Genomic DNA, 55560 nt, shown 5'->3' on the forward strand with positions numbered 1-55560 from the left:
AATAGAGACTGAATTTAAATTCTAGATTTGAACTCCTATTGGCTTTCAACCTGGTCACCTTTGGGACAAGAAGGTTGCTTCACCGATTACATCATATTAACTAAATTTTATTTGTCTTTTTGCTGAATTAGATTGTGGAATAACATTGCCTGTGAAGTCATGTTTTTCCTTCAGGATAAAGTCATCTTAGTCCATCTTAGAATCTGGGTTTAATGAGATGGACTTTCTCTTAAGGACTGCTCTTGCGGATCAGTCCAAACTAAGTTTCATTCCTGGTTGTCTTAGTCTAATTTCTGGGTAACAGCATTGGGGCATACCAAGTCTAATTTTGAGTAGCAGTTATTTAATCCTCTCTAGGAAGTCTAGAGCTCACCATCTAGTTGAGCTGCTATTTTTTACAATTTTAAGTTTGAATTTAATCTCCCTTATTGAGAGGTTGTGTGCAAGACTTAATGGATGCCCTTGGGCCAATAGAGAGCCTCTTCAGTTTCAAGCCAGTTGGGCTTTTTATCTCTCTTGGTGTGGTCATGAGTTATCACTAGATTAGATGTAGAACATGACAACTTGTTGTCTTTACATGTATAGTTTCAATGTCATGACCCCTCCAAATTCTTTTCATTTCTTTTCCCTTTTCTCTGTTCATTGTTAATATATTTAGCCCCACTGAATTAGTGAAATGCTGAAACTTGAAAGCAAAGTAATATTTAAGACATCTTTGCATCCATAGCCTCCATGTTGGCCCGCATCTCACTCACTTCTGACTCAAGTTGTACGACTCTGAGATCTGCTTGTTGGTTGGATGTGGTTGTGGAGGTAGTGGACCCTTTGGACTCGGGGGTTCCAAAAGCACGCTTAGGATTTAACCCGGCCCGAACCCTAAGTAATCACATCATGAGCACCAATGGGCTCAAATGGTATGCCAAGTTGTGCCTGCTCAGTCATGAAGTTCTCCATCTTTTCCTACAATAGTTTTAAGTTGATGGAGGTGTGCTACATATGATTTCTGGCCCAAAGGGTGATTGAGCCTATGTTGTGCTCTGATATTGGTCATCATCTCAGACTTAGCGCCTACAACAATAACGATATAGATTAGTTTAAAAATAAATTTATCTGAATCCTAATGGTGTTGTGCTGAATCATCTTCTTAAATTAACAAGTCCTTCATCTTCCTGTTCACCACTCTCCTACCCTTTGTTTGTAAGCCTTCCTCTATTACAACACATTGTTTTAAGCACCATCCCTCTTCATGCCCTAAAGAAAGATCAATCCTACCCCTCGATTATGATACTCTACTTGTACATCTCTCTTGCAAAGAAAAGTTAGGACTCCCAAAGGAATCTTGTTAACATTGTTCACTTCAACCGGTAACATATTGTGTTGTCTTAATTCTGAAGCAATTAGAAGCTGTTTTGGGTTAGTTTCCTAATTGAATTCAGGGCATGTAAAGAGAGATTTGAGACCTTAAGCTTTAGTCTATATTCTATAATTAGAGTAGGCGCTATTTAAATTTTAGAATTCAGTTAATGGAATAAAGTGTTTGTTTCTGAGGTTACTTTCTAAAAATGTGTGATCTTCTTTCATGACTTTGTGATGGATAAACTACAAACTACTTTTTCCTTCAAACCAAACATAGCCTTATGGTTCCTCCACGTGGAAGTGGAGGGAACCTTAATTGTCAATGACTTTCAACCACCTTTAATCAAGGGTTTAAATATGATACATGATACACTAGAGGGGATACAGGATATGATACGACTAAACCTATATTCTTTGAATCGCGCTCAAAGCGATAAAATACAGGCTGATACAAATCAGCATGTTTTCCGCATGCACGTTTATTTGTAAAAAATGCAACTACAAGAATTCCAACACAAATCACCCAGCATTAAAGCCTTATCAGTATGTTTGATCCACTAGGCCACTTTTCATCTTATGAAATTTAATGAAATAAAGTAATTTTTCTATTCTAGTGTTCACATGCAATGTGGTGAAATTACATCTGTGTTTAATAATTTCAACAAAATAAAAAAATAATATTCAAAAATAATATTTTTAAACTAATAGAATAAATAATTTCATAAATCCACATTTATATCAATTTTTTTAATCTCAAAAAAAATATTCGAATAAAGATATTAATAATAGAATAATTGCTTTAATACTTAATATATATATATATATATATATATATATATATATATGTACAGAAATTTTTATGATTTTCTATTTTTTTTTGTAAATGCTTTTGTGTATTTCTTTGTTTTTTTTATAATTTATATTATTTTCTTTATTTTGAGGAGAAAGGTGCATAGGATAAAGAGACACCATTTCTATTTCCTCCTTCCTATTGTGAAGTAGGGGGAATGGATAAGATATACACTATAGAGAGAAGGATTTAAAGGAGAGAACCAGGGTTTTAGAATTTATTTCTTCGCTTCTTGTTTGCATGATAATATTTGGCATTTTGCCTCATGTCATTCTACTCCTCAATGGTGGGACTGTTATTTGCATATCTAATGGCAAGTGTTTGGATATAGGATGATCTTGATTCGTTTATATTCAGATTTGAATTGAGCATCCATCCAATTCGTTTATATTCGGATTCGAATTGATTCGTTGGTAGGGTGTAAGATTATTGGATTGGCCTGATGATCATCGAGAAAAAACACCCTAAAACAAATCAATATAATGAACTTGAAAGCATTTCCCAATCCAATACAACTTATTATGTTAACGGAAACAATCGAAATAGAGGGGAAATGGAAAAAATAAATGAAAAAATAGGGAGAAAACCAAAAAATGCTACATTTAATCATTTAATTGATTGTTTGGTGATGAAAATAGAGAGGTCAAAAAAATCCTTTCCTCCCTTCAATTTGAATTCATGGGTTTTGGGCAAACCATTCGATACTTGACACATGTTGGCTCTAATCAATGAAGAGGTTCATCAGGTAAGCCTATCAATGATACCTGAAAATCTGAGGCCAATTCGACATCCAATCTGATTATCTTGGATTCAGATTATGTATTTATGTAATTGGATGAAATTCGAATGTTACAATCTACATCTGACTAATAGTCATATCGGATTTGGATTTGAACCAATATGATTTGATTAAAATTTGAATATGATTATATTATAATATTTATTAATTTTAATATATAAATTCTATATAATTATATTAAAATTTATAAAAATATATTTTAAATATTTTATTATATATGAATTTATATATAATAAATTTAGTATGTTATATTTATATTAATTTATTATATATCAAAGTTGAAAAATAAATAAATTTTTTATTTTATTGGTATTTTAGAGAATTTAAAGTTGAGTCAGATTAATTCCGAATCCTATATGAGTTTGTTAGGATTCGAATTCGAATCCGAGTCTTTAAATCCAATTGAATTTTGAATCAAATTTGAATGTAGGTTCTTAACATTCAGATCGAATGTGGATTTTGCTACATCAATTTAGAATCCGATCCGATTGCAGCCCTATTGGGGAGAAGATCAGATAAGGCTTAAGAGAAGAGAGGAGTAGGTTCCACAGCGGTTTTATTATTATTTTATTTGTTACAAGTGTGAATTGTTAATTAAATAAAATTGGAAAAATAAAAGACTATTATTTTATTTGCTTTATCAAATTACAAGTGTTAACTGTTAATTAAATAAAATTAAAAAACTAATAAAGGGTAAAAATGGAAAGTGAAAATTAGGCTTTTTCATGAAACATTGTCACCATCCTTATTTTTATAAATGGTACAGACAACATTCTCATTTTTTAGTATGGTATAGAACTTTTTATGATTTTCTATATTTTTGTAATTTTTTTGCGTATTTCTTTTTTTTCTGTAATTTATATTGTTTTCTTCATTTTGAGGAGAAAGGTGCATAGGATAAAAGAGATGCAATTTCTACGTCCTCCTTCCTACTTAAAGTAGGGGGAGTGGATAAGATATACAATATGCAGTGAAGGGTTTAAAGGAGAGAATTGGGGTTTTAGGATTTATGTTTTCACTTCATGTGTGATTGATGACATTTGGCCTTTTGCCTCCTGTCATTCTGTTCGTCAGTGGTTGGGCCATTATTTGCATATTAACGGTTAGCATTAGGATATAGGTTAATCCTAATTCATTTATATTCAGATTCAAATCGAACATCCATTCGATTTATATAGAAGAATCTGGATCTCTTGCCAACAAAATTCATTCCAAACCCCTATGGTCCTACCAAGTACAATCCCTTCGATATTATGTTGGTAGGGTGTCAGATTACCAGATTGGCCAGATGATCATCGATAAAAAACACATAAAATGAATCAATATAATGAACCTAAGAGCATTTCCTGATCCAATACAACTTATTACGTTAACAGAGACAATTGAAAAAATTAGGGAGAAAAAAAAACTTCATTTAATCATCTAATTGTTCCTTGATGAAAAGAGAGAGGTTGAAAAAATCCATTATTTCCTTCGATTCAAATTCATGGTTTGGGCAAACCATCCGATACTTCACATGTGTTGGTTTTAATCAATGAAGAGGTTTGTTAAGTATGTGCTTCGGGAGAAGATCAGATAAGGCGAGGAATAGGTTCCACATTAGTATTATTGTTATTTTATTTGTTTTATCCATTTACAAGTGTTAACCGTTAATTAAATAAATTTGAAAAAATAACAAAACATAACAAAGGGTAAAAATGGAAAGTGAAAATTAAGCTTTAAAATAAAAATGATAAAGGGTAAAAATGGAAAATGAAAATTAGGCTTTTTTGACACGTGTTAGCTCTAATCAATGAATAGGTTCGTTAAGTAGGTGTTTCAGGAGAAGATTAGATAAGGCAAGGAATAGGTTCCACAGTAGTCTTATTGTTATTTTATTTGTTTGATCCAATTTCAAGTGTTAACCGTTAACTAAATAAAATTGAAAAAATAAAAAACATAACAAAGGGTAAAAATGGAAAGTGAAAATCAAGCTTTAAAATAAAAAAAACATGATAAAGGGTAAAAATGGAACATGAAAATTAGGCTTTTTGACGAAACATTGTCACCATCCTCATTTTTATAAATGAAAATGATGAGATATAGAGATTATCCAATTACAAGTGTTAACTGTTAACTAAATAAAATTGGAAAAATAAAAAACATAATAAAAGGTAAAAACGAAAAGTGAAAATCAAGATTTAAAATAAAAAACATGATAAAGGGTAAAAATGGAAAGTATCATTTTTATAAATGGTACAAATACAATATATATATATATATATATATATATATATGATTCAGGCATTTTAAGAGAGAATAGGATTCAAAATATAAAATCAAGGAGGGATAGGATTAGGAATATAAAATCAGCATTTTAAGAGGGGATAGGATTGGAATAAAGAAATCAGGGAGGGGTAGGATTGGTAATATAAATCAGGGTGTTGGACGATGGGTGCTCATCCATTTCTCTTTTTTATAAATGGGTAAGACTTTACTTTATCTTCTTCAAAAAAAAAAAAAAAAAAAAGTACAGCTACACCATTTGACTTTAGAAAGTTATTTTTTGTGTATTTTTAGCTATTTCTGTCATCAACAGCAATAATTCTCATTTATCATATCTATTTTTGTTTAATACAATAAATGTGTAATAATTAATACATGTTCAAGTTTTCTACAAATTTTCATTTTTTTCAATTTTTTATTTTATTATTTAGTTTATGAAATCACAGATTGACTCATTTGACTGGAGCAATGAAATAGATGATCCTCTATCTGAAGGGAAAAAAATAAAGAAAAACAGTTTGTGTTTCATGATCAACCCTGAAAACAATGTTATAAAGTAGCTAGTAACCATTAATATTACAAATTAAGATATATTTATCGTTGAAAGCGTCTCCGGTCCCTTACTAGTAAAAGTTCTGTATGTGGGTTTCAGTGTGACATGTTTCAACTTTCAAAAGCTGAAATAGGGGTAGTGCCTCGAGGGTTGAGCAACGCAACAAGACACTAAAGGGGGGGATTCATAGTCAAGAGTTTAAGAAATTATGGCAAAATTTGGGAATGATTAAAAATAAGTATTATTCGAACAAGTACTTATTTTTAGTTTTTCTAAGTGTTTGTTTTATTTCACTTTTAATAAGTACTTTTTTATAAGTACTTGAGAAAAGTGTTGAGACTACACATTAAGTGGAAAATAAGTACTTGTAGGTGCTTGATAAAAAAGTATAAAAAAAGTACTTATTTGATAAAGATGTATTTATTAAAAAAGCCACTTGAGAGTTGCTTTTCTTTTTAAGTACTTGTTAATAAGTGGAAATGTGAAAATTTTGGGACTAAAATGTCCCTATTTTTTTTTTTTAAATACCCAGAATACCCCCATCTCTCCTTAAACCCCCTTCTTCTTCACTTGAACAGGGTTGAGTATGCTAGCAGCAACACCTTCCTTGGGAGCATCATTGAACGAGCTACAAACTCGTTGGTGACCAAGTCGGTTTCACATTTGAACTTATTTTCTACATATATTTTTGAATATTTTGGTTTTTGTTTGAGAATTTAAACGCCTAACACCCTCTTTACTAGATGTGGTTTTTTTGTTGCGATTACAAGCATTCTCATTGTGCTCTCGCCAGCAACACTCAAGTCAGCCATCCTCATCCCTCGTCTTTGTTTTAAAATTATTTTTCGTGTAATATTTTGATTAAAACCAATGTATGAGTGAGGCTAAAATTGTTATTTGTGTCAGTATAACACTTATGAGGAAAGTAACTTACCAAACATCACCATCCCAATAAGTACTTAAAAATATAATAAGTGATTTGACAAGTGGATCACCAAACAACTTTAAGTGATTGTTAAAATAAGTACTTCTAAAAAGTACTTATACAATAAGTATTTCTTTTAACAATCACTTAATCATAAAACAGATCCTAATTACTTAAACAATAAACACTTATTCTATTTTATAATTCTATTATTGCCCTTTGAATATAAAAAAAAACCTAGGGTTTGGCTTATCCACTATTTCTTCTCCGATACCCTCTACAACCGGTGACAGCTACAGATTAGAGCAGTATCAGTTGATAATCCTTCTCAAACCGTTACAGACTTCCAAGAAAACCTCAGATGACTCTCCAACTCCACAAAGCCAAAGGACATCGTAGACACCATCACAATCCCTCTGAAGATACCAACGCCTCTACAACCACTGTATCTCTGAGAATTGACCTCCTATGTGGCGCCTCTACAACCACCTGTCGTTACTTAGCATATGTGGAAGGCGCACCTGCCTGCCTCTACACTGGTTCGTTGGATGATTTACCCACAAGGCCACAACTAGTGTTCTTTTGATTCCTCAGTGCAATGCTCCTCTCTCTTTCTTTCTTTTTCTTAGTTTTGTTTCGAGATGAGTTTGAGTCTACAATTTTATTTTCATTCATAGAATCCTACAGACCCGGATGCTTCAGCTCGTCCTAGAGAATATTACAGTGGAGAATTTTTTATTCCTTTCTTTTATTCTGTTAAGTCTGCAAATTACACCTAGCCAAGCAATACCTTTTTTACTCATTTTTATTTTGAATTTACATTTCCATTATTGTAGTCTTTGTGTTCTTCAAACCACATAATTTTGAAAATTCATGATATATTTTGAAATTTGAAAGAAAATAAAGACCAAAAGAGTTATAAGTACTTATTAAAGTGCTAAGAAAAAGACCAATAAAACGTCCATTTTAAAATAAACATTTGAAAAAGCTGAATATTAAATGCAAATAAGTGCTTATTTGAATAACTATTTGTTTTTAAGCACTTATTTTTTACATAAGCACTTTCAAACAAGTCCTAAATCATCATTTGAATCAGTTGCCAAAAATGAATAGGATTTCATCCTCATAAATTTGGGGCCCGTTTAGTAAGTCTTTTTGGGAAAATCTCCTGGTAACTCTAACAGTCAAAAGACGCATTGAGCTTTTACATGAAGATCTGAGTAGCCCGAAGCTAGTTTGGTAAATGTACGTCTTTCTGTGTCTTTTTGCATAAGAATAAAACACGAAAAATGTGAAAAGCTTCTTTTGAATCATTTTTATAAATGAAAATGATGAGATACAGAGATTATCCAATTACAAGTGTTAACTGTTAACTAAATAAAATTGGAAAAATAAAAAACATAATAAAAGGTAAAAACGAAAAGTGAAAATCAAGATTTAAAATAAAAAACATGATAAAGGGTAAAAATGGAAAGTATCATTTTCATAAATGGTATAAATACAATATATATATATATATATATATAATTCAAGCATTTTAAGAGGGAATAGGATTCAAAATATAAAATCAAGGAGGGATAGGATTAGGAATAAAAAATCAGCATTTTAAGAGGGGATAGGATTGGAATAATGAAATCAGGGAGGGGTAGGATTGGAAATATAAATCAGGGTGTTTGATGATGGGTGCTCATCCATTTCTCTTTTTTATAAATGGGTAAGACTTTACTTTATCTTCTTCAAAAAAAAAAAAAAAAAAGTACAGCTAAACCATTTGACTTTAGAAAGTTCTTTTTTGTGTATTTTTAACTATTTCTGTCATCAACAGCAATAATTCTCATTTATCATATCTATTTTTGTTTGATACAATAAATATGTAATAATTAATACATGTTCAAGTTTTCTACAAATTTTCATTTTTTTTCAATTTTTTATTTTATTATTTAGTTTATGAAATCACAGATTGACTCATTTGACTGGAGCAATGAAATAGCTGATCCTCTATCTGAAGGGAAAAAAATAAAGAAAAACAGTTTGTGTTTCATGATCAACCCTGAAAACAATGTTATAAAGTAGCTAGTAACCATTAATATTACAAATTAAGATATATTTATCGTTGAAAGCGTCTCCGGTCCCCTACTAGTAAAAGTTCTGTATGTGTGTTTCAGTGTGACATGTTTCAACTTTCAAAAGCTGAAATAGGGGTAGTGCCTCGAGGGTTGAGCAACGCAACAAGACACTACAGGGGGTGATTCAGAGTCAGGAGTTTAAGAAATTATGGCAAAATTTGGGAATGATTAAAAATAAGTATTATTCGAACAAGTACTTATTTTTAGTTTTTCTAAGTGTTTGTTTTATTTCACTTTTAATAAGTACTTGACAAAAGTGTTGAGACTACACATTAAGTGGAAAATAAGTACTTGTAGGTGTTTGATAAAAAAATATAAAAAAAGTACTTATTTGATAAAGAAGTATTTATTAAAAAAGCCACTTGAGAGTTGCTTTTCTTTTTAAGTACTTGTTAATAAGTGGACATGTGAAAATTTTGGGACTAAAATGTCCCTATTTATTTTTTTAAATACCTAGAATACCCCCATCTCTCCTTAAACCCCCTTCTTCTTCACTTGAACAGGGTTGAGCATGCTAGCAACAACACCTTCCTTGGGAGCATCATTGAACGAGCTACAAACTCGTTGGTGACCAAGTTGGTTTCATGTTTGAACTTGTTTTCTATATATATTTTTGAATATTTTGGGTTTTTTTTGAGAATTTAAATGCCTAACACCCCCTTTACGGATTAGAGCAATATCAGTTGATAATCCTTCTCAAACCGTTATAGACTTCCAAGAAAACCTCAAACGACTCTCCAACTCCCCAAAGCCAAAGGACATCGTAGACACCATCACAATCCCTCTAAAGATACCAACGCCTCTACAACCGCTGTATCTCTGAGAATTGACCTCCTATGTGGCACCTCTACAACCGCCGGTCGTTACTCAGCATATGTGCAAGGCACACCTGCCTGCCTCTACATTGGTTCGTTGGATGATTTACCCACAAGGCCACAACTAGTGTTTTTTTTATTCCTCAGTGCAATGCTCCTCTCTCTTTCTTTCTTTTTCATAGTTTTGTTTCGATATGAGTCTGAGTCTACAATTTTATTTTCATTCATAGAATCCTACAGACCCGGATGCTTCAGCTCGTCCTAGAGAATATTACAGTGGAGAATTTTTTATTCCTTTCTTTTGTTCTGTTAAGTCTGCAAATTACACCTAGCCAAGCAATACCTTTTTTACTCATTTTTATTTTGAATTTACATTTCCATTATTGTAGTCTTTGTGTTCTTCAAACCACATAATTTTGAAAATTCATGATATATTTTGAAATTTGAAAGAAAATAAAGACCAAAAGAGTTATAAGTACTTATTAAAGTGCTGAGAAAAAGACCAATAAACATCCATTTTAAAATAAACATTTGAAAAAGCTGAATATTAAATGCAAATAAGTGCTTATTTAAATAACTATTTGTTTTTAAGCACTTATTTTTTACATAAGCACTTTCAAACAAATCCTAAATCATCATTTGAATCAACTGCCAAAAATGAATAGGATTTCATCCTCATAAATTTGGGGCCCGTTTAGTAAGTCTTTTTGGGAAAATCTCCTGGTAACTCTAACAGTCAAAAGACGCATTGAGCTTTTGCATGAAGATCTGAGTAGCCCGAAGCTAGTTTGGTAGATGTACGTCTTTCTGTGTCCCTTTGCGTAAGAATAAAACACGAAAAACGTGAAAAGCTTCTTTTGAAGCTTCCCGAAATCAGCCCAAAATGGGCTTCTCGCCACTTTTTGGTTCTTTGTTTTTGACAGATAGGTCTTTCGTGAACAAAACAGAAATAGATCGAAATTGGTCTGCCCAACTTATATACAGTCGAAAGATCGCACGAAAAGACATGCCAAATAGGCCTTTGCATTATCCTCACAACACCTGCATTGGAAACATCTCCCTATTTTTATATTTTCATTCATCAGAAGATATTATCTTCCCTATATATGGCTGAAAGGGTTGTGAAGATGATGTGAAAAAGAAATCGGATTCACTCAAATGAGGATTTGCAAATTAGCAAACAATATGACCCTTAACAGGGGTAAGAATGTCATTGAAGGTGGACGTTTGAATGAGTTAAACATGATATAAAACAATTAGGTTCCACGTGAGTAGCCCTCTCCTTCTCCCATTATCCCACTCTTGCTTTCCCCTTAATTCTCTCTCCATTCTCTCTTACCCCTTTCTAGCTATCTCATTAACTCTCTATCCTCCCTCTCTTTCCACAAGGTTCAAATATCGACACGTATCAATCGATACGTATCGTTCTGGGAACTCTCTGATACGCAAAGGATGTATCGGGGTTCTGACCGGTTCAGGGGGTGGAGGAGCCTTAAACTGCCCTTGAACCGGTTTTGAAAAAAAGTAAAAAAAGGGTAAAATATAAAAGCCTCCTCTGAAGTTTCTGACAATCATAAAAACCACCCCTAAATTTTTAAAGATCGTGACAAAAACCTCCATTAATTGTTCCTAATTAATTGTCAGAGTCAATAAAATATTTTAAAATGTCAGAATTGCCCCTGCTTCCACTTCCTCTCGCAATAGAAGCCTAGAAGGGAACGTTATGAAATACTTCCCCCGATCTCCCCTCACTGGTTTTTCTCATTTATTTCTTCTTCACTTTCTTCCATCAAGTCAATTAAGTCGAAGCAACCAAAAGGCATTGTTCATCTACTTCATCGTAGCAGTGAATAGAGTTTCAACAACTGTCAATGACGACCTCCTTGAAGTTGCCGCCCAATACAAAGTAATAGAACTAAGTAGTGAACGAAAAAGAACTTGCAATTGGCAGCAATGGCAGTGAGCCCATCAATAGTGAAACCCTTACAAGACGAGAGGACCAAAACACTAAAATTCTTAAACAAACGCGAGATCAGTTCCAACACCTCATCAGTCACCACCATGTGCTTCGACCTCAACTCCTCTAAGCATGGGTAAGCTTCGGCCATGGATGAGATCCAGGGGTGCACATACCCTCCCCACCCCTCCAGAATGAGATTGAAATCAGCAACATGCGGTTTCCCCTTGAGCGACATAGATCGGACCTCCAGGAACTGCTTGATCAGTTGTAGAGGGAGCTTGTCCCTTATCTCAATCTCTCTCCTTTGTTAAATGGATCAACGCATGATTTGATTTCCGTTATCCCGTCTGCCATTTCCCTAATTTCTAAAATTTCTTAAATTCGATTCAGGTTCGGGTTGGAGTCATCTTTTCTCTCCATTTGTCTACGTTTTTTTCTGCTTTCCTTTCTACATCTCTTGTGGGTTTCAACTTTCAAGTTAATCTTGTTATTGCTTTCTGGGTTTATTGAGTTTACCCTTTACCAATTTTGAGTCGAAATTGGTTGTCTTGCTCTTGGTTTTCATAAGAAATGTGCAAATAGTAGATTTTGGTGGTCAATCACCTCAATTTCAATACATTCTATTGGAAACACAATTGGCAATTTGGGGTATATGAATCAATCCTTCCTAGTTTTTTCTTCTCCCGAATAATTATTCATCGTTTTCTGTTAATTCAGGTGCATGGATTGCTCTGACTCAATAGTCTCAAAGGAAGAGAGTGGGGACAGTGGGGACGGAGAAGAGAGAGAGAAGAAGAAGAAGAAGGGATAGTGAGGTGGAAGTAGGGGAAGCAGTGAGGAGCGATCGATGGAAGGATTACACGTTGTTCCCTTCTATTGCGAGAGGAAGGGAAAGTAGGGGCAGTTCTGACATTTTGAAATATTATATTAATTCCTTGACAATTAATTAGGGGCAATTTTATCATTGTCAAAAACTGGAGGGGAGGTTTTTATATTTTAGCCTTAAAAAAAAAGTAAAAAAAAAATATCGATATCACCCGATACACCCCTATAGCCCCTTCCATTTAACCACGTGTCCAAGCTCCAAATATCTCTCATCAACCCAAATGGGAAATCTCCAAAACAGCTACGAATGGATAGAAAAATCAACCAATATGGTTACCAAAACTAACCAACGGAGAGGTAAAACATTTTTTTCCACCCAACCAAATCCAGTTTGATTGTTGAGACTGATTGTGGACATTCAGAATTTGAAGTACTGTGGAGATCATTGATCGTTGAGATTCAGACTTGAAGCTTGACTCATCTTGATCGTATTGATTCAGAGAATAAGGGCAGAGCACTGATTTATTCTACATTGCCTCCCAAATCTGTTTTCCAACGACTGAGTTCTTCTGCATGATCGCCGAGTTGTTCTGATCATTTTCTAACCTGAAAATCCTATACTGTAATAGCAGGCCACCGAGTGGAAGAGCTATTAATGGCCGCTGGCTGAAATAGTTTTGTCACTGTGCACAGGGGCGGAGCTCCAACTTTTTCCACAATTTCTAACTTGAAAAACTCAAAATGTAGTAGGCCACCAAGTTGATCATTTCGAAACATGAAATCCTCAAATGTAATAGCTTCCAATCCAATCATTTGAGGATTTCAAGTTGAACAGGGCATAGCACCAACTTCCTCACGACCACCGAGTTCTTTAAAGAACCATTTCAGTCGGCTTGCTATAGAAAATGGACGCCCACATTGTTCCGGCAAACAAGCACTTTTGCCGCTCCAAAAACCACCCAAAATCGGCCCCTGTTTCGCTACTGTGGTTGCTGCGAGCGACTACTGTAGCGAAAACCGGGTCAAGAAGATAAAATGCAATCGGATTTTGGATATTCCGACCCAGACCCCATTTTGCATCCACTTTTCTATAACTTCCGTTTTATTCATTATTATTTTATCAATTATTTAATTAAATAAAAATAATATACTTCACCTAAATGAATCTGGTGTTAAATAATTTCCATTATTTAATAACAGTTATTACACAAATAATTTCCACAATTTAATATTTGTTGGAAAATTAATAAAATTTCAACCATTTCCTTCTGTAATTTTGAAAAATAAACTGTAATTACAGTAAATTACTAATTCGTTAATTATTTATTGCTTATAGTTATTCCATTAATAATAATGATTATTACACAAATAATTTCCATTAGTCAATTATTTCTGGAAAATTAATGATCTCTAGAATGAAATAGCATTTCCTCATAGTGGAGGAAGAGGTGATTTGTATCTTCCTCCAAACCATGTGGGCACTTTGCACCCATTCTAATCCCCCAATTTCTAAGTCTATTTCAGGACTAGGTACATTGAGAGTATGATTTTAGGAGGGCAGGATAGTTTCCAATGGATGTTAATGTGGCAGTTCTATCAAAAATAAAACCATACACATTGACAAATAATGCATTTGATTAAGCTTTGAGTCAGAGATAATTTTGGCCTTACCATTGATCAAATAAAGTAGAATCGATTTCCATAAGCCATTCAACATCAAGCTATATATATTTATATTTGGTTTGATATAAACTAAGAAAGAAACAGAAAGTTGATATAAACTAATAAGTGTTACACAATAGCGGTTGGTCATCCAATGGTTTTGCCTTCTTCTCTAAGTTTTTGTATCCAATTGATGTTGAACCAGAATCCTGTAGACATGTTGGTCGATTTATAAGGCAATAGTCCATCTCTTGATGGTTTTCTTGAACCAACGTATGAGCTTTAGATATTCTTAACCCCTCTAGCTCAACTGTAACTTCTTTCATCGTGGGTCTGTTTTTTCCATTTAAATCCAAGCACCTCTTTGCAAGGTTAGAAACCACCTCAATTTCTGCCTTTTCACCCTTCTTTACCACTTGTGCATCAAGAATTTCAAAGAGTCGGTTCTCCTCCATGGAAGAAAGAAAATAAGTGGCCAAGCTTTTAATCTCTCCTGGTCTAAATGAAGAAATTGGCTTCTCTCCCGTTAAAAGCTCTACGAGAACTACTCCAAAGCTATAAACATCACTCTTCTCTGTAAATTGACTTGATTGGAAGTACTGAGGATCCAAGTATCCTAATGTCCCTTGTACTGCTGTGGTTAGATGAGTTTTGTCAACTGCAATCGGCCTTGAAGTCCCGAAGTCTGACACTTTGGCTCTATATTTATCATCCAAGAGTATGTTTGAAGATTTAACATCTCTATGATATATTGGGATAGAAGCTGCTGAGTGTAAATAGGAAAGTGCTCCAGCAACTTCAGTAGCAATTCTTAGTCGATTATCCCATGTAAATGGCATGTCGTCATCACTTCGATCATGGATGTGATTGAAAAGGGTTCCACTAGAGATGAACTCATAAACCAGCAGAGGAACTTCTGTTTCCAAACAACAACCTAACAATTTAACCACATTTCTATGATTAATCTTGGAAAGTATAACAAGCTCATTGATGAATTGTTTGATTTGATCTTTATCAGAGATGAGAATATTAATTTATCTAAAATTATGAGCGTTCATGAGTAGGTTCGGTTTGTTCATAGGCTATTTGGCCATCCAAATTGACCCGGTCAGGTTGGGGAGTTTGTCAGTTGAAACCAACTAACCTTTTGTGAAAACCAACACACTCCAGTTGTATTTGTTTGGGTCGATTTTTTGGTTTGGCCAATTGATTCAAAAGATTTTAACTTTTAAAATTAAATTTAATTTTAAAAATTATAGTGTAATTATTAAAAAATAAAGTTAAAAATTGTATTTATGATATAAAACATTTTATAATAAGAAATATGGGAAAATTTTCACTTTTCCATATTATATTTAAAATATAAAATACTAATATATATCCATGGTTACGTCGTTCGATTTTGGTTGGTTTACAAATGACCAAAGTGAAATTGATCCAACTTGGTCGAATTAGGAAATTTTTTGACCAAAGCCGACCTAAAATACTAGAAAACTAACCAACTTGGGTCGAGTTGATTGGGTTGGTTGGTTTAATTAGTTTGATGAATAAACCTTTCATTAAGGAGTGTTTGTTTTGCCATTAGGCCCATGATTTTTTATTCCAAAAATACCCTTAACACTTTTTTTGTACAAAAAATAAAATTAACTGAATATAGCTAGCAGAGTGGTTGCGCATGTCTTATAAAGGGCAAAAATTATATTTTTATTTTTATTTTCTTCTAATTAAATTTATTTAAATGAACATTAGGGTCAACACTGTCATTTTCCACTATCATCTAATGGAAGATTGATTAAATCCATTGCAAATTATAAGTGGTGTTTAAGTAAAGTTTTAACTATAGGGTAGATATTTGTAAATCCATGAAACTAGAAGGAGTATTTTAGTAAATGACACTTTCTATTATTTAACTTTCGCTTAATAAATCTTGTACATCGCACCCGCTAGTATATATATATATATATATATATATATATATATATATATATATATATATATATATATATATTATTTAGAACACCCAAAACAGTTGTTTCCCTGATAAACCACTCAACCAAACAGAAAATGAGGCTCCATTGCAAGAAATCACTACTTGGTGCTAAGCTGGCACCATTTCTCCGATTAACAGCAATTAATGATACAAAACACCCCTAAAATAAGGCAAACAACCCTCAGAACCAACGACGCACCTGTACAAAATTTATACATGCTCCAGTGCGCAGAAAACTCGAAACTTTTTACAAATCCAAAACTAATTAGTATTAAAAATCAAAGGGTACAATTAACATTAATTATATTTTTATTGCAAAAATTACTAAATAATAATAAAAAAATACCAACAATTAATTAAAAATCCAAAAAATTCTGAAAAACCTAAACATAATTAAAATACTAAAACTATTTAAAAAATATTGAAAATTAACAGTATTTTATATTAATAAGGGTATTTACTAAAAAGTACGATTAATAGTAATTTATTATAAAAAAAACCAAAAATTATTAAAAAAATACCCAAGCTAGAAATTATTGAAATCTAGTTGTTTTTTTATTAACTATGGTATTCATTTAGTTATTTAATTTATTTTTACTGAGAGCAAATGCAAATTAACTTTGTAGTAACTAATATGCAAAAATAAATTCTGAAAATTATTTAAAAATACTCATATGCAAAAAATCCTGAATAATAATGAAAAACACTAAAAATTAATTAAAAATCAAAAAGTTCTGAAAAACCTAAAGCTTAATTAAAATACTAAAAATAATTAAAAATTAAATTAATTGTATTTTATTGCAAAAAATACTGAATAATAATTAAAGATTAATGTATTTTATTATTAATACTAATATAATTAACAATAATTATTTTTAAACTGTAATCAACATTAATTATAATTTAAGCTATAAATAATAGAAAATTACATTTAATTACCAAAAGGTTATATTTAATTACTAGAAAATTACAATTAATTAGTTTTAGCCAAGAAGTTAACAATATTTCTAAAAATATGACAATTTCCAAAATTTACTGTATTTTAAAATTTAATAATTATAATATTTTAATAACTAACAATATTTTAATAATTAATAATAATAAGTAACATATCTTTTATAACTTAACCTAACCCGATTAGACCTATAAATTTGCAGGCTCAAGCAAATATTTTCTTTTGAGTTAGGTCTAACTCAGATATGCACCATGCCTGCACATTATCAGGGATAATCAAATTTGAAGTCTACTTGGGTATCAATGTTTTGAATTCTAATGATGGCTTTAGTGGATATTATCATAAATTATATTTCTATAGTAATATTTATTATTAATAACTATTAAATAGTTATTATCATAAATTTATAAATAATATCATTTTAAATTAAATAAATAATAATATTTAGAATTAATATTTATATCATAATAAGAAGAATATTTCATAATATATTTATTAATAATAATAAAATATACTTTATTTATTATTAGTTAATAATAATAAATATATATTATTTTTAATTAAATAATAAATAATTTTTTATTTGAAAATATATAATATTTTTTTATTAATAGAGTACTATTTTTATTAAACTTGCAATTTCAGATATAGGGGAATTTCTCCAACTCAAATGATCTTATCTTTTTAGAACCTCTAGAAAGCAAAAAATCATTTTTACTTCTTTTCAGATTTTATATTTATCAAATGCCACCACAATGAGCAGAAAAAAAACTTTCAATCCTATAAAATTGTAAAATCAATTTGCATGGTGGATGATGAGTTCACCCCTTGTTTTTTTAAGAAAGTTTTCAATGTTCGGTGAGTAGGGGTGCAAGTCGGGTAGGCTAGGTTGGGTTTTAGCTCTACTTAGGCCCAACCCTAAGAATTAGCTCTACTTAGGCCCAACCCTAAGAATTGGGCCTAAAGCCCGAGATCAATCCCAACTATTCAGCCTGTGTCCAAACCACACTGAAATTTGATGCACTTGGGTTAGCCCACACTAAAAATTGATATATCTATCTATCTATCTATCTATCTATCTATCTATCTATATATCTATATATATATATATATATATATAACGAAAATAAAATTAAAATAAGGGTAAATTGCTGAAACCCCCCCTCAAGTTTGATGAGTGCAATCACCTCCCCCTGAACTAACATAGTTGCAAGTAGACCCCCTTTATAAGAATTCTCTAAAAAGAGGCATTAAAATGTCCGACATACCCATATTTGTATTCGTACTCCTTCCAAACTGAGCCTATGTTGTTGAATTTCAAGATTGCTTCTTAAAACATTCCTTTAAATAATCACCAATATTAAAAATTGAGATATATTTATTGTTGGAAACACAATATTGTTGGACATAAAAAGTGATCACTAATGACATAAAAACTAAAAAAGAACTGAAAAGAAGAACAACATAAAAAGATAACAATAAGGAAAAACACAACACTAATACTAACATTGACAGTGAACTAAAAAGAAGATCCAAGACCAAAGATAACAATAAGGGAAAACACAACACTAACACACTACTCGTCTCTTATTCTTAATTTATTTCCTAACACTAACATTGACACTAAACTCAAATATACTTATTTATTATTAGTTTATAATAATTAAATATACTTTATTTATTAGTAATAAAATATACTTTATTTATTATTAGTTTATAAATAATAAATATATTTATTAGTAATAAAATATACTTTATTTATTATTAGTTTATAATAATAAATATATATTATTTTTAATTAAATAATAAATAATTATTTATTTGAAAATATATAATATTTTTTTATTAATAGAGTAATATTTTTATTAAACTTGCAATTTCAGATATAGGGGAATTGCTCCAACTCAAATGATCTTATCTTTTTAGAACCTCTAGAAAGCAAAAAATCATTTTTACTTCTTTTCAGATTTTATATTTATCAAATGCCACCACAATGAGCAGAAAAAAACTTTCAATCCTTTAAAATTGTAAAATCAATTTGCATGGTGGATGATGAGTTCACACCTTGTTTTTTAAGAAAGTTTTCAATGTTCGGTGAGTAGGGGTGCAAGTTAGGTAGGCTAGGTTTGGTTTTAGCTCTACTTAGGCCCAACCCTAAGAATTGGGCCTAAAGCCCGAGATCAAGCCTAAACTATTCAGTCTGAGTCCAAACCACACTGAAATTTGATGCACTTGGGTTAGCCCACACTAAAAATTGATATATCTACCTATCGATCTATCGATCTATCGATCTATCTATCTATCTATCTATCTATCTACCTATCTATATATATAGCGAAAATAAAATTAAAATAAGGGTAAATTGCTGAAACCCCCTTCAAGTTTGATGAGTGCAATCACCTCCCCTGAACTAACATAGTTGCAAGTAGACCCCCTTTATTAGAATTCTCTAAACAGAGGCATTAAAATGTCCGACATACCCATATTTGTATTCGTACTCCTTCCAAACTGAGCCTATAGGTAAAAGTTGTTGAATTTCAAGATTTCTTCTTAAAACATTCCTTTAAATAATCACCAATATTAAAAATTGAGATATATTTATTGTTGGAAACACAATATGGTTGGACATAAAAAGTGATCACTAATGACATAAAAACTAAAAAAGAACTGAAAAGAAAACAACATAAAAAGATAACAATAAGGAAAAACACAACACTAATACTAACATTGACAGTGAACTGAAAAGAAGATCCAAGAACAAAGATAACAATAAGGGAAAACACAACAGTAACACACTACTCGTCTCCTATTCTTAATTTATTTCCTAACACTAACATTGACACTGAACTCACAAGAAGAACATACAAAAACATTAGGAGATAACAATAAGGAAAAAAACAACACTAACACTACACTTCTCCTGCACTCACCTTTTTCATACAGTATTCTTCTATATATGCTTCCATTTACTGTGTTGCAGATCATGTGTCATGACATGTGTGTTTCACATGAATTAATATTTACACACGTGTAAGGAGACACCTATATATATCAGATTGAATGGAAGTAGAGGAGAAAATTGAGAAAAAACGGTGGTGTAGTAGATCCAAACTACTATAGCAAATTATCTCGCACCATCTAGGGATAATATAACTTGATTCTTTAAGCTGTCAATTCCCCTGGTAGAACTTTCAATTTGAGAGTCCAAAGAAGATTCAAGCAACAAATGCACAGATTCTTCATCATAGTTCTCTTTCACCCATGAGTGCTTACCAACTCCACGTCCTCGTAAGTAGTCTAACTCCACTACAACTTCTCTCATTGTTGGTCTCTCTTCCCCGTTCAATCGTAGGCATTGTTCTGCAAGATTAGCAACTCCTTGAAGCTGTGTATGATTTCCTCCGTGCATCACTTCATCTTCTAGGACATCAAGGAGACGGTTCTGTTTCATTGACAAAACAAAATACTTTGCCATATTCTTCCGTTCTTCAGGCCTGTCATCAGAATAAATCTTCTTTCCTGTTAATAGCTCCACAAGGACTGCACCAAAGCTATAAACATCACTCTTGTCGGTTAACTGCCTTGTTTGCATATATTCTGGATCTATGTACCCAAAAGTTCCTTGTACAAGCGTAGATAACTGCATTTGATTCAGAGGGACCAATCTTGAAGCACCAAAATCTGATACTTTTGCAGTGAATTTATCATCTAAGAGTATGTTCATAGACTTGACATCTCCATGAATGATTGGCGGATCACCTGCTGAATGCAGATATGCAAGTGCTCCTGCAGTTTCTGCCGCTATTCTTAATCGATCCTCCCATGAGAGCACAAACTTTTGTCTCCCATCGCCATGGATTCGGTGAAACAAGGTCCCCCTTGTAATAAACTCATAAACTAAAATTGGAACAGGGGTTTCTAAACAACAGCCTAATAGCTTCACCACATTTTCGTGATTGAGACGAGCAAGAATGACAATCTCATTTATGAATTCTTTAACTTGGATCTTGTTTGTCTCTTTGGATATTTTAATGGCAATATCTCTCTCGTCTGGTAATGTCCCTTTGTAAACCGTGCCATAACCTCCTTTACCAACGATTCGGCTCTCATTGTAATTGTTAGTTGCTTTCATAAGTTCCTCTGAAGTAAATATCCTTAACTTTCTCTCTCTATCGTCTCCATGCAAAGCAAGTAATTGATTTAAAAATACACCTCCATTTTCTTGGAAGAATTTCTGTTTGAGTTTACGTTTTTGAAAAACCCAGCAGCTCCATGTAACACCAATGATAACGAACAACAACACGCAGGATCCTCCAACTGCATATAAACAAACCAATTTATAGATAAGTAAAAATTATAATATTATTTAATTTATGTATAGGAATTCAGGTCAAGCGTGGAGCTTTTTTAAATGACAATCTAGACCAACAAAGAGGGGCCTATTGATTGGCCATGTGTAGGGCCGCATATTGATCCAATCCAATTTGGTCCACTATGAATCTATTACAAATGGATCAGTCTAATCCAATCTGATGAATACTTTGGATCGTTATGGACTGGCCCAATTCAATGTTTGGACTGTTGAATCTGTTTAAACTGGGTGTATTTTAGATTGGGTCTAACCCAAACCCAAATTTGGTCGTTTGACACCCGTACTCCAATTATATATCTTCTGTCAGTGGACTAGATATTGCTGGTTCAATTTGACCAAATTCAATATAAATCCATTACAGATGGACTAGATCCAATCCAATCCAATAAACACTTTGGACCATTAAGTCAGCACTGGTCCAATTCAATATGCCTTATTGGATTGTCATTCAAATTGATTTTGATTCGGACCGGGTCAAAACCAAATCTGGTCCCATTGATACCCCTAACCATGTGTTTCAATTAAAAAACAAACAATTTCAAAATAGAAACATTTTCCCTCCAAAGTGGTAAGTCAACAAGTCATTTTATTTTTCCAACAGATCAAATAGTTGAACCTATGACATCACAATCAAATAATAAAAATACAAACATCGATGAAAATCTATACTACCTATAATGAGCGAATTCCCCTTTTTTCTAGAATATTCTTGGATGTTTTCTACCCTTTTTGTCTAAGCACACAACTGGCATAAAGAGGGCATATATGGCTTTTACTCTCACATCAGAAACTACCCGCTCATAACTGTTCAGAAACTACCCACTTATAAGTTATAACCGTTTAGAAACTGTCCATGAATTATAAATAGTTGTCTTAAAGATACTGCCACGTGCAAATGCACATACACATTTACTAGTATGTAAAATATGTAGAAAATAAGATTGACCCCTTTAAAAACATACTAGCGGGGGCTTGTGCGATGCATGGGTTGGGGCACCTTTCATTGTACCTTCCCCCATAAGTCAAGACACTACTCCATACCTGCCTTGACCCCAGTGGTGGGGCGGGTTTGGGGTGAGGCACCCATTCCCCATTGGGGATGGGAAATCCTCAAATTTTCCCCATCCTGAAACAATCATATAAAAAAATATAATTTATGGATATTTTACAAAGGATTATGGGTATTTGGGAGTAGAGGTGGATTTGAGCCAAGCTGAACTGAATAGCTAACTATTCGAGCTCGACTTGCCAAGACAATATAAGGTTCAAGCTTGAGCTTGGTTGGTTGCACCAAAATTTGGGACAGATTAAAAGAAATATTGGGGCCTACTAGATTAAAGGCCCAGGATAGGTTGCACCAAAATTTAGAGAGGTTGATACATACCTGAGTCTTGTTAAAAAAGTCATATACAGTAGAAAGAGTCTTGGGTGTTGGACAAAGAGGAATTTACTTAGGGCTGGCTCGGGTGGGCCTGAAGACTTGGCTCTTCTAGGGGTTTGAGGGTGGGAGAGAAGGGGGGCTCTTCGTATCCTGATATGAGGGTGGTTGGACCTCTGGTAGACCCTACTACAACAAGTTTAGTAGATAAGAGTAGAGAGAGAATATTCAAATAAGTAAGCTCACTAGGTCCCTTCTTTTTGATTGGCTAAGAGACTGCAAGAAAGGAATCCCAGATTTCTTACCCAGTTTTTTTACCCACATTCACAATTCAAGATGGCGATGTGTGGCTACAATTCATAGTGGATAGAGTGTGGGTAGAAACTAGAAAGTAGTGGGAAGGAAATCTGATTGTTCTTGGAAGCAGAAAAAGAAGGTGAATCTCAACCGTTTGGAAAAGTTCTTGGTTAAGAGCAACCGGAGTGCAATAGCGAGCTGGAAGTGGAAGAAGATGTGAATGCGTACAAGATTGGAAGAGTGCCAGCAGGCTACAGTTAGATAAGTCTCTTGGACGTTTATGTAGATGTTTTAATTAAGAAAATGAAATCAGGGTGCTAAGAGTGCAAGAGGAAGGGGTAGAGGTGGCAAGGTCTTGTAGTTGTTATTGCGGTTTGGGATGTCGCTAGTTTGGCTTGTATTGGTCCTGGGAGCTTGTTTTTGTTTAATTAATTGTTTGCTTCTTTTTTGACATTTTTTGGTGTGTAAGGGTTTGGTGGGTGAAGTGGTGCTCTCTATACCTAGGCGAGTGTTATTGTTTTTGGCCAGCAGGCTAGGTCCTTTTTGGAGTTCGGATCATCTGGCCACAACACATTGCTGATCAAGCTCATCCAGCCGCGCATATAAATAATCCATGATGACCACAAAACAACTGGTGTTCTATATGCGTGGCTGGACAAGCATGGTTATCCTTTTCCCCGTCTTTGTCATCTTTTTTTAAATAAAATTTTTATTTTATTAATAAGAGGTGATTCATTGGTATGTGAGGAGGAAATCCAGATTCATATTGGAGACTTGAGAACACACATTTTTGGTCAAGTCAACTTGCTCACTTAAGAACAAACATTTTTGGCTTCAACGTGGTCACAGGCTTACAGCGGGATTTTATTAAATAAATTTGATCGGTTAGTTTAATTATAAGATAAATTATAAATGGAACTGGAAAAATATAATTAATATTACCTAAAGCAATCTCAATCACTCGGCTTTGGTTTTTAATGCAAGCAGTACCAGATCCTCCCTTGAAGCCGTCTCCGTGAGTCCCCTTGGGGCACGAACATTTGTAACTTCCCACTGTATTTGTGCACACATGTGTGCAGTTATTGTCTTCCTTGCATTCATCAATGTCTACATGCAAAACCAGCCATGAATGGAAGTTATTAATTCTCAGTAGGGTGAAATGAATTGTGAAAACAACAAATTATTAAGAGAGGTCGCCATCATCACCTTGGCATCCTTGGGGTAGATAAGGGTTCCCCCGGTAACCTTGCTTACAGTGACAATTATAGCCGCCGGTGGGGTTGGAGGAATCGGAGCAATAGGTGTTGTCTCCACATGCGTAGCTCGTCCGATTCTTTATTGCATAGGTGCAGTTGTCGTCGGGGATTACCCAGTCCAGCACCACTGGAGTTACAGTAGCTCTGTCATAACGGACTGGAAGTCTACTGCGGAGATCTCTGACGTCGGATGAAGTGAAATTAAACCAATCTTGGTCAGCCAGGAAGGCGTAGCTGCAGGGATTGAAGTCCAACGAGTAGTTGTGGTGGTAAAAGCTGGAGAGGCTGACGTTAAAGGTATTCAGATCATTTGGAATGGGAGTCTGGCAGCATCCAATGCCGGAACAGGAGCCATTAATCAGAACTTCGTTGGTCGAACAAAATGAGATGCAGCCGCTCGTAAAAGAATGACCTGATGATGATGAACTCGACATGTAGGCGAGGGTGTCGCAACCGATCGCCGTGAATTTGTTTCGGGTGCTCGAGAAGCTATTTACTCTTCCCAGTGTGATATCTACTTTGTAGCCGACAGAGATTCTCCCAGACTCATTGTAACAGTCGATAGCAATCCGGATATAGACAGTGGATTGGCCTTCTAACGAGATATTCACGTAGGGTATGTTTCCTCCACCAGAATCAAGAAGCACTGGATAGCCAGATGAATGGTCGCAATCTAAGTGGAAATTTGAGTCTCTGAAACAATCTGAATCATTATTTCCAACTCCAAAGGGATATGGGATGTTCACTTCTCCACATTTTTCTTGGCAACCAGGCTTCGCCGAACTCTGAGAAGAAGTTGATGCCACAGTCAGAGAGAGCGATAGGATTACCAACTCGATGCGAAGAACAGATAGATTCTTCCAAGCCATCTCTCTCTCTCTGCTATTTGTCCACGACATTTTAGTTGGATTGTGGAATTATAAATACCTTCTCTAGGTCAACTCTCCACCCAAAAGAACTTTAGAATTTGGAAGTTTCTTTAACTTTTTGCGTTTGTAATAACTTTATTATGATTCAAAACTTAGTTTTTCTACAATCATGTTATCCTAAATATAAATAAATAAACGATTAATGAAGCGAAATAAGAAGAAATATAAAAAAGAAAACAAAGACAAAAAAGCAGAATGCAAAAAATAACGTGCCTATCTGCCAATGGATTAGAATATTCCTATATGACCAAGTCAAGGTCTGAATGTACTTGAATGACCAATTCACTTCGGTGATCATTGAATTTATAGAGCTCAAGTTGGTAGGCAATTTTCGTGCCTAAATTACCAGCAGTTATGCACCATTAATAACTTTCCCCTGACCTCTTTTTCCCTAGGGCTGTGTTTGATTTTAATGAAAAAATAGGGAAAATAAAGAAAAGATATAGAAATTTGTTCAAATGTTGTATAGGTTTTCCTATATTTTCCTTCCTTCTCTACCTTTTCCTTCAAACCAAACAAAATACAAGTATTTAGTTGCAGGATTAGATTTTACGTCAATATTGGAACAAACCAGTTAATACACCAAAGAATCAGCCCTTGATTGATTCGATCGATCATTCTCAAATACCAGGAAATAGATCAATATTGGGATAGTAAGTTCAATTATTAATACAAAGCCTCTTTCTTTGGGCTAGCTAGTTGTCAGCTTGTCAAGTGCAACCAATGCTTGGGTACCATTTTTTATATAAACTCACATCGGTTTTCTTTGAATCACAATGCAACCAATGCTTAATTGGGTTCCATTTTTTTATATAAACTCGCATTGGTTTTCTTTGAATCACAATGCAAGCTGTTAAAACATTTAGTTCATTTTGCCAAAATAAATAAAATAAAAGTCTTCTACCAAAGAAACCGGAGAAAGGAAATTTTTCATTGGTTAGGAAAACGTGAGATTGTCTCTTATTTATCTTGCTTTTAATAATTTATATTAATAATAAACTATTAAAATATGTAAGCCCCACATCTCATCTTGTAAGACTATATATGATTTTGAGCTTGACTTTGAGTTCATACTGACTCCACTTAAAATATTGTTTGATATTGATAAACAAACTATATATAACATTGTTCATTAATTGACACTGACATATTGCTTAGTTTAACTAGTTACGTAAATTTTAAAACAAAAAATAATAATAACACAAAGTTGGCAATAAGTAATTAAATTGGGAACAGTTCTCTAATTCACATTTGGCTTGAAGGAAAAAGTAGGGAAAGGAAGAGAAATCTTTAGAAATCTTGTTCCCACTCTTTCTTTCAAATCAAACATAGCGTAATTGAAATTAAAGAAGAAAAACACAATAAAATGGAAAAACAAACAACACTAACATATCACTTCTCGAGGGCTTTATTACTTACAATGGAGATGCATGAAAGACTCCGATTTCCTACACCTTTTTCTATATGCTATATTTCTGCACTTCCATTTTATCTTTTGCCAGATGCCTCATCATATGTGTGTTTCACATGAATGAATATTTACTCAGTGCAAAGAGGCACCTATATCAGGCTGAATGGAAAGTGTAGGAGAAAATTGAGGAAAGCAGTGTAGGAGATCCAAACTACAAGCCAATTATCTTGCATCACCCAGAGATAATCTAACTTGTTTCTTTAAGTTCTCAGTCTCCATGGTATTGGAGCTTTCAATTTGAGAGTCCAAATAAGATTCAGCCAATAAGTTCACAACTTCTTCATCAGAGTTCCGTTTCACTTTGGCCCATGGGTGATTACCAACTCTTCGTCCTTGTATGCAGTCCAACGCCATAGCAACTAGCAACTTATCTCATTGTTGGTCTCACTTCCCCATTCAATCTTATCGTAGGCAATTTTTGCAAGTTCAGCAATTGCTTGAAGCTGTGTATGATTTCCTCTGCACACACACAGCAATTGCTTGGGGCTCACTTCAACAGTAATAACAATTAATGGAAAGAGAGAAAGAGTTCAGCCCCACGTTAAAACCATAAAATTAAAGAGTCTTGAATACATTGTTTGGTTTCCTCCACCTTGAATTAGATGAAATGATGTCGTAAGCATATGAAATTCCCCTTATCTATGGCTAATTGCTCTTATAAACAGGAGTGTCAATTGTACCATATTTGGTCCAATCAATCCAATCCAGTCCAATATAAGTTCATTAATTATAGATGGACAAGGTCCATTTCAATTGGATAAATACTTTGGACCAGTTTGGAGAACGTCCAATTTAATGCCTTGACCGTCCTATGTGTTCAAATTCGTTTTCATTTAAATTAATTCCCATCCAAACCTGATCCATTGACATCTATACTTCTATCAATGAACCAGATATTGGTTCACCGTGCTTGTATATATTCATGGGAGATTTTCACAATACCCAATTGCAAGTCCTGTGATGTGAGCGTAAGGACTATTTTGTAAGGAGAACTGGTAACTTGGACATAAATTTTTCGTTCTTCTACATCTACAACTGGTAACTTGGACAAGTGTGAAAATAGTAAAAATGTCCCAGGGAATTCATCATCTCTCAATCGATTGCCTCCGTAAATTTTCTATGTCAGACAGTTAAATGACTCAATCCATGAGAAAGTAGTTTGTTCTTATTCTATCTGGATTGGTAGAAAGAAGCCATCGAAAAGCTTAGAGAAAGAGAACACATTTCAGGAAGTGCAAATAATTTTGGTTCATTGTTTGTTGGTTTCTTTAATGTTTTTGTTGAAGGGCATTTTTGTCCTGTAAGACGTGGATTTACAGGAAATGGAAAGTAGGAAATATTTTTGTCTTTTTACTAGTTAGAGTTCTCATACCATTCATAAGAAAATTAGATGATAGGTGAAGGGCATTTTTGCCCTTTTACATGATAGTTAACGTTTTGGACCAATTTGACACTTTTTGAAAATTTACTGCAGTGATGCATTTAAGAGTTCAGATACTAACTTAACACTATCCCCAAACTTCATTTTTAAGTGAAAATATATTTGTAAGTTTTGCCCCAAACCAATATTAAATTTATTAGCGGGGAAATATGAAAGATTGAATAAAAATTTGTTATTAATTACAATTACAAAAGCTACCATTTTTAAATAAAAATTTGATTTTCTTTAAATAAAAATTTGATTTAAGAGTTCAAGGGAGCACCCTATCCCTGTCCCCGTCTCGTAGTCAAGACACTTTGCCCCATCCCTGCTTCGTCCTTGTTTTCAGGTGGGTTTAGGAAAAAGCACCCTCTCCCCATTAGGGATAGAGAACCTTGTCCTCAATGTTGGTTGAGTTCAAGGCAAGACACCCACACATCAAGGATGGGGAATCCTCAAATTTTCCCCGCCCTGTCCCTAGTGTCAGGTGAGTTCAAGGCAAGGCACCCACTCCCTATCAACCCAATGTTCAATTTGATGACAAAAGTGATCAAAATGATATAGTGAGTACCTTCCACATGGTAAATTTCCAAAAATACACTAAATTGTCTTTAATTTTCAACAATGTAATTTTATGAAAAATTTGGAAAATTTATTAAATTTGTGTGATTTTGAAAATTTATTCAAATTTATTTTTAAATTGTTATTAAATAATATATTTTATTTTTAATTGGTCTACTTGTAGAGTTACACTAATTTATCTTATATTTTCTAATATAAACTAATCAATAATTTTCTTTTTCTAATATTATACTAATTTATCTTAATATTTTGTGTAATGATTGGTTCAAATTACATTTTTCCTTTCCCATTCTCATTTATCTTTAATAATTTTCAATAATTTACAATGAAAAATGCATAAATTTTCAATAGTTTTCCAAAATCTATCAAATGTAATAAATTTTCCTAAAGTTTCCAAAATATTCCAACAAATTTCAATAAATATTTAATACATTTTAAATAAACTTTCAAAAAATTTATTTCTTTTAAATTCTAAAATATTATTTTACAAAAATATAGTTTTATGAAAAGTTTTGAAAAATTCATTACTTTCTAATATAATTTAATTAATAATTTCATTTTCCAACATTATAATATTTTATTCCCCCACTTTAATTTGGTTATTAACTATAAGGGTAAATCTCTTAAACTACCCTTATTGTTCATGAAATTGACAAACTGTACCCTTACTATTTAGATATTGTCTTTCTGACAATTGGTACGTCGTTAAACACTAAGAGAAAAAAATGAAATATCAAATTTGCCCTTCACTCTTCATCAAAATTTTAAAATAAAGCCCAACTAACTGTGTAGACCGGTTAATTGCTATTCATGGGAGGGGATGCCGCATTGCTCTCTGTAACTTGGACTACACCTTCGTCTCCGATTGATTGAACTACACCACCGCAATAGATCTGAATGCCAGTCTGGAATTTCCAACGCCTCGAGAAAACTGGAATCTTCAGACTTCCATGCCTATCTTTTTTTTTCTCCTCCGTTTTTCGTTTTTACGGACGGATTCTACGACCCTTGTCCATCGTGTTTGAAGGTTGGCCAAAGCTAACGAGGAGCGAGGGCAGGAACCAAAGCAAGAATGCCTTTACAAGATGAAGGTCATATAGAGCAAGAATGCCTTTACAAGATTTGTCTTTTGTTTCTAATGGGAAACCTTTCTTCACATAGCTCTTTTTGTTTCTTCGCTCAATAAGATGACGTGGTTTCCTTTTTCACTATAGAATAAAGTCTTTTTTGACACTTGTTAGGAAAACAACAGAAGTCATCTTTTTAACAACACTTGACTTGCCCGAGGAAGCGTATCAACAACATCAGATTTGGAGGAGCCTAAGACCTAAGAGTAGAGGATCAAGGACCCTTCTACATAGCATAATCTTGACACCTGAAGACTCAAATCTGAAAGACAAGAGGAAGCGTTCCTCTTCAAATCGAGGAACATTTATTTTTTAGAATCTGAGAGACAAGAGAAAGCATTCCCCTTCAAATCGAAGACGATAAAAAGTTTGAGATTTCCAATGTTTGAGAATGTCATAGACAGGGGGAAGAGAGGAAGAAGAAGACTAAGAAGGAGAGAGAGAGAGTGGAGGCGGAGGGGTTGCAACGGAAATATCATCTAGTCGTTGACATCCTCTTCAATTTTGGGTTGCGATGCCGATGCCCAGTTCTGAGAGATGTCGATGGCCATTCGGATATTTCTTGTGATTGTTCGTTTCCTACAAATTCTTTCTAGTTAATGGTATTTAATGTAAGTAGGGAGTCAGCTTGTGTTATCTTCGTAACTCTGTTCTTCATCATTTTATTATGTTGCTTGGTTTTTCTTATTTGCATGTTTTCTGTAATGGCATTGATATTTGATTTGATTCTAGGGGAATTGGGACTGATGTTTAGTTCTAGGAAGTGGGTGTCGGGAACGACACCAAAAAAAGTTGAGGCATACTTTTGAGCTTGTAGTATCAGTGCTGCTCTCCGCTCCTTCCCAAGGTTTCACCCTTTCGCCTTCAAGCTCAAACTCTGATCCCCGTCCCGGCTCATCCCTCTGAGACCTACAACACCATCCTGGCTTGAGTTTTGTTCAATCACAGACTTTACAAGGTTAAATGTAGGCAATGATGGAGAAGCAATAGGACCAAATGAATCAACTGTGGAGAAGCGATAGGACCAATTGAATCAATTGTGGAGGCATCAGACTCATCACACTCGGGTATGGTGGTAGGTGGCACTCATGGTAACAAGTGGAGTTTTGAGAACGAAGCAGTTCAAAGAGGTTCAAGTGGTGGTTGTAGTAGTGGGGGCGGGGAAAGGGGTAGCGGCTTTCAGTTGGGACTCGGGAGGTGGTGGTGGTGTTCCTCTGGTTCGGTTTCTGAAAAGAGGCTAGAGGTAGATCTAGAGAAGTGATTTGGGTGACAAGCCAAGAATTAGAGACATCAAGGTGGTCATGGTATTCCGTCATCTGGGAGGTGGCCATGGTGTTCCATGGTCACTGCAATTGCCACCAGTGACGGTGTTCCAACAGTGGTGGTAAATAATTAGGGTACTTTAGGAATTTTAGAACAATTAACAATCATGTGATGTCACATGTAAATATAGTGTGACAAAAATTTAACGGCAAGGGAGGTGTTAGACAATTGTCAAACAGTTTGTCAATTTTGTGAACAGTAAGGATAGTTTAAGAGATTTATCCTAACTATAATAATAGTAATAATTAAAATACTATTCTTTTTGATAATTGTTAAATATAATTCTCAATTTTATAGAAATTGGTTGAAGAGTTTCCAATTTCTATAAAATGTTGTTAATTAACATGAACATAAGAGTATTTAACAGAAATACTTTAAGAATTAATGATGAATTAATTAATAACAATATTTATTAATTTTTTGTAATTTATAAACTTTTGGTAATAACACTATTTAATGCACATTGAAAATGGGTTGGATTAAATATTAATTGTACATAACCATTTATTAATTAATATGAATACTTTAAATGATAGAGAGTGGATATAAATTGAGGGAGTTATTTTAGGAATTGATTGGGGAATTGGGTAACATGATACTTTCCTAACCGCTTAGAGTTAGAGGAGATACCTTAGGCTCCATTTGGTTTGTGGGATGGGGATGAGAAAAAGGGAATATTCCAAAAATATTCCCTTTCTAATATTTGTTTTGAGGGAAAGAGGGGGATGGGGTGAGAAAAAGGTGGGATGCGAGATCCCAAAATCGAGGATTCGAGGTCGCACCAAAACAGTGCGACTCTGGTGGGAAAACTCGATAAAATCATTTGAAAGGTGCCTTCTTCTTCTTCAACTGGAGTAAGGCGACGAACATCCTCGCCACAGACCAGCTACGAGGGCGACGGTGATGACGATGAACAACGATGAACCAGCGATGAAGAGTCTCCCTACCACAGACCAACGACGATGGCGAACGACAAACAGTGAACAATCCCCTTCCTTTTGACAGCGGCAACGAAACAGATACTGTTCATTGCCTTCCCTATTTGAATAGAGGAGGCAGCAGTAGCACAATCCTTCACCATTTTCTTCACCGTGTGGTGGCAACGAACCAGATCTATTTCTGTTTCTGATTGCCGTTTTCTTCACCCCTTTGCATTTCACTCTTCTCTGGTCGCCGCTACAACTCTTGGCAACGGCAATCTACCTTCTCAGCACTCCCATATCTCTCGGCAGCGATGATCTGTCTTAGGTTCCGGCAATGGCACTACCATGTCAATTGAGCACCGACAAACGAGGGGGGACTATCGGTGCTGGAGGACCTCTTTGGAGCTTTAGTCACGGAGTTCTCTATTTCTCCCTCCATCTTCCTCTTCTCTCTTCTCCCTCATAACAATGTTTTCTATTATTTTCTCATATATAAAACCAAACAATGGAAGTGTAAATTTTTACACTTTCCCATCCTATTCCATCCCATCCCACCCAAATCTTCCCCACAATCCCACAATCCAAACAGAGTCTTAGGAGAGAAATTATAAGAATATTTTTAAGTAGTTAGATTGAGAATGGTGATTGATGACCTGGCTTAATGATAGTGGTGGAAAGAAAGAGGAGAGAGAATAAAAAAAAACGGAGCAATGAGAGACATGATAGCGTGGACTGTATTGCTATATATAGATAGATTTTTGTTTGAAGTGCGAAAGCATGAAAATTCATTCTCATATTTAAACTGTCATTTAATTTAACACAACAGAGGCAATAAAATCTGGGCAAGTAGACCACGTGAAGGGTTTGAATGTACCTGTATCACCAACTCAACTCATTTAGGGTATCATTGAATTTATAAAGCTCAAGTTGGTAGCCAACCGCAATTATCAAGTAAAATTTTTGCCACGAAAGGGACCAAAATTGGGCTGACAAGTTCAATTATTAATACAAAGGGTTCTCTTGCAAGTCACACTAATGTCATGTGTAACATATATTGGACCAAGCAATCAATGTTAGGTGGGGCTAAAAAATTCTAAGTTAAAGCATTTAATTCAATTTTCCAAAATTAAATAAATAAAAGTTTTCTATCAAATAAACCGGAAGGATCAAGGATGGTTAATTTCATTGATTATGAAAACGTGGGTTGCCTCTTATCCTACTTTTAATAATTTATATTATTAAATTATTAAAATATGTAAATCCCACATCTCATTTTGATAAGAGTAGCTTGACTTTGTGTGCATACTGAGCCCACTTAAAAAAATATCTCATATTGATCAGCAAACTATATATATATATAATTATTCATTAATTGATACTGATATATTGCTTATTTTAATTAGTTACATAAATTTTAAAATATAAAATAACTGCAAAAATAATATAATTTTGCTGAGTCTTAAAGACAATTCAAAGCTTAGTTACCATTGACTCCTCAGAAATCTGAAATTACACTTAAAATCCTTTTCAGCCTTTTTTTCAAATTTGAATATAAAAACTGTTTATATTATTTGATCAAGGATTAAACATTAGGGCCCATTCCTATTTCGGATTGTGAGAGAGGGAAGTCATGAATGGGATTTTGGTTTTTATTAATGAATATATAAATATTCTTTTTTCAGATCTATATGGAATCTATGAAAAATCATTTTCATATCTGGATAAATGATATTCATTTTTTAGATGTGTAATTAGTAACTTTTTTTACCTTAGGAGAAAGTTGTCTACACTTAATAATGAACTTTGTAGGTAAATGCACTTACCCAAATATATTTATTTACTCAAGTAAATTGCTTTTCAAAAAACAAACAGGCCTAGAAAAAAAACTATCCCTAATTACCCAAATAAATGGCTTCTCCAAGAGAAACAGGCCTAGAAAAAGAGCTATCCTAACACTGTGGAGATGTTTATGTTAATTTTTGTGTGTAAATAGGTTAAATTCCTTTCATTAAATTTCTTAAACTACCCTTAAAGTTTAGAAAAATGACTAACTCTACTCCTACTGTTTCAATATTATCTTAAAATATCTTTACTATTTCTAACAATTAACACACAACTCCTTTCCCCTTAAATCTCTGTTGCATACCATTTACACTTGAATTCAGGTGTTTGATTTAATTTAAATTTACCCAAAATACCCATTGATTAGTATTTTGGGTATACCCTAATACATAAAGATAGCATTTGATCAAAGCTATTGTGAATCAGGGAGGTCACGGGAGAGCTCCTTACAAAAAAAAAAACTAGAAAGAGCTCCACCCAGAAAACCAAAAAACCAGGAAACCCACCACCGAGCAAACCAGCGGCAGCTCTTCTTCCCTAATTTCGTCTCCCCCTTTCTCTCATACCAGCTCCACCTAGAAAATCCAATGCTGAGCAAACCAGCGATATCTCTGATGTAGCGCGATCTGGTCACTCCTAACTGGCAGGGGCCTCATTCCTACCTGGCGGCGAACAACACTTGAGAAGAAGACAAGAATTCCCGAGGGCTCGATCAACGGGAACACTCCGACGCTTAAGTTAGAACTTTAAGAAAGAAAGGGAGAGTTGTAGAGAAGATGAAGAAAGCAGAGAAGATGAAGAAAGCTAAGAGTGCAGATGCGCAATTTGCAATCCCCTTGCCCCTTGGGGGTCGGGGCCCTTTTATACCAAAACCCTGTCAAATCAGGCGTAACTGCCTCTGACTCTGCTGTGGCCATTACTGCCAAAACTGAGGTGGTGGGCGTAGGTAACCATTGCAGGGTACGGTCCTGTCACATGAGACACCTTTTAAGAGTTGGCAGGCACGACGCCGCTTGACGGGCGACATGGGCGCAGCCTCCAAATTCGGTAGGTATTATTGTCAAGCGGATTTTCCTATAAGTTGTCGAGCTACCGTATGCCAAGCTCCCTTGGACCTAGCTACCTTGTACCGAGATGCTGATGATGAGCCGAGGTGCTTCTACTCGAGGTGGGCCGTAAGGCAAGTATGGACAGCACCAACAGTGCATCCCGAAGTGTCTTCGATTCGGGATGCTCACTAGGGATCTTGGATCGGGGTGTTCCGGAGATCGGAGGCTCCTTAGGAGGAGCTCAGGGGCCTCTCACTTGAAGGGACCTCGGGTTCCTCCACCTTTGGGAAACTCGGGGTGAGCAGAGTACCACTTGGTAGCGAGCTGCCACCTCTGCCGATCTGTCAGGCTAGGTTCCAGCGAGCTTATTCCACCGAGGTGTGGCAAAATCACCCTCCATCAATCTCTACCCAAAAAACCAACCTCTCTCTCTTTCTCTGTGGACAACTAAGCAGTGTGGTCTGTTGTTTTACGAACCTAGCGGTGGCATCACTCAGTTTCAGTTATCTCCCTCGATCGAAAGACGGACAGCGGTGATGAACTCTTTTTTACAACATTTCTTTATTTACAGTTTTTTGTTTTCAGAGGATTTGTTTCTGTTTATACTACTTTCTTGAGAGTTATAGATTATCTTCACCCCTGGGTTGTTGTCGGTGATGACTACCGTGAAGAAAAAGGTGTGAAAAGCACAGTTTATCACTTTTGAAAGGAAGAAGACAGTGATGTAGGAAAATCCTTTTGCTGTATCCTCTGCTGTCATTTTATTTTAAAAATTTGAAGGAAAATAAGGGGTAATATATATATATATATATATATTTTAACTCATTTATCATCCGTCGTAAATACTTATTTGATCAATAAAAAGTGACAACATAAAAATCCTGTTCCATTTTCAAACATCCCCAAGAAAATAATGTACTTGATGGTGTTTATAGGGTTTAAAGATTTTCATCTTTTTATTCCAAAGCTGTTTTAAATATTGGTCTCGGAACAGTTTTTGGGTACGTCAAGACAAGACAATCAAAAGAAATATGGCAAGAGATATTTCGCTGTTTTGAAAATATGAAAAAGTAATGAGGGTAAATAAGACCTTTTAACTATTATAGATACGATCTGATAGAAGAGGCCTTAATCCAATTTGAAAAGAAAAATGTTTTTTTATTGATTATTTTTTGGTAATAGTTTTTTTTTATCCATTTAACTATGTAAGATTGGGATCAAATTGTTTATATTTATTTTGCAAGTTGCCCTAAAGTCAACTCTTGGCACCTATATATATTTTTACCCTCTCACAAAGGGAAGATCTACATCCTCATTGTGTAGGCAGTAAATAAAAGATCAGGAGGTGATTCCCTACAAAGTAGACGTAGGAAGCAGCAGATCAAATTCAACAAAGAGATGTAAGAATAGGATCCAAAGTGCAAGCTTTCAAATTCAGCAATGGATGTAGGTATACATCTGTCTTTCATCTAAACTATCACCAATATTGAGCTAATAAAGAACTGAAAATAAATTATGCCTTTTTTTCTCTTTCTCTCTCAATCTATCAAAGAGCTCTAATAAAATTGCGCACCGTTATTGCCAAAATCTGATGGCAACTTTACACATTTGGGTTTCACTGTATTGTAACCAGGGTTTGGTAGCACCTAATAGACCACCAAAGGCTGAATAAATGCTTTCAAAACGTTGGGGGTGTTTTATATATATATATATATATATATATATCTTTTTGAAGGGATACACAAGGGGAGAGGGGGTAGTCCAGCCCATCCCCCAACAATTCAGGTGGGATTCAATCCCAACTTTCTGCTATGACCAGCTTGAAACTTTACTATTTGGTAGCAACTCCCAATGCCAAGAAGTCATCTGAACGATTCAGTGGTCCTATTACTTCCAAATAAGGATGCAAATGGATCGGATTGAATTTGAATTAGGGTATATTTGAATCCGATGCAAAGATCTAGTTGAATTTGGTAGGACTCAGTCTGAATTTGAATCCTATAGGATTTTCGGATCTTCAGATCTGATTTGATCCAACTTATTTTCTTTAAAAATTAATAAATTATTAAAAGAAAAAAATACCAATTTAAATAAAAAATACAAGTATTTTTTAATTATTTCTATCATATATACATGCTTTTTATAAAAAATAAATAGTATAATAAATTTATAAAAATATAATATAAATAATATATTTATAAATAAATAAATAACATATAGATGTATTATATATATTTATATTTATAAATATAACACATCAGATCAGACCTTCTCGGATCAGATAGGGGGGGTGATCTGAATCCGATCTGAATTCGACCAAATGGGATTGGATCGGATCAGATCATCATCACCCCTACTTCCAAATCCATATCCGCTAATCCACCCATAAACTTTAAAGGTGAGGAAACCAATCAAAATTCAATGGTTATTAAATTATAGGTGGAGTTGTTGGTAAATAAAACCAATAAAATCCCTAAGGTGGACTGAACTCTAAATTTCCCTAGACAAAATTTGTTTTGGGGGGGGGGGGGGTAATGTGTTGTCTTTTTTATTTGATATAACAAAAAAAAAAATATAAATCCTATATCATTTTTGAAATGGAAATTATTTATTTAGTGAGTGGAAATTATAGCAGATTATGTAATTCATATAAATTATATATAACATTATAATTTAATATTATTTTTCAATTTTTATTGATATTTTCATTGTGTAAAAATTTGTTATATTTCTATTATTTTTAATTTTTATTAGTGTTATGTATTTATATTTTTACTATTTTATAATATTTTTTATAATATCATAATATTTTAATCATTTTATTTATATCTTAAGCAGGTCCATCTAACGTTGGCCCAAATCCTCAAAACGTGTACCAGGGGTAAAATTCTACTATCCATATATTTTGGGTAGGTTATGGACTCATTGGTGTTTTCTTAAGATCTGATGTCTTTTTATGGGAATAGTCTAGCCCATCAAGCCAAGTAGAAAATAACCTTTTGGCTCAAATGCAGCCTAATAAGGTGATTTTGTATATAGAGAACTGTTTTCTATCCATCATTGACCTGGCTGGTTCGATTGGTTAACCCCCACCATGTCACAGACTCACAATGGTTCTGATCATCCGCTAATTCATCTTAGTTTCTGCAAATACCGTTGGTTGGATTAATAATTTATTTTATTTTTTCATCCTGTATGGTGTTACGAGTTGTTTAGGCTTTTATTTATTTCTTCTGGGACTGATAAATAATCTTGATCCTCCCTAACCCATTTGACCCATTCATCTTGAAATTCATTCAAATCCATCCAATTTATTGATGGATTAATATGGATCAAGGGTCAATAGAAAAAGGGTCAGAGTGAGTTTGATTGAATTGGGTCGCACAGGTTATTAATATTATTAATTCTCTTTTTTGTATTTTTAATTATCATCATTAATATTATAATATAACAATGATTCTCGTTTTCACACATATTTTTTGTCTAGCATGTTTAAATTTCTTATAAATTTTGCATTTAAAGTTTCTATCTTCTTGTTTTTATTATTTAATTTGTGAATTTCAAGTTGATTTATTGAAAATATGGCTATAATTGATTTTTAGAACTTGTGCTTTTATTCAGTGTTTTTTATCCCAAGGTCAACTCTATTAGTTGGACTGGTCAACCAGGGTTGAGTAAAATTTTGGGTCCATTTATACTACAAATCTACTTGCCTACAAAATCCCATTCGCTTCATCACTATGTTGTTGACATAACTAACTGAACAATTAATACATCCATTTATACTACAAATCTATTCTCTATTCTTTTTCCATGATTAATACACATTATTCTTATTCATCACCTACTTTTTCTTTAATACGAAGAATATATAACACTATAGGTGTATTCAAAATTTTCTACAATTTTGTTTATATTTTTATGACTTTTTTATTTTTATTTAATTTTTGTTATTATCATTATTTCAATTTTGACATCATTGATTTATTCATTTGTCGTTGATGGTTGCACCATTGATCCACCACTTGGATGAAAAAAAAATGTTTTAATTTGATTTGGGTTGATTTGAAATTTTGTGTTTCATTTCAATCATTAATAAAAGTAATTTTTATTTTTCAAATTTGTTTTGTTTATATTATGAATATATAATATTAATCTTTTGTGTATTATCACTTTCAAATATTTATTGTTTAACTATATCATGAGTTACGCATTTAAGCATTTTTTTTATGATTTTTTGAGAAAAAAATGAACAAGGAATGTTGAAACATGCATTCAATAACCCCCCTCCTAGATGGGAAAAAATGTTTCATTTTAGGAATAATTTTAAATTTTGTATTTTTGAAGGTAAATATAAAAGAATGTTATTAAAGAAGGATAAATAGAGAAAAAAAGGTGAAAACGAGAACCACCCTAACAAACAAGAGCTACACAAAATTAAATGAAACCTAAACACCCAAATGTAGGAATGGCAATTGGGAAAGTTTGGCATAGGACCATACTCCCCGTCCTTGACCCCAACTTCGAAATAAATCCCCAACCTCAGCCCTGGCCCCATTCTACATTGGGGATAAAAATGATCCTCCATCCCCAACCCATGGTAGAGATGGGTGCTCCGATGGGGACTTGGATCCCAAAAATTTGTAACTAAAATTATTTTTAGAAAATAGATTTACTTAAATTAAGAAAATTCTTTAAAATTATAAAAATATTTTAAACAATCTCATAAAATATATATATAGATATATATAATCCAAACCGGGGTGGTGATGAAAAAAAATTGCTACCCCAAGAAAGAAACCGAAAACCAATAAAAACAAGGAATGAAACCAAAACAAGCCAGAACCGGCTAAAGCTTCCAACGATAAAACCAAAGACTAGACCAAGAATAAAGGGGAACGGGATCTGCTCCTCACACTTGGGCGCCTCGGATGCACATCCACTGTGCATAGGGAACATCTTTCGTAAAAAATAACTTATAAGTATGGGAGATGTTCCCAATGCATGGTAGGATGTATGTATGAGGCGCCCTTTGTGAGGAGCAAATCCGGTCTAGAGGGAGAATTAAGCTGGCCTCTACCTCGAGTTCTCGACCCTTTTACTCCTCCCTCAAACATTCTTGGATCAATTAAGCGAGCAGCACTAGCTTTCCTCCCCTCTTGAACCACCGCATCCACATAGAAGACAAATTAGTTTCATTATATTACGACTCCACACTTCCTCAACCTCATCCAACAACTCATTCACTTCAAGATCCTCATTGGTCTCAGCTCCATTACTTAGGCCTTAAAGGAGCAAACTCTTCAGTTCTAAACATTTCCCTGGCAGAGGCTTCTCCACCCAGGAATGATAGCTCTAAAGTAAAACCTTGTTCACTTGGGCCTCAGCACAATTCCCCGACCGAGGCTGAGGCAAAACCCCACTCGGGCCTTAAAACCACCTATTCTTCTACCGTCGCCAATTAAGATAATGGCAAGCCATTGAAACCCACCTCCTCCTCTTTTCTGACAACAACTGGAGCTCCTTAAGCTATCAGTAGGATCACTATCTTAAGAATGGCATGTTCATGAGCTCCACAGATAAGTCAACTTTTTATTGGCCACCCTCCTGTGGGAATTTCTTAAACCTACCCGCTTCCGACGGACCCTAGAACACAACCCCTAAAAGGACCCGACAAGGATACTAAGCCCATCGAACAACTAGAGGTTACCCCTAAAAAAGGCCCATGACCGCCTGCTCTTCTATAGGACCCAAGAAAGAAGAGACCCCCTAGCCCTAGGTCCTAACCTGACCTCACTGTAAGAAAAGTTCGAATTTAAAACCTCAATCGTCCTCTTCCAACTTCCAAAACTTCTCTCCCGATTCACCGTCGACCACCGTTAGCACCAAGAGATCCCCCTAAGCAAGGTCGAAGGTGGGGGCTGGCGGGTCGCTGTCCCACACATCCCCAGACCACTTCCTTAAGGCAGCTATCTTCTCAAATTGTGATGTTAGTGATGATCTCTTCGCCGGCCGGTTAAGGCCAACCCTGAGTCTCCCCATTGCAAGTTAAGCTTCAACTCTCCCATTGTGTCCTCTGCAAGAACCGAAACAAGAGCTTGTGCACCCCCTCTATTGGAGCAACACAAGTGTGGTGCTAAAATTAGGAAGAGAAATCTGAAGAGGAAAAGTTGAAGAAAAAGTGAAAAAAAAAAGATGAAAAGCAAAACTTACACTTATGGGGTTTACTCTGTTCTTGACAATTCGTTTCTCTGTTACAAAATGTTTTTAGATTACCAGATATTAAGGGGATTTACTTTTACAGGTCTAGAATATTCAGCTCTCAAGTCCTAAGGCAACCCACTAATAGAAAAGGCAAAGCATTAAAAGAAAATTATAAAATTACTACTCTTACTTTTCAACACCCTTTCTTAATTTGTAATTTTCACTAGATATTTGAAATGCACAAACTTTTTAGAAGATAGTGGCTAATTTGAATTCATTCAATAATTATGAGTTGTTATGTTTATAAATCAAATCATCAACATTAAGACAAATATGAATAAAATCCTACATGCTTTCCTTCTTGACATAGAGTGATGGCTCATTTGGACTTTTTTCAAATCCATTCTTATGGAAGTATTTGTCAATCTTGCTATTCCATGCCCGAGGCACTTCCTTTAAGCCATATAAAGCTTTTTTAAGCATGTAAACCATACCCTTTTTTTCTTTCCATTACATATCCTCGTGGTTGTTCAACATAGACTTCTTTTTCTAAATCTCCGTTTAAAGGCTGATTTTGCATCAAACTGGAACACTTGTAGTTTTAGTTGGGCAGCAAATGCAAGTACTGTTATAATTGCTTCCATTCTTGCAACTGGCGCAAATGTCTCATGGAAATCTACCCCAAGTTGTTAGGCATAGCCTTTAGCTATTAACCTTGATTTATGTTTTTGGATTGAGCCATTTTCATTAGACTTTGTTTTGTAAACCCATTTCAGTCTTATTATTTCTTTTTATTTGGATTTATTAACCAATTCCCATATCTAGTTTTTCTCAATCATTTCAATTTCTTCATCATGGATTTCACCCAAATTTCTTCTTTTGAAGATTCTTTGAATTTTTGTGATTTTAATTTAAGAAATGCAACACCACAAGAATCAAAGATTTTTTTAAGTAAGCATACCTTTTTTGGTGGAGTATCTAAATCTACATCACTAGGGCTTACTTCCCATGAATGTTGGTTTCTTGAACTTGAGGGATTCATTCTTAAGCAGAAACTTATTAGACTTAATCTTCTTGTATTTGTTGGCCTTACATTTGATGTAGTTGTATCATGCTCATGGTCATTAGGCATCACTTCTTCATCTTCTATTTGGTATTTCTTGATTTGTGAGGAATTTTCTTCAAAGTTCTATGCTCCCTCTTCGTCAAATATCACATCTCTTGAAATTACTAATTCATTTGTAGTTGGATTGAGCAACCAGTAGCCTTTTGATTCATCACTGTAGCTAAGGGAAATACATTTATCAGCTTTGCCATACAAAATTTCTCTCTTCTTTAAGGAAATTAGAGAATAAGCAATGCAACCAAAATTTTTGAATGAGCTAATAACAAGCTTCTTTCATCATTTCCAAAGTGCACATCATAACCTTTTTGAATAAGCTATCCACAATAAGCAAATTTTGAGTTAGACCAAGAACATATAGAACATTAGAAATGAGTTTAGAATTATCTTGCTTAGTCTCCACTGTAACAAGAACCTTTCCTTCAACACTTTAGTCTTTTCCATCTCGAAGTTTCACTTGAGAATTAATATATTCATTCAACTCAAAAAAAAAAAAATTCTTGATTACCATAACCAATATCCAAATACCAAACTTGTTTTGTCTATTGTTGGTTATTTGTAAAGGAGTAAAATAGATGACTTTCTGAATCGTCATTTCAATATAATGGGCTTGTTCTTTTTCTTAAATCTATAACCTTTTGCAGCATGAACATGTTTTTTTCATTTTTTTTACATCTGAAATAGTAATCTTGGGGCTAATGGCTGTCCTTTTTGCAAATAAAACAACCATTATTTTGCTTTTCACATCTTCCTCTTCCATAAGATCTACCTCTTCCACATTCTCTTCCATTATTTTGAATCATCTTCTTCTACCTTGATATGGTCCTTCTCTTGAAGTTTCTTTTCCACCATCATTTTTTTTTCCTTTTTCTGTAATGGTGAGTTTAGACTAGAAAGCTTGCTCCTATGAAGAAGTTGATTTTTTTTTTCCATCCCATACTCATGAGTTTCAAGTGAGTTTATTAATTTATGCATGGATATTTTAGTCAAATCTTCAGATTCTTTAATGATAACGACCACACGATCAAATTTAATCAATAATCTCTTCGAAGCCTTTTATACATTGTTTTCATTTGAGGTAACATTTCCATATGTTTTGATTTGATATACAATACCAATGACTCAATAAAAAAAAAAAAAAAACTCTTGTAGATCCACTTTCTTTCATCATAGGATTATCAAAATCTCTCCAAAGATTTTGAAGTTTTATGGATGTTACCTTTTTATTGCCCTGAAATTCCTTTTTGATAATATCACATGCTTCTTTTGAGCTTTTGGCAGCCATAATTCTTGAAAATTTTGTTTTGGTTACTACTTTGACGCAGCATGGAAGCAATGAAAATCGGAGCTGGCTATGCAAGCATCGGGCGTTCGCTAGCACCTAGCGAATAACACCGATTTCTCTATGAGAGAGAAAAGGTGGCGAAAACTCAAAGAAGAGAACTCAAGAAAATCTGAAAATCTAAAGTATGAATTGTGTTCATTAACTGGAAAATAGCAGTATTTATAATACATCTGGAAATTGAAATTGTAAAAGAATTGGAAATTATAAAAGAACTGGAAAAGAACAACTAGGATATATCAACATCTAATATAGATAGGATCGAATTCCTCTTTGCCTGATCTCCACCGTCCGATCTACCTAGATGCATGAATCTTGGGTTATCTTGCTAATCTTGATGCTTCTTGGAGTCTTTCTTGATAATCTTGGAAGAGTCTTGGAAGAGTCTTGCCTTATCTTGCTAATCTTGGAAGAGTCTTGATAATCTTGGGTTCTTGGATCCCTTGTTTATCTTGAATTCTTATTTAACTTATCCTTATCCTAGGAGCTGCCGCCCCTAAGGATGAGATGGGCCTTATGATGGGCCTCCATCATTCTCCCCCACTTGGAGAGAACTCGACCCCGAGTCGTGACTAGGGTAGGCAAGTGTTATTTCCGGCAGGTACCGATGAAGGTCAGCAACGTTGAAGGTCCTGGACATACCCATATGATTTGGTAAATCTACTACATAGGCATTGTCGTTAATCTTCTTCACGATCTTATATGGACCATACTTCCGAGGCTTCAACTTGTTGTAAGTACCTACGGGAATCCTTTCCTTCCTTAAGAAGACCATGACCTCATCACCTACGTCAAACATTTGAGGTCGACGGTGATTGTCTGTGGCCATCTTGTACTTGGCGTTGGATTGCTCTAGCTTCTGCTTCACGGCCTCTTGGACAGACTGGATTTGTTCTGCCATCTACTCTATTGAGATACTGGCGCTGGGTACCTTGGGTAGCTTCACTAAATCCAGTGCATGGTTAGGGACCTTCATGTATACGGTGGAGAATGGGGATCTGCCTATAGAACTGTGTACTGCATTATTATAGGCGAACTCAGCCTGGGCTATGGCGAAGTCCCACTATTTTGGCCTTTCCCGGCATATGTTGCGAATTAAATTCCCTAAGGTCCGGTTTACCACTTCTGTCTGTCCATCTGTCTGCGGATGGGCTGTACTGCTGGAATTAAGTGATGAATCAAACAACCTCCACAGGGTCATCCAAAAGTGACTGAGGAACCGTGTGTCACAATCTGAAGTGATGGTCTTGGGTACCCCATGCAAGCGGACAATCTCCCTGAAAAATAATTTTGCTGTTGCGGATGCATCTGCTGTTTTCTTGCATGGGAGGAAGTGAGCCATTTTCGAGAATCTATCAACCACCACGAAGACGGAGTCCATGTTCCTCTGGGTCTTTGGCAAGCCTAGCACAAAATCCATGGACAAGTCTTCCCATATAGCAGTAGGAACGCGTAGGGGCATGTAGAGACCTGTGTTCTGGGTTTGTCCCTTAGCTATCTGACAAACATAGCACCTGTTTACGATGGTAAACATGTCCCTTCTTAATTTCGGCCAGTAATATCGCCCCTTAACTGCTTCTACTGTTTTGTCCCTTCCCAAGTGTCCTTCTAATCCACCCCCACGCAAATCCCTGATGATCTTTTCGCGGAGGGAGGTGCAAGGGATACACAGTTGTTCCCCTTTCATAAGGAACCCATCATAAATAAAGAAGTCTTTTGCTGGCTGCTTATTCACACATTTCTCCCATACCTGTTAGAAGTCTTCATCTTGGGCATATAAGTCTTTTAGGCACTCAAAACCCACAATCTCAACACTGAGGGTCTTGATGAGAGCTATGCGCCTACTAAGTGCATCAGCCACCTTATTTTGCTGTCCTGTCTTATACACAATTTTATATGGGAACTTGTCTAGAAAAGCAGGCCATCTGGCATGTAAATCACTTCTTAATTGCTTTTGCCCACTAAGATATTTTAGGGCTTGATGGTCAGTGTAGAGAACAAATTCTTTTGCAATTAAATAGTATTCCCATGTTTTCAGGGCTCTAACCACAGCATAAAACTCCTTGTCATAAGTAGACCACTTTCTCCTGGCTTCACATAATTTTTCACTGAAGAAAGCAATGGGTCTTTTCTCTTGGGACAATACAGCCCCTATGCCAACACCACTAGCGTCACATTCAACTTCAAATAATTTATTAAAATCTGGCAAGGCAAGAACAGAAGCAGTACATAATTTTTCTTTTATGAGAGCAAAACTTTGCTCTTGTTCTTCTCCCCAATGAAATTTCCCCTTTTTCAAGCATTCAGTAACGGGAGCCATGATACTACTAAAATTCTTAATAAAGCGCCTATAGAAGGTTGCCAACCCATGAAATCGCCTGACATCTGTGACAATGGATGGGGCCGGCCACTCCCTAATGGCTTTCACATTTTCCTCATCTACTTTCACACCATCCTTGCTTATAATAAATCCCAGGAATAATAAATTATCATTCATGAAGATGCATTTCTTCAAATTAGCATATAATTTATTTTCCCTCAATGTTTTCAGGACCTCCTTAATATGTCCCACATGCTCAGTGATAGATTTGCTGTATATCAAAATATCATCAAAATATACTACCACAAATTTACCAATGAAGGGGCGCAATACCTGGTTCATTAGCCTCATGAAAGTGCTGGGTGCATTGGTTAGTCCAAAGGGCATGACTAACCATTCGAACAAGCCATCTCTAGTCTTGAAGCCTGTCTTCCATTCATCTCCGGGACGGATCCTGATTTGATGATATCCACTCCTGAGATCTATTTTTGAGAAAACTACAGCTCCGCTTAGTTGGTCCAGCATGTCGTCCAGCCTAGGAATGGGAAATTTGTACCCAATGGTGATCTTGTTAATGGCCCTGCTGTCGACACACATTCTCCAACTGCCATCCTTCTTAGGTGTTAATAAGGCAGGTACTGCACAAGGACTCATGCTGATTTGAATGTGTCCCTTTTTCAATAATTCTTCTACCTTTTCCTATAAGATTTCATTATCCTTAGGACTCATCCTGTAATGTGGGAGGTTAGGTAGACTAGCACCTGAAACAAGATCAATATGGTGTTGTATATCTCTCATGGGAGGGAGCTCATTTGGTAACTCCTCTGGAACTACATCATTAAATTCATCCAGTAGTCCCTGTATTTCAACTGGAATTGTATTTTCATCATTAACATCTTCTCCTTTTACTACCAACAAATGTATCTCATGAGTATCCTTACATTCTTTAACAAATTCAGCATGATGATGGGTGATGGTAAGGAAATTCTTGTCATGTGCCTTTGGAGTATTTGTAATACTTTTTTCTACTATGGGTAACAAAGTATAACGTGTACCCTCTTTTTCAAGTTGGTAGGTATTCTTCCTACCCATGTGCCTTGCATCTGTATCAAATTGCCAAGGCCTTCCTAACAAAATATGGCAAGCATCCATGTCTACAATATCACAATATGCTTCATCATGGTACTTACCAATTGAAAAAGGTACCTTGCAACGCTCTTCCATTCGTACGCCGCCTCCTTCCTTTATCCACCCAATTGTGTATGGATTGTGATGTTTTTCAAGAATCAGCTGTAATTGTTGGATGACATCCCTGCAAATAATATTTTCTTGACTGCCACTATCAATAATTAAATTAAATAATTTTCCCTTGACAGTGCATCTGGTACGAAATAATCTGTGCCTTTGAGAAATATCCTTATTTTTCTAGGACAACATTAGTTTTCTTACCACACAAGTATACTCCTCATGTTCATATGGACCCTCTTCATCCTCCCCATCAAGTCCACAATATACTTCATCCTCAATATCTTCTTCCTCCTCCCTTTCTACCATATTAACTGCCTTCCTCCTGGGACAGTCACTGGATCTATGTCCCACCTCATTGCATTTAAAACATTTAATAGGAGCAGGCATTGCATAAGGGTTACTTGATTTAGGAGGGTTGGAAGGATTACCTCGAGTATGTCCTCCTGTAGTAGCCTTACCGACGTTACTTGTGCTTGCCGGGTGAGAAGGTTGTATTACCGGGACTGATTTGTTTCTGTCGACAGTTGCTGGTCTGTTGTCGCTCCCGCTGTACCGGCGGTAATTATCACTGTGCGCCTTGTCTTGGAACATTAATTCTGCTTTCAATGCTAGGTTCCTTGCTTCCTGCACACTAAGAACCATTTGTACACCAATTTTGTCTCTGATGGACGGTCTCAAACCGCTTAGATAGCGGGCTGCCTGCTGGTTATCACTTTCAGATAATTGGTTTCTTTCAGCTAATCTCAAAAATTCAGATGTATATTCATTAACACTACGAGAACCCTGTGCACACCTCTGATAAGATTCAAACATATATTGTTCATAGTCAGGAGGTAAAAATCTACCTCTGATTAATTGTTTCATGCGCCTCTAGGTTCGGATAGGACCCATTCCTTCTCTCATCTAGGTCTCTCTCATCCGTTCCCACCAAACAGATGTGCCTCCCTTTAATCGGAAAGCTACTAATTTTACCCTTCGTTCCTCTGGTATTTTCATGTAATCAAAGAACCTATCGACCTCTGTGATCCAATCCAGAAATCCCTCTATACCAAGATCTCCACTAAAAGTAGGAATATCTACCTTGAGTTTAAATTCATCATTACTCCTACGAGGATTGAAATTACCTTGATTGTGCCAATTTCTACCGTTTCTGTCGTTGCCGGGAAGAATTGGAGCACCACCAAATTCGAAATCATCATCACTGTCGTCGTCAAGAACTGGACGTCGGGACGCAATAGCGACGGGTGGTCTGTCGTGGTCGTATATTGTTCATAGTCAGGAGGTAAAAATCTACCTCTGATTAATTGTTTCATGCGCCTCCAGGTTCGGACAGGACCCATTCCTTCTCTCATCTGGGTCTCTCTCATCCGTTCCCACCAAACAGATGTGCCTCCCTTTAATCGGAAAGCTACTAATTTTACCCTTCGTTCCTCTGGTATTTCCATGTAATCAAAGAACCTATCGACCTCTGTGATCCAATCCAGAAGTCCCTCTATACCAAGATCTCCACTAAAAGTAGGAATATCTACCTTGAGTTTAAATTCATCATTATTCCTACGAGGATTGAAATTACCTTGATTGTGCCAATTTCTACCGTTTCTGTCGTTGCCGGGAAGAACTGGAGCACCACCAAATTCGAAATCATCATCACTGTCGTCGTCAAGAACTGGACGTCGGGACGCAGTAGCGACGGATGGTCTGTCGTGGTCGTCTCCTTCGGTCTGCTGTGGATTTTCCCGGTTCCGTGGGACAACCTCCCGTAACAAGGTTTGCAGTTGTTCAGTCACCTCTGCCAACTGCCGTTCGATGTTACGTGTGGCTGTACGCTGCTCTTCGATTGCTCTCCAAACAGCTAGGAACCCCTGATCTCCGTCACGGGGTGGGTTGCGACTGCTACCGTCTGGGTTGGACATGCCTGGGCGAATTCCCTACTCTGATACCACCTGACGTAGCGTGGAAGCAATGAAAACCGGAGCTGGCTATGCAAGCACCGGGCGTTCGCTAGCACCTAGCGAATAACACCGATTTCTCTAGGAGAGAGAAAAGGTGGCAAAAACTCAAAGAAAAGAACTCAAGAAAATCTGAAAATCTGAAGTATGAATTGTGTTCATTAACTGGAAAATTGCAGTATTTATAATACATCTGGAAATTGAAATTTAAAAGAACTGGAAATTATAAAAGAACTGGAAAAGAACAACTAGGATAGATCAACATCTAATCTAGATAGGATTGAATTCCTCTTTGCCTGATCTCCACCGTCCGATCTCCCTAGATGCATGAATCTTGGGTTATCTTGCTAATCTTGATGCTTCTTGGAGTCTTTCTTGATAATCTTGGAAGAGTCTTGGAAGAGTCTTGCCTTATCTTGCTAATCTTGGAAGAGTCTTGATAATCTTGGGTTCTTGGATCCCTTGCTTATCTTGAATTCTTATTTAACTTATCCTTATCCTAGGAGCTGCCGCCCCTAGGGATGAGATGGGCCTTGTGATGGGCCTCCATCATACTTGCTGAATATGGTACACGGCTTTAGCATTGTCCTTCCTATTTTCCTTGTACTCCTTTTTGTCTTTCTATTTTACTTTTCTCTTGACATTTTGTTTTGTGTTACAAAATGTTTATAGATTACAACACATAAAGGGATTTTACTTTTATAAGTCTAGAACACTCAGCTCTTAAGTCCCAAAATAACCTACTAATATAACAGACAAAGCATTAAAGGAAATTTACAAAATTACCATTGTAAATTTTCAACATGCTCCTTCCTCCACCCCCTGCAACTACTACTTTAATCCTCAGAACTCTACTTAGCACCTCCACCATCACCAATTTCGGAAAAATAGAGTTGGACGGGGACCTAACCAACAATGTTAGGTACCCAATCTCTTTCAAATTGAGATTTTTAGCATCCAACCCTGCGAAGCCACCAATAGCATCACCCAATTCCTTAGGGCTATGTTTGGTTTAAAGGAAAATGTAGGGAAAGGAAGGAAAAGGTAGGGAAATCTTTACAATTAAACCTTATATTGGTTTCCCTGTCTTTCCCTTCCTTTCCCTACATTTTCCTTCAAACCAAACATAGGGTAAAAGACTTACAACACCAAGCATGCGAAGGAAGGCCAAAACACTACACCCACTAATGCTTATATCCACCTGACACATCTACTGCTTCAAAGTTCCAAGACCAGCACTTTAACCTCATTTTTCTACCTCTGAATCTAAGTAGGCTAAGAACTCGAACTCTAATAGCTTTCACATGAAATTCCAGGAAAAGTAGAAGACAATTGCAAGAGATTGAGGAACCTAACTACTGGTCTAGAACGATAGCCCCAAATTAAATTCCGGCTCCCCTAGAAACCCACCTTCAAACTCTACAACTACGCAGTTATTAAGGACTCCAGATCTCCTACCCACAAGAACTCTGTCCATCTCTATCCACAACACATTACTCCCAATGAATTGGGAATATCTCCCCCTACATAATACTATGCAGAGGATGAGATGTTCTCCATGTGTGACTGATAAGCGTGGGCAGGAGATCCGGACTCGTTACTAAGCGCATCCTGCTGCTTTGGCACACCCAAACCACTGACAACTACTCTGACCTCATCATCAACCAAACTTAGCCATAATTTCACCTTTATCAAAAGGACCCTCGTAAATTTTGCATTGCACTTGCTTTATTAAAAAAATAACTTTTACAACTTATTTTTGTACGATGTTTGTGAAATACAATATTAGAGTTGCATCCAATATTTTCTTTTTTTTTATTTTTTTCTATATTTAAAAATTTTATTATTTAACTATATATAACATTACGAGTTGACCCATTTGATCTAAATGGTATTTTAAATCCTTAAATGGTAGGATTTTTAGGTTGGTTTTGTCATTAATAAAAGTGCTTCTTATGTATCATACTTATTTTGTTTAATATAACAAATATATAATATTAGATATATACCCAATTTCTTTTTCTCTGTAATTCTTTATATTTTATTATTTTTTTTAATTTTTGTTTTATCATTAACTAACCCATTTAACCAATATGGTTGAATTACTTATCCATCATATGCAGAGAAATGGTTTTATTTAAAAATTAATTTATAAATTATAGTTTTTTATATTATTAAAATTATTATGTGTGAAATTAATTAAAGGAATTTAATGATGAAAAATAAATCTTAAATATAGAAGTTTATGAGAGAATGGGAGAAAATACGTTAAATATGGAACTTAATGAGAGGAGATAGAATGAATTGAAAAGTAGTATTCATCTTTTTTATAAAAGTATATAAATATAGACATAAAAACAAAGATTTTGGTTTTATATATATCTATATATATATATATATGTCATCGTCAATTTTTAGTATTTTGTTGTCCAAAATAATAACAAAAAAAATAGAACAAAATAAATTCTCTTTTGTCAATTGATATATTGAAATTAGAAATTTTCTTCTCAAATTCCACCGATATGATTCTTAAGATCTAATTTTGCATATTTACGGATTTATAACAGATTCACCATCCAATAATGTGTAAGAACTTTTCCAATATCCAAGTAAGCTGCATTACCCATCGCCTACAGAAGAATCTCTTTCACAATAAATAATCGGAAAAATATATAGATAGAAAGATAGATAGAAGGGGGTGAGGCTATGGAGTTGGGCGTAGTGACCTTTCTTCTCGACGGATTGCGCTTGCTGGCAGGAGAAGTACACATGATACGAGGCATTCATGGACATATCGATAATCTCAGACTTGAATTAGAGAGCATTTACATGATCTTAAAGGAAGCTTATACAAGGCAACAGAGCAACACAAGCGTGAGTCCATGGATAAGAGCGGTTGGGCAACTAGCTTTCGAGATTGAAGATGTTATAGACAAGTACAAGCTTTATGCCGCTCGACAGTCTTCTAAGCCCTTGAGGAACCTGATATCTTTCCACTCTATAGGCAAACAAATAGAAGATATTCAGAAAAGAATCAATGACATCAGGCAAATAAGAGAAAGATACAGAGAAATCATTTCAAGTCAAGCCCAAGCTAGTTCTACTACTACCTCAATCGAAACACGACAGTTTCCCAAAGTGGCTTGCTTGTTCCTAGATGATCCTCAGATTGTGGGCTTTGATGAACCAGCAAACCAATTGGTTTCTTGGATAGGGGAACCAATATCAATGACTGCTGTGATCTCCGTGGTTGGAATGGGAGGTTTGGGCAAGACAACACTTGTTAGGAAAGTGTACAGATTATTGAAGGGAAACTTTGAATGCCATGCTTGGGTTGCAGTGGGGCAATCATACAGAAAAACAGAGATCTTGAGGAGCTTGTTGTCCCAATTGTGCCAATCAATAAATTGGGGAACTCCAGAAGTTGAACAACAAATGATCCGTCCGAATACCAGAGCAGTTCAACTAATGGGCATGGTGAAGGATTATTTGCAACATAAAAGGTATCTGGTTGTTTTTGATGATATATGGAGCCTAGATGTTTGGGAATACTTCAAATATTTGTTTCCAAATGATGAATGCAGTAGCAGAATAATTGTTACAACGCGTAGAAATGATGTTGCCAATTCTTGCATAGGATCCTGTGGTCACGTCTATAACCTTCAACCTCTACCTCTAAAGGAAGCACAGGAACTCCTATGCAAGAAGGCTTTCTCATCTACCCTTGGAGAATGCTCTTCAAATTTGAAGGTGTTGTCTGAAAAAATTGTGAAAAGGTGCGAAGGATTGCCTCTTGCAGTTGTTGCAATAGGTAAACTGGTGGAAACTGAGGGAAGAAAAAACAATTTGTATTTGGAAAATCTGCATGATACCCTTGCCTCTGAGTTAGCAAGGAATGAACAACTTTCATGTATTACAAGAATATTATCTCTAAGTTTTAACAATCTGATGTCCTACTCCTTCCACCATACCTATTGTCTCTTGTACATTAGTATTTTTCCCAAGGGTTACGCTGTTAGCTGTAGAAGGTTGATTCGGTTATGGATAGCCGAAGGATTCATACAGGAATCAAGCGGAAGAAGATTAGAAGATGTTGCAGAGGCTTACCTCAATGATCTTATCAAGAGGAACTTGGTTTATGTTATGGAGACAGAGATTGATGAACGACCCAGGACTTGCCGAATTCACCATTTGGTGAACGATATCCTGGTTTCAAAGGCCGAAAATGAAAATTTCTCTAAAATCCTGAAAGAGTCAGACACAAGTTTGGAAAAAGTCCGTCGCTTATCTGTTCATAATGATTGCAGGAGAATATCTTTCATGGGGGACTCCTCTCCATGTGTTCGAGCTTTTTTCAGGTTTCCAATGGATGAATCATCTTCGTCCTTCTTTAACCATAAAGTGATTTCAAACTTCAGGCTCTTGAAGGTTTTGGATTTGGAGAATGCACCTCTGAAGACTTTTCCTAAAGGAGTTGATAATCTGCTTCTGTTGAGATATCTTAGTTTAAGGAACACAAAGATCAAGGATCTACCCAAGTCGGTTGGTAAGCTTGTAAACCTTGAAACATTGGATCTTAAGCAAACATATATCACCGAATTGCCTTCTGAGATTCTCCAGCTTCATCGACTACGCCATCTTCTGATTTATCGGTACGACTTTCTAAACTATGCGGCTTTCGGTTGTGTTAGAGGTTTTAGTGTGCATGGGAGAATTGGTGGCTTAACTACTTTGCAAAAGCTGGCTTTTGTAAAAGCAAGCATGGAAACCCGAATAATTGATGACCTGCAAAATTTAACCCAATTAAGGAAATTGGGGATTGTTGAAGTTAGAAGGGAAAGTGGGGAATATTTGTGTCTCTCTATTGAAAAAAATGCAGAGCCTTCATACATTAAGCATAACATCAGAAAGCATGGAGGAATATCTAGATCTAAACACACTGTCTCATCCCCCTCGCCATCTTCAACGTTTATATCTAAAGGGGCAGCTTGAAAGGATGCCCAGATGGATTTCAGAACTTCAAAACCTGGTCAGGATACGTCTGAAGTGGTCAAAACTAAGTGATGATCCCACTGAAGCCCTTCAAGATTTGCCTACCCTATTGGATCTTCAATTGCTTGATGCCTACACTGGATCTGAGTTGGTCTTCTCTGAAGGGAAATTTAAGAAACTTAAGATATTGGAATTTAATCAACTGCGTAACTTGAGAAAGGTGATGATGGACAATGGCACATTACCCCAGCTTCAGAAACTAATTATAAGATCATGCCCATTGTTAACAGCAGTGCCTATAGGAATTGACAACCTTACCCAGCTAGAGGAGCTTTACTTGCACGATATGACTGAAACATTCATAAATGGGATTCAAAAGAATGGAGGTGAATATCGTCGGATGGTCAATCACATCCCAATCATTCATTCTTACTCTCTTGGTTCTTTCACAAATCTTTCATGATTCTCCTTGCAGTGCCACTATATATATACATCTTTGCAGAAGTACTGGTGAGCATTTTACACACTTTCTTTTTGTTTATGATCTGGTTATTTTCATTATTTTTCTCCCTATTAGGTTTTTCTTGCTAAATGGTTAACATGAATCACCCACTTTTCACGTATTTATTGTTTAATATTGATTTGGTAAGAGGGACCATTGGTACGCAGAATAGGAATCCTAATAATATACATGATGCATCTCGTAATGGACAAGGCAATTGGTTTCATCATGTAGGGTTCCAGCAGAAGAAACAGCTAGCGTTTTCATCCATTGTCATACTCAACTCAGTGGCTTGATCAAACGAAGTTCTTGTTTATAGAAATAATATCTTATATGATCGTTTGGGATTTCTGGAGGAGCATGTCAGTGCTTTGATATATTGCTGATTCAGTTCTATTGTTGGAGTTCTGGGAGAATCAGTCCTTTTGTTGGAGTTATGAATGTGTTTTAGTTCAGCGCTTGTTAATTTCTTCCTCAGTGTGTATGTGTATGTGGATAAGTGGATTTGTCTGTGTTTAGGGAATCCAAAGAGGATAATTTGATTTAAGTACTTAATAATTCCGTATTGTGGATTTCATATTCAATAGATGGTTTCTAAATTTTCATGGTTCCTACCATCCAAAATTATGAGGAATACCATGCAAAAGTTTTATAAACTCATTACTATGCGAGACAAATTCTAATAGGCAGATGGTTTTCACAAACACTAGCATTATCATATGTTTTTCTTTTTTTTTTAATAAAACTTGTCGTATAAGGTGGCCCAAAATTAATGATAAATGTAAAAGGACGCAAGCTAGGGGATTTGCCTCATCAGTAAGCCCAATCAC

The 55560-nt window shown here is 35.2% G+C and overlaps 2 protein-coding genes across 2 annotated transcripts; one reads left to right on the plus strand and one right to left on the minus strand.

Moving 5' to 3' along the window:
* Positions 1-14123: 14123 nt before the first annotated feature.
* LOC148851922 (putative wall-associated receptor kinase-like 16) lies at positions 14124-25283 on the minus strand. Its single transcript, XM_088945722.1, has 4 exons — positions 24335-25283; positions 24071-24235; positions 21098-21398; positions 14124-15159 (listed from the first exon to the last, which is right to left on the minus strand). Exons 1-4 carry the CDS (start codon positions 25281-25283, stop codon positions 14256-14258), a joined length of 2319 nt encoding a protein of 772 aa, XP_088801848.1. The 3' UTR covers positions 14124-14255.
* Positions 25284-36378: 11095 nt separating this feature from the next.
* On the plus strand, positions 36379-55282 carry LOC148851923 (disease resistance protein RPM1-like). The gene is given in 4 exon segments (XM_088947420.1): positions 36379-36500; positions 51804-54105; positions 54107-54738; positions 54965-55282. Coding segments are annotated over 2 exon segments (2748 nt in total). The 5' UTR covers positions 36379-36500; positions 51804-51942; the 3' UTR covers positions 54692-54738; positions 54965-55282.
* Positions 55283-55560: the final 278 nt, after the last annotated feature.

This window comes from Nelumbo lutea, chromosome 5 (assembly GCF_056320005.1).
Source record: "Nelumbo lutea isolate HS-2025 chromosome 5, American lotus-T2T, whole genome shotgun sequence".
In the NCBI taxonomy this organism is placed as follows: domain Eukaryota; kingdom Viridiplantae; phylum Streptophyta; class Magnoliopsida; order Proteales; family Nelumbonaceae; genus Nelumbo; species Nelumbo lutea.

Excerpts from the sequence above, each read along its gene's own strand:
- LOC148851922 (XM_088945722.1), bottom strand. The coding sequence starts at position 25,283 with ATGTCGTGGACAAATAGCAGAGAGAGAGAGATGGCTTGGAAGAATCTA. Across the intron at positions 21,399-24,070 it reads AGTGATTGAGATTGCTTTAG|TTGGAGGATCCTGCGTGTTG; the intron begins GTAATATTAATT and ends GTTTATATGCAG. Across the intron at positions 15,160-21,097 it reads GCCATTAAAATATCCAAAGA|CATCTCTGATAAAGATCAAA; the intron begins GACAAACAAGAT and ends AATTAATATTCT.